At 39.7% G+C, this 55,057-nt stretch overlaps 3 protein-coding genes and 1 long non-coding RNA gene across 5 annotated transcripts; 2 read left to right on the top strand and 2 right to left on the bottom strand.

Annotated features, from left to right (window-relative positions):
* Positions 1–2,622: 2,622 nt before the first annotated feature.
* On the top strand, positions 2,623–7,326 carry LOC124263832 (RNA demethylase ALKBH5-like). Its single transcript, XM_046698556.1, has 3 exons — positions 2,623–3,323; positions 3,947–4,027; positions 4,271–7,326. Exons 1-3 carry the CDS (start codon positions 2,626–2,628, stop codon positions 4,575–4,577), a joined length of 1,086 nt encoding a protein of 361 aa, XP_046554512.1. The 5' UTR covers positions 2,623–2,625; the 3' UTR covers positions 4,578–7,326.
* Positions 7,327–20,154: 12,828 nt separating this feature from the next.
* LOC124263833 lies at positions 20,155–35,075 on the top strand. The gene is made up of 3 exons (XR_006894965.1): positions 20,155–20,256; positions 34,088–34,092; positions 35,065–35,075. It is a non-coding gene; the product is annotated as an uncharacterized LOC124263833 (long non-coding RNA).
* LOC124263831 (alpha-(1,3)-fucosyltransferase 10-like) lies at positions 22,535–31,438 on the bottom strand. The gene is given in 7 exon segments (XM_046698555.1): positions 22,535–24,232; positions 24,933–25,107; positions 26,602–27,005; positions 28,819–28,845; positions 28,847–28,995; positions 30,470–30,533; positions 31,217–31,438. Coding segments are annotated over 7 exon segments (1,416 nt in total). The 5' UTR covers positions 31,298–31,438; the 3' UTR covers positions 22,535–23,716.
* Positions 35,076–36,530: 1,455 nt separating the features above from the next.
* On the bottom strand, positions 36,531–49,919 carry LOC124263829 (beta-porphyranase A-like). 2 transcript variants are annotated; one of them, XM_046698554.1, is made up of 4 exons: positions 49,599–49,919; positions 39,980–40,115; positions 38,222–38,918; positions 36,531–37,372 (listed from the first exon to the last, which is right to left on the bottom strand). In XM_046698554.1, exons 1-4 carry the CDS (start codon positions 49,878–49,880, stop codon positions 36,607–36,609), a joined length of 1,881 nt encoding a protein of 626 aa, XP_046554510.1. In that variant the 5' UTR covers positions 49,881–49,919; the 3' UTR covers positions 36,531–36,606. The 2 variants fall into 2 exon arrangements, with proteins under 2 accessions (XP_046554510.1, XP_046554509.1); XM_046698553.1 differs by lacking the exons at positions 36,531–37,372; positions 38,222–38,918; positions 39,980–40,115 and adding exons at positions 44,438–45,425; positions 46,231–46,927; positions 47,710–47,845.
* Between the last annotated feature and the right edge of the window lie 5,138 nt (positions 49,920–55,057).

Raw genomic sequence — 55,057 nt, 5'->3', positions numbered from 1 at the left:
CCACGGAATATGGTGTTTGTTATGTGATGGTTAGGATTTAGGACACAATAACCAGGGCAATCTGAACGGAACCACCCAACCCCCACCCACCCCCGCCCTGCGTGTCACGTACAAAATCAATGTCCCTCGACAATGACCCCCCTTCCCATAATGTTTAAGCATAATCTATGAATATTTCTATGTACAAAATTGATGGAAACACACACACACACACACACACACCCAGAACAAAATGGGTGGGGACACCACCACACACACCCTCCCTTAAAAGTCATAAATTATGAACGGTCCCAAAAACCATTACTTCGCCTGCAATCGACATGCTGTGATTAATCATATATTTCACAACAATGTCCTTTTAAGTCAAGTACATTTACTGGGTCTGGAAGTGAACCATTATTATTTAGCTGTGCTGAAAGTGTTCACTTTCTAGTTAACTTCCACAAAACATCCGTTGCGTGCTACTGTATTGTAACTCCTATTCACTGTAGCATGTATTGCCATGATCGCTTTGTGTATTTGGGTCTTTATTTGACTACAAGATGTTCGTGTTACCTGGTAAACCGATCGTAAGTATGGTAAGCACAGGACCAGTCATGTTTTGCCCAAACATCCACTAAATTCTGCACGATTATCCCATACCGCGTCAATCTCGTTTTATGTGAGAAAATGAATTTCGTTTGGGAAGAAATACTGTGGTCATCACGTCTGGCCCAATATTTGATTGCAGGAACACTAATCCGCTGTGTGTATGCGGACCAGTCCGAACCAGCCTTTCTTGTTTTATCTCATTTCTATATTCTACTTCTAGTCAGGGTAACAAAAACACCCATCTTCAAACGAGGCGACTAACGGATCGGGTGGTCAGGTTCGCTGACTTGGTTTACACGTGTCATCGTATTCCAATTGCGTAGATCGATGCTCATGCTGTTGATCACTGGATTGACTGGTTATTTAGACCACCATGTAGCTGGAATATTGCTGAGTGCGGCGCTGAAGAACCAACCAACTTTCAAACGCCTGACAATTGTTCATTTGTTTGTCATCGCCGAAGCACTGGTGGCAAGAACTGTGAAAATGTACTTATAATTCCATATCATAACGCAAGTGGTCGATCTGAATTTTTCTTCCCAATGTGGTAATTTACCTCACATGTACACAGTTGGGTTTAGTTTGCATATTTCAAAATGATTCTGAACACACCACCATCATTGATATTCACCTGTGGCATATTGTGTATATTTTACGACGCATAATTCAATTCGGAGGCCATTTAGCGCGCACAAACTAAACTTGGAGCAACATTTGTTCCATCACAACAAAGTATTTTTTTGTTCTCTCTTCACTCATCATAGTTCGGAATCCATACAGCTTCTTTAATTGAAACCTCAAGGAACTGTTGTGTAACGGGTTATACCGTGTAAAGCTTGCACTTAAACAGACGTCCGAGAATCTACACGGCTTCCATTTCGTTTCTCCGCACTTTCGTTATCTCTAGTTTCTCGTCAGTTTCATATCCCGTTACATTCATTAATAAAAGATGTTTCATGCAATGTAACTTGTGTCCGAGTCACTTGCCACTTCCATCATCACTCACTTTGAAGCACAAACAATTTGGTTCGACTTGTAGACAGTTGACAAAGTTCTTGTTTCAGTATGTGCTGGTGATATTTCATTACTTAATAATCACGTCAATTTCCCTTTTCCTTATGCAAAACATACATCGAACAGTAACACGTAAAAAGTAACACAAATATCATTTAAACTATAAAACGGACTGAACAGACCGTTGTTGTTGACAATCACATTTGTGCCATCGGTAACTAAACAGACAAAGGGGTGCGAAACCACAGAGATACAGGAGATCAGGAAACTGGTGAGTTACGAATCTACATAGATACGACTTGGCCTGTTACTATCTAAAACAAACGTGACTGACCATGCAATACTAGATAGCAGCAGATGATCACAAGGCCTTTTTGAAAATTCGAGTTTCTCAGTTTTAGAAGCAGTTTCTATGATCATTTCTTGAATTGTGTGAACATTAAATATGCAAACAGTTTAATAAAACATATTTCGCAATGTTCTGACATCAGATTTATATAAGCTCAAATAAAACTATACTAGTCGTTTGTACTAAAAATGTTAGTGAAACAGAGTAACAATTTGGGGAGCATGGTGATACTGTATATGCTAGAATAAGCGATCACGTTAGCGTTGATAAAAATGTTTTACGGGTATGTGGCTGTGGGTGTGTTTTACGGTGGGGGTGGGTGGTTTTGAGAGGGTCGAAAAAATAAATAAATAGATTATACAGAATAAATTGTTCTACGTTTGCGTTTGACTGGTTTGTTTTGTAATTATTGCCTAGTTTGCCACCAAAGTTTCACGATATTTACTCTATCGCATTTATACTGGGACATTTATAGAACCTGTGCATCCCTCCCCTCCTCAGAAAGCTGTATCTGCCCCTGAATTCTGAGTAACGTTCATATATATACATGGGACAACGTGCCAGCGATCAGTCCCTTGTGTCCTTAGATGCCCTCTTCGCGTGAAACGACGTGAGATTTCGCGCGTTTTCCTGTGTTTACCTCTAGGAATTGTGGGTAATGATACAGCAACATGGCCGCCGACAGTATTGTCGATTTGCGACACAAGTTAAAACATCAATCAAAGCCCGCAAAATCGGTCAAAAAACGCCACTCAGGGGGTCAGTATGATACTATGTATGCAGATTTCTATCAACCATCCTCGAGATATGAAGATCACGTAAAAAACGAAAGCGAGGATGAATTACGTAAACTTGACAACAGTATTCAGCAACGTCGAATTTTCTCAACAGCGCAGTGCGAAGAGATCGAGAGAAAAATTGACGAGGTTGTTGCTGAAGCCGAAGCAGGGGTGTACAAAGATTGCACAGTCGACCGAGCACCATTGAGAAACAAATATTTCTTTGGCGAAGGGTACACGTACGGATCTCAGATGGCAAAGAAGGGCCCTGGGCAGGAGAGGCTTTACCCGAAAGGGGATGTAGATGAAGTGCCCAAGTGGATAGAAAAACTTGTGATAAACCCCCTGTATGACGCTGAAATTGTTCCGAAAGGCTTCGTCAACAGTGCTGTGATCAATGACTATATGCCTGGGGGATGCATCGTCTCACACATCGATCCGCCTCATATATTTGACCGCCCCATCTTTTCGGTATCTTTTTTTAGTGACAGCGCTCTAAGTTTTGGTTGCAGGTTCTCCTTTAAACCAATCAGAGTGTCAAAGCCAGTCCTTACTTTGCCCATTCAGCGAGGATGTGTTACAGTCCTAAGGTAATATGAAAAATTGCATACCACCTGTGTATGATGTCAAATGTATAGGTATTATCTGAAGGTCATTACAGTAGACATTCAAACTCAAAGGCATGTCATGCAATTATCTTCATTGTTGATTTGGATGTAACATTGGTTACGTGTTAACTGCTATTACTCCTTTCCAATAGCTGCTGTTACCCTGTCCTCTTTTCTGTTCATCTTTTTTCATGTTTATGATTAGCTTTTCAATATGTTGCCACGAGGCATGCTAGAGATCGAAACCCCCACGCCTACACCCCCCCAACAACACACACTCACAGGTGATGAATGTTGCTAGCTTTAAATGCAACTATAACCAGAAGTGGAAGATTTCATGAAACACTGAGAAAACCCCCCAGTAATTATAACTATATGCACAGATCAACAAACCTAGGAAAGTGTGCCAACCCCCACGATAGGCTCTTCATTACACTTCTGAATAAACATATAAGAAATTGAAGATTATCTGTTGTCATGGATATGCCACTTAATCTCAAATACATGACAGCATGACAAAGTATCAAGAGGTATATCTGTAACATCTGCTATGAGCAAATGTGCCAAATAGCCAAATCTTTTCACCAAGTTGTATTTTGTTTCAGTGGCTATGCAGCTGATGGCATTACCCACTGCATCCGACCTCAAGATGTTGTTGCAAGGCGTGCTGTCATTATTTTGAGAAGGTGACTTTTTCAACCGTTTAGCATTATAATCATGATAATAGCTGACATAAAATGCTTGAGTTGTTTTTATTTGGTTGTCTAATTTCTGTCTTTATTTTTAGATTGGGGGGACAAATAACTAAAACAGCAGTACAGATTGATATATTTTTTCAACAATATAACTTGCTCAAATTGTTAAATCTTTTTTAAAGGCAATCTCTTTGTTTGACATAATCTGATACATTCCTGTTTATGTCCTTTCAGAGTTTTACCTGACGCCCCTCGACTGGATGATGACCGGTCTTTCACGAGGAAACGTCAACATGCGAGCGATGAATCAGACAGTGAAGATGAAAATCAAAGCCACTCATATAGAGTAGTCATGCCACGTGCACAAGCTGCAAAGAGCCAGAAGCTTAATCAAAAGCCTCCAAAAGTAAACTCTAAGGTTATTTGCATGAGCCACGGTAATGGAGACAAGGAAGAGAATAATGACTCAGGTGAGGAGGACATTGCCTCCCCCACCAAAAAGATTGAGCGTGAAGTAAGATTCTCCAACTGGAAGTCGTAACCTGTTTCTCATCAAGTGCTTTACTCAGTTAATAGTGTCAAAGTTTGTCAAGTGCCAAGTGTTGGAGACAGTTGTGTCTAGTTGGAACATACTTTGCCTGGATTTTGAAGTTTTAGTTTGTTTGTGTGTTGTTGTTTTTGTTTTGAAGCAAGCAGTGAAAAATATGGTTGAAGTGTCAGTACTTTACACATATTCTTCTTGACGTGTTTCGAATACATTGCAGTCAGACTGATAGAAATCAAGTATTTGACAGCATAGGCATTGGTTACTTATACCTACAAGGCATTCCTGTTTTTCAAGAGTTTCTCATTTACTTTCATCATGTTCATGAGCTGTATTTGTATTGGTTTTCACAGTCATATGTTATTACTAAATATATTTTTAGTCTGAATTATTTCTCACTTCCCTATTGTGTACTCACAAAAGTATTATAAGATAATGTCATATTTAGTTGCCTTGTTGTAGCAACAAGGTATGTTCCAATATTGTTTTGAAGTCAGTTATTGATCTGCATATCCATAAATGATGTTAATGATGTAGAGGGCTGTCATTGAATCAAAAATTCAAGATCAATTTATCTTATGAAAATTTCAGGATAAATACAGGATTTTATCCTGACTACCTCAGGTAGATATTGGGCCCAAATGTCAGTCTCAAAATTGGGATTAAGATTAAACTCATGTGAATGAGAAAGAGGCTTCAATGTTTGGTTCTACATTAATGCATTGAATTCTGTGTTAAAATACATAATAAGTGTACTAAAAACACCTTAAAAGATCCAGTGGCACTTGTTAAAAAAAATTCAACGCTCAATTTCTCAATAGGGAATAAAGGTAAATTGAATAAAGCCTTTATCATAATAATTTAAGGACTAATTTTAAGTTACTGCTGTTAATGTAAAAGTTAAAACATGGCTAGCATAAGAACTACTTATTCACTGTTTACCTGCAGTATTTCGAAAAGAAATGATATAATGAATGTGTCATAAAAGTTATTATTTCAATTATTGCATTGATGATACTTTTTTGTATCAGTTGATTGTGGATACTGTGATTTCAATGACAGTCCTCAGCATGTGATGTACATATAAGTGTTTATCAACCACAGTGTTGTTGGAAACACCCGATGGGAGGGAGGACAACTAACCCCAGATTATTGCCACAAAGGACAACTACCACCTCAGAGTTAGTAGAATTATTCCCAACCAAATTTGTTTTATGATTAAATATTATAACCAAACACATGTTTATGAAATAATGTTTTATCACAGCCTGCAATTGTGCTGAGTGGCAATTGTCCTAGGTGGAAATTATCCAGTGGCAATTGTCCTGCTCCCCACTTGATTGCATAATTCCCTCATGGCAGCAGTGTGATGTTTTTGAGTTGAGGCTGAAGAAAACAGTCTTTGGTTCCTAGGCACCTGTGCAGCAACAGATTCACCCAGCATGCACAGTGCTCCAGATAATGGGCATATTGGTGTATGTACAGTGAAAATATAAGGATCGACGTTACAATTAATGGTGTATCATGTACACGAGTATAATGGCCTGTGTGCCACTGTTAGGTTCTTACTGTCATTTCCTTCATGCTTCACTGTCTTATGTTACATTGTAAACTTGGTTTTTCCTCTTGCAATGCATTATGATCTACTACGTAAGAGGTAAATCCTCGTTGCTAAGCAACTCTTCATCAGCAGGAAATGTGTTAACTTCACTTTGATTGGCTAAAAATTATAACCACTTAGAACATCACCTGTATTCGTGAGTCTTTTCTAATGTTCATATCTGAAATTGCATCGAATTCACAGAAAACTATCACAAGCTAAATTGTTAAAGCATACATGTCTATGCCAAGATACTCAGTGAGTGATGTGGTCAGTGATATTATTGACAATCTTATAGACAGCATTGTATGAAAATCTTGCTGAAATCACATGGAAACGAAGGTACAAGACAGTACTGAATTGTGGCAAAAGTCATTCCCATGGCTTGGATATAGTGGCAGGACATAATAAACGTTTCTGAAAGTTGTGTAAGGGAAAGGAGACTATCATTGCTATCATTGCCATACAGGGCCAGAGCAGAGAAACTGAAGTTACCTGGTGTCAGCTTAATGAATGGCTAGCAAACATCTCAAAAGTTGAATTTTTGTTTTTTAGTCTTATCTACACTTAATAAACATGACAAAATTTATGAAAGCTGTACCATTAAATAGGTGGTGTTGCAGTGACTAACTGTAACACCACACATTAACCAGTTATTTTTGGGACACGAATTCCTGCATCCTATACGCATAAAAATTGATAACTGACACAATGAAAATTGATTAAGCGTGTCCACAGGGACGCAGAAAAAGTCCAAATACTTTTTGTAAAAATATTGATCAAGTAAGAATAAGTTATCACCGAGTCTGCTACTAGCCGGGTTATGGTATCATTTTCAATGTAATTACTGTAACAATGTGATGATCATGATACACAATATAATAACAGTAACTGAATTACAACAGTATCACAACATAGCATTAATAATGATATTTAAGTGTCTGGGAACCCCATTATGTAGTCCGGGACCCCTGAAAATTAAAAGTATGAGTCCCAGGGACCCTCAAAGACAGGACTTGAGATAAATCCCTGTTAACTGTTCAATAATCACTTATATTGTGATAATAATTAAATGCAGAGGTGATGTGTACTTTCTGATATTGAAATGCTGAAAATATATCTGAGAATAAAAGAACAAATAAGATATAAAGTTGATTTTTTATTATTTAAACCTGAAAAAGTGGTATAATGTAGTTCACTTACTACAAGCTGTGGTTACTGAACAGCTCACAGACCATCTATTGAAATTACTTCTATTTTATGATGTATATTTGACAGTAAGAGTAGATTCATTGACTCACTGTCACATAAAGGCAAATCATACTGTAGTTTAGTGGTGGAACTTTGCTAACACAGTCTAATGTATTAATACCAATGTTTATGCAGGCAGACCAAGCATAATTCCCATAAGTTTGAGACATAGTGGTGCTCATCCTCGATAATCTCCAGGGTATACGTTACGATCACTCTCCACTGTACCCTGGATGCATCCACGGCATGGCCCGATGATTTTATTACCTCCCTTTGCTGGCTTTTTATCCAATCAGGTGTCTACGCTGGGAAGTTGAGCGAACCAATCACAACTCACTTTCGCTTCTTAAATTATCTAACCATTTAAACTTGGCAACACAATTGATGCAGAGGTACTCTGAAAGAGGCAGAAGGTGTTCTTTCATATATTTTTTCACATCCTCAATTTGTCTGTATGATTTCCAAAAAAATATGAGTGGCATTGCGAACAAACCTTCGCGACTGCGACTGCTATCTTTGTTGACACTGGCAAGCTCGGTTGTAACGGCGGCTTAGCTGATTGGCTACTGTGAGAATAATATAATTATCGGGCCAAGCCATGGATGCATCCAGGGGATAGTGGAGAGTGATCGTAACGTATATCCTGGACATTATCGAGGATGAGCGCTGCTGTGCTCCAACAAGAACTGAATTCTACCTCTATACTCTTCTCCAGCTATAGGGCTCCAGATAACTTTTGGGGGTGTGTGTACTTTCACCTCATATTGCAAGTAGAGGTGTACTGAGAGTTTTGAAGGAGTACTGACATTATTTGAAGAGTGAGTTGGTGATGTGGTTAGTTATTTTCTACAGTTTATATTCGCAAAATGTACAAAATGGGAGGAAGTAGAAATGACACCATTGTGTGAATATTGTTGTGTATAGTCACTTAAATGAGGTCTCTTACCGGCATCAGTCCGGCATACCTCCCACGTTTATCTGACACACTATATCAGATCTAGAATACCCTTAAAACACTTTAAACAACCTTTCAGATATTAAACTTTATATATGTTTGACGTACGAAGGTATTTATGTGCGTACATGATATGCTTGAAATCTTATATTATGTCGTACTTCATTGATTGTTAGGCGTACATTACGCCTGTATGCCCCTTATCTGTAGCCCTGAGATAATTTCAACTGTACATACTTTTGAGAGTGAACAATTATGTGGAGCACTGATGCAACAACAACAATAGCACTGCATGACAGTCTTTAATTCCTGTTTTCCAGGGTAGGCTATTTCATGCTGAAAAAAAAATACCCAAAGTGCTTGCATAAGAACTTATTTGTTGTTGTCTTTTTCAATCTGATATAGGGCAATCTAAGCATCATGGACATCTCTGTTTGTGAAATAAGTACAGTTATGGTATGAACTAAACTGTAAAATGTCTTTGAACAGCATTTAGAACTGATACACTTAAAGGCAAGAATTTTATGGATGTCAACTTCTTAATTTTGAGGAACATAATGTTTCGGAGTATGTTCTTACTCCTTCATCAGGTGTCAAGTTCATCATTTGACATCCATAAATTTCTTGCCTTTAAAATTTACAATGTCACATAATGCTCAAAAGTCACATCTTTAGTCCAGGGGGTTCGAAAACAGTGTAAGAACCTATACCAAAATGTCATTCCATACAACAAACAAGAAGTAAAGCTGTATGCTTTATTATTGATTCGCTAACTTCGAGAATGCCGATCAAACAATTAAGAGTTCTGTCATTCTGAAAAAGTCAGTGGTGCTTAGTGATCAAGGTGATATGTGTAAAAATAATAACAATGGTTTGATGAAAAATCTGACATGTAGGAGATGTAATTATAATGGTTAGTATGAAGGTACAATTTGAACATTGTCTCACTATCTGTCCTCAGTCTCTGCGTCACTTGTTCAGGAAGAATATGTATCTTTTCTACTTGTTCCAGTCATAACATTCAGATGAGCTGTTGTCCTGTTGAATGGGTTCCATTGCCACGTTTGTGTTGATATCATGTGACAGTTTTGACTGTGGAAAAGAAAGTCATGAGAGTAAATTAGTAAACAAACTCAAGCCACAAATCTGAGGCTTAGTAAAATATTTTTCTGTAATCTTGTCTTGTAACAGATGTTATTTTGAATTTGATAGAAAAATACACTGAATTTGATAAAAAAAATAAGTTTAACTGTTTACAGTAAAGGTATTATGTGTTAGTTGTTTACATCAGACTCTTGCCATACACATCACAAACATGAACATTTCTTGATATGAAATTTTGTTGAAATGTTCTCAGTGTAAAGGTTTGGGCACCAAGGATGTATTACAGAACAAAACAGACAAAAAAAACTGCATGGTATGATATAGTGAAACACATCTATGTGTCATTAAGCCAATGACTGTCAGTTAAAGTAGATTCCTGGTATCGATTACATTGTCACATGTTATGCTGACTTCACATGAAGGTGCCAGTAATATTTAAGTTGACGATAAAGAAATTTTCAAAATGGTGAAAACAGGAAGGGAATTACCAATTTTCAATATATTCTATGCAAAAAGGAGTAAAATTACCATTTAATCATGCAGAATTTTTAAACTGTTGATTTTTGTTATGGTTTGTGTCAATTGATATATCCGAAAAGTAAGCAAATATTTAGATAGTCATTCTATTGGAAATGTCATTCTATTGGAAATTTCAAAGATTATTTACAAGCATTCTTTTGTTGCATTTTGTCTTTGTGTACATGGTATATTATCATATTCTAATCCATCAAAAAAGAGTGGACTGCAAAATAGGATGAAGTTATCATGTCATTTTTTGTATTCTATCTCAGTGTTTATGGCTTTGTTTCGTTGGTCTGGAGTTGGAAAGTTAATGTGTCAGTTAAGTACATTGCCATGTTTGTTAGGTCACACAGAATCACCATGTTAAATAAATATTAGTGCACATCAGTTTATATCTGAGTTCATCATGTTTTATTGTTGTATTCCTATATGGTAGCCACAAGATCAATAGGAGGACTTCCTCTGTGGCTTGCCTCCCATAACTACAGAGATCGGTCAGAATCTCAGATTTGTCTCGATGAGCATGGTCATCGTTTGTCACAATGTCATTGGTTAAAGGTTTTACAGGAGTGGTTGCTGGAGCTTTAGTCCTACATTACTGACCACTGAGACAGGAATACTATTCAATATGTGAGAAGGATGAAATGAATTTCAGTTGTGTACCGGTAATCTAGAATCTCACTTATTGCCTCAACATGTGCCCAGACAAATCATTATTTCTGCAGCAGATTGGTTCTCAGCAAAGAATGCTCATCTTAACCTTTGGTTACAGCTGGTAAAATGTGTGAACAAAAATCGTTCATGTGAGCATTATGAAAGAACACACATTTCATGTTTTGCTTTGTGCTCCATATGCTCTATTTGTAGTTGTATCAGCTAGCCATGTTGTAGTTGACATGATGTAGTTGCCAATGTTGTCAGGCACCACGGGATGTGAAGGTGTTGTGTGGATATTCTGTTGTGGGGCAGGCAAGCTTGTGGTTGATGGTATGAGCAAAGGCCCATACTATCGGGACAATAGCATAAAATCAACCAAATGTCACACTGCAACCGTTCGATACTCCTTTTAGTTGACAAAGTGTACCTTAAAGATGCTAGTCAAAATTTTGGATCTATTTCTATTTGACATTTATCTGTATTTCTTTACTGAATGATGATGAAGTTTGCTGATTCATCAACTTTGCTGTTGAAAACATGTTGATCAAATCTAATCTAATCAGTACTATGTAGTTCTGGTAAATGGAGACACTTCATTTCATCCAGTTGTTTGAGAGATACAATTCATTGTGCAGAGTTTCGACTGTTGCAGTAGGAGGCATGTTTATTGTTGGTGTAAATCCATGAATTTCCTTCCATATACTGTGATGGTCGAACTTACACAGGTAATTACAGTTTAAAACCCATCTGTACTCTCTCTATTGGCTCGAACTACTCTATGTAATATCTGTTTGGAAGCCTAGATGTCAAAAATGCCATTTGCTATTAAAGTCTACATTTTCAGACTTACTTAATTGATTAGAGAATCACATGGACCTTCCTCCACACTCAGATGTGATGTTGTCTGGGACTGAATGAGAAATTCCTGACTGTCATTGGACTTTATGTAGGATAGGTAACAAATGTGCTGTTTGTTTCAGAGTAGAATAGGGCTGGTTATCTATATAGATCATACCAATCTTAACCATTAAAGAAATAACATATAATTATTGATAAATGTTGGAGCAAATCAAACTTTGGAGGAGCAAATATACAACAAGCTCCGAAATACAACACATTTATTGTCCCAGATGAGTGGTATCATATATGTGTTTGGATTACTTCACTGACATTTCAGGTTTTACAAAAGCTGTTGCTTTCTGACTTAAACAGTTACAAATCAGTTTTGGTAATTTTGTTTCATTACAGTAGTTAATCCATCTTTTTAGCCAGCACTGGAGTAGAACACCAACTGAAGTCCTGTACAGTCCAACATGTCTCGCTGAGGCTGACCAGTAAAATATTGATTTAATTGAAGAGGTATAAGAAAGAATATACTGGCTTGATGGTCAAAATCTTTGAATGTTGTTTTAAGGGTGATTTAAATTGGAGGACTTGATGCAGAAGCTGGTTCTTGGATCTGACAGTTACAGTGGGCATTCTTTTGTAAACTGAACTTGATCTTGTCAGTTACAGAGGGCACTTTTGTGTAAGCTGAGTTGTCTGACTTGATGCAGTCCTGGTTTTGACCATTATAGGATCAGAAGTAAATCCTGCAGCAGGCTGACTTGATGTCATCTTGTTCTTAGAGCTGATGATTATGGGGACAGTGGCAAAGCCCAGTTCTTATAATGTTCATTGAATAAATAAGTTCCTGATATGTGCACAGTGTTTTAAAGAGGATTTTGCTTATGTTGAACAGTGTTTAAATATTGAGCATGAAAGTCAGAGGGACTATTCTTATGCATGTGATGGTACAAAGTAAGGTTAAGGGTTTCCTTGATTGATGTGGAACAGTGAACTGCAAGGACCCCCAAATCACGTAAATCGGAACATGGGTGACTGACAGTGATGGTGGGGTGTCCCAGTGGTTAATTTTTATGCAGAGCATAAGTGTGATTCCTGACATGTGAGGCCAGTTCTTGGTTGGCCACAGAGGATAAGCTGTACCTGTTGAATTATGAGAATAGTGAGATATATATTTTCCTTCATCCCTGGTGTGTTCCAAATGCATAAAGTTCTATTGAAATAAAATTTTGTTGTGGCATTTTGTTTGTCTGCTTGTTTAATGTTATGTGAGAAAATTATGGGACAAAATGGAGACTGCTCCAGTTAAGGCCTCTCAGTTTTGTACATATATAATTGCTACTGTTTTGTTAATTATAAAATCTTGCTCCCTCTTGCAAGAACAGGATTGTGCAGAGTTAAATCTGGGAATGTTATGTTTACAAATGCTAAATATCATGTTCTGTACACCGGCGTTTGTATTTAGACCTGGATGATATATTGACGAGTGTAGTCAAAGAGCTATCTGTATAGAATGATTAGAGATTTGGTATGTCATATCGTTTCATGTTATTGTTAAGAGAGCGTCCTTGAAAAACTTGGTAATGTTTGTCTCACTTAAGCTTCTATTTATTTAAATGGGTTGATTGGCCATAATCAAGTTGATCTGTAATGCAAAAGTATTGAACCTGGAATTCTACATGTATCTAATGTATCCTGTCTTTCACATGTTCCCTTGTAAATACAGAAATTCAAGCTTTCATGTGCTTATAATATGGAGAAAATGTTCAGCTTCAAACAGAGGTGCCTTCCTTGGTATTGTGTGATTGTACTCTTGGTTATCTGTGTATGTATACATTGTTGACTTTTGCCAGGCATGTACAAGCACTGTTTGAATTTCTTTGGTATGTTGATGATTTATGTACTACATAATAAATATATACGATGTTATCCTGGCTGAGAGGAGCAAAATAAAAAAGTGTTTCTTTATTTATAAAATTTTACTGTTATTTCATGATGTTTTGTCTTCTTCTATGATCTCAGTTCTTGCTACCACTCAACATTTTATGACATCCAGTTACAGATTTGTCAGAACAAGGTTTGCGAACTCAGTCTGAGAAATGACCTACCGGTACCATTGTCTACAAGTCAGAGCTTTACAGCAGTGTTTCAAACTCAAAACTTTATTTTTGAAATGCAATTCAGAATTTGAAAACTGAATAAAGGAAAGGTTCTTAGATGTATAAATGTATGAAATGCCTAGGTTGTGTGGAAAGTCTCTTTGAAATGTTGATCCCCTTGAAATGAGTGACAGATGATGGTTTGGATGGAACCAGTCAGGCAGACTGTTGTTCTCAGTACCCAGTGTTACCCGTTGTTGGTTTCATGATTAGAACGCTTATTCTTACTGTGGGGGCGGTGGGGTAGTCTAGTGGTTAAAGCGCTCGCTCGTCACGCTGAACTCTCGGATTCGATTCCCCACATGGGTACAATGTGTGAAGCCCATTTCTGGTGTCCTCCGCCGTGATATTGCTGGAATATTGCTACAAGTGGCGTAAAACCCAACTCAGTCACTCACTTACTCACTCACTCACTGTTCTTACTGTGACATTCATGATCTGTTAAGTGATCCTCTGATCTGCCATTCTGATTTGATCCCAAATTAATGGTTCTGAAATCATTGTTTAGTTGAATTAATTTTCAAACAAGGTACTTTTTACATTAACTCATTATTTCACAAAGAACTTTTTTACAGCATTTAGACTTGGCACTATTCTGCAAAGTGAATGTAGCACTATGACTCTAGTTACCAGTGTGTAAGCACTGTAGTCACTTTTGTGGAAAGGGGTCACACTGAAAAAATGGTTAACTGACAATGCAGTGTAGTCCTTAAAGCGTATTCACTGATACTGGTTCAGTCAATGGAATGTATAAAGAGTATGTACTGGGAATCATGAATTAGTATTGTTTATTTGGTCTATGTAGATGAGTGTTAAAGTGGCTCTTTGAGTTAGTTTACAGGTTATGTAATATGAGTGTGCATGCCTTTTACCTGGACTATGATTTGTTTCATTTCAGTGCATCTGACTACCTGTACACAGTATGATGATGATAGTGATGATGTCAAAATAGCATATATCTGTTTCAATATTATTACTTAGATATTATGTATTTAAGTGCCCATTAGACTGGCAAGAAACAACATTTATGACCTGAAATATGACTAAGAAACACAGTTATTTCATTGATGCTTAACAGATGATCAGAGGCACTGGTGGCCCAAGTGTTAGGGCTGCGATTCACTGCATCTTGGATCACAAATCCTGGACTGCTTCAAATGTGCCTCGTGGGTTCTCCACACTGGTAATAGTTCAGTGCCCCATTCCACAAAGCGATCATAGCGCGTTAAGATGATTGTAACTCCCATACTTCCACATAGACTTACGATTATCGTAGCGCTACAATCACTTTGAGGAACGGTGCCCAGGTGTGTCTTGGATCTTCATCACTTCAGCACCCGTGAAGATCCGGGTTAGAAATGATCTTCAGTAACCCATGCTTGTCATAAGAGGGGACGAACAGGATCGGGTGGTCAGTCTCGCTGACTTTGGTTGACACATGTCATCGATCCCAATTGTGTAGATCGATGCTCATGTTGTTGATCACTGGATTGTCAGGTCCAGACTGGATTATTTACAGACTGCCGCCATATAGCTGGAATATTGCTGAGTGTGGTGTTAAACAACAACCAGCCAATCATCAAATTCGGGCTTCACTCAGTAAGTCGACAGGATGGGATATAAATGGAATACTGTTCAGAGCAACATTAAGAACAATTCATTCACTCACATAAAACATGTTACCCATGTCAAATGTATAGAGAAATGGTTTTGTCCCTTTAGAATTGATAACATCCTTGGTATATGACGTGTTCCACACCACTGTTGTTAAATGTTTTCATATCATTTAATGTTCTATCATAAACATGCCTGGTTAATCAAAAAGGTGTGTTTGATTATGTTGATGTTAAACTTGTGCCGATGTCTTCGTGTTGTTTGTATATAATTATACATAGATATTGTAGAGTTTTATTATGACTGTGATTTATTTGATTAAAGATGGACAAACGAATGTACATGTATATAACATTTGAACATGATTGATAATTGTACATAACTGGAGTCAAGATATTAACCGAGTTCTGTGTTCACAAAGTGTCAGTGTTACCAGTATGTTGGAAATTAAGATTTGGTGATCAAACTGCTGTGCTGACAGTTGGAATATTGAAAATAAGTTTGAGTTCTGTTCTGTTTGTAGATGTCGTGAGGATTTATGTCTACAAAAAAATAGGAAAGCTGTTTATGTATTGAAGTTTGCATATGTTAAACATCAGTATGTTCAACTACAGATACATCAAAGTAATCTTTTTGTAATTAAATCAGCTGTAATCAGAGCAAGAATTTAAAAACAATGATACCTTGGACTTTGTTATATGTTGTGTTGAACATATATTAAAAATTCTAGAGGTGACAACAATCTTTTGAAATTTCTGCAGAAATATTTGTACTCTGTTACTGCCATTTCTTAGCCTGTAATGTTCCTCCATCTCCCCTAAGCTGACAATAAAGAGAGAAAAAATACCAAATCCTTATCTTATCCAGTGGTTGGAGTGTTTCTTGACACTTAGTTGTGGGCTGTACAGCCCATTTAAAATAATACTGACTGACTGACTGAGTTTGGTTTTACGTCGCTTTTAGCAACATTCCAGCAACATCACGGCAGGGAACACCAGAAATGGGCTTCACACGTTGTACCCTTGTGGGGATTCGAACCCGGGTCTTCGGCATGACGAGCCAATGCTTTAACCACTAGGCTACGCCACCGCCCCATTTCAAATAATAACTTGTGTATAGAAGAAATTATCGTTTTGAAATCACATGGATTGGCCAATTAAAATATTGCGCAGATCATCTTTGGCAATGCAATGTCATATCTTACTTTGATGCTGAAGTGAAGGTGATCTGGCCACAATGATGTTGCTGAAATATTGCTGAGTGTGTTCCACAACATACCTCCACCAACCCTATCTGCCTGGACATTGCTGGACTGGACCATTTCCTGGCTGCCAGAATGCAGCTGAACTCTTGTGAGTGTTGAGTTGTACAACATACCTCCACCAACCCTATCTGCCTGGACATAGCTGGTCTGGACTGGACCATTTCCTGGCTGCCAGAATGGTGCTGAACTCTTGTGAGTGTTGAGTTGTACAACATACCTCCACCAACCTATCTGCCTGGACATGGCTGGTCTGGACTGGACCGTTTCCTGGCTGCCAGAATGGTGCTGAACTCTTGTGAGTGTTGAGTTGTACAACATACCTCCACCAACCCTATCTGCCTGGACATAGCTGGTCTGGACTGGACCATTTCCTGGCTGCCAGAATGTAGCTGAACACCATTTTAAGAGTTGATCTAGACTTTATTATATCGTGGCTGCCAGGATGTAACTGAAATATTGTCATATATACCACAATCTTGCACTGAAGGGGAAGATGGCCAATTCTTTGAGTTGTTTAGTGTCTTCACTCTTCAGTGCATCCACTGAGAGTGTCAGAATCCACCAGACACAAGTCTGAATTCATGATTATGGTGCTTGGTTTAACATAATAAGCTTTGTGAAAGTAGTAAACCCTGCATGGCTTTACCTTACCCAAAAACATTAAGCAGACATGCCATGGTAAAACTGAATGCTGTTCACTGTTCAAAGTGACATTAACCCAGGAAGGCCATGACGTTCCTTCCATCTTCATGGCCACAACAGACACACTGAGTGACAGGATCTGTGAGGAAAATAGCACACGAAGAAAAACAGTACACTTGTCATCGTGTGTATAAACTTTCTTTATTAAAATGATATAAAAATACTTTCAAATAAATGTTCACTGTTGTCATTCTGCACACAAAGGAATGAAATGTACGCTTATCACACTGAATGTAGGTTCAACCTGGGACTTGAAGCACTGTTCTGTAACTTAGGCTAGACCAATTCAATTTCTTTTTGTATTGAAACTCCAGATCAAATGGAAAAAACACCCCAAACCAAGATAATTATTTTCACAGATTGTCAAGTTTAAATAATGATTTAGATTTGTAATGAAATATAGCAAATGGTTCCATAAGGAAACATGAAAATAACTTGGTTAAAGTCAGTTTCCTACACAACAGTATTTCAAGTCCTGTGACACTGCTACTAGGCTAGTGTTCTTAAACTTTTTCTGTTAATATCAAATAAGAACACACTTTCTGACAACCATTAAATATAGGACATGAACATAAGGACACATAACACCGCTCCCAAAACTTTACCTACACAAAATGAATGATACAGATTCTAACTATATAACAAATGATTTTGATTATATTCTCCTAGGATAGTTCACTCGGGGCGAAAACCATACTGAACTCATGTTTTTTCAAATAATCAATTGCACCCACATATATGAACACATTGTTATCAGTAATTTTTCCATAACACTCCCACAAATCCCACGTTTGTCTGATGGACATGGCAGCAAACTGAAATGCTGTGACACCACAATATTACGGATGAACTCTTAAACTCCCTTGACATGATCGAGCCTTCCAGGCAAACTCTGGGTTGTTCACATAAATATTTACTGTATTATTCTTAAATGATTGCTGTATCTATACTTCCCATCAAAAGTTTAGACTCACTAGTGTAAATATAACCACTTACTTCAGACAACAGTTACTGTTCTAAACTATATTTTGCAAAATACTCCATACTGTTTAAAGGTACTGTTTACACATGAACTGATGTAAAACAAATTCGTAACATTGAAAAGATTGTTGTCATGAGTTCAATAAATAGTAAAAATCAGTGAAAATTGGCAAATTCTTAACAGCACTTTACACCAAAACGCAGCTGTTCACATGCACGATATCTGCACATGCTTTTCAGCAATTTGATGCATGATCCTCGTGCAATTCATCTGCATAAGGTTTGCAGTTGGTTCCCCCAAGTTATTGGAGAAATCAATCTTCGATGTAACCATATATATATACATAACATATAGTGAGTGCTTTAAGTGAGTCTAAACTTTTGATGGGAAGTATATTTGAGAAATGAATATAATGTTTGTCAAATTAAAGATAATTATCAAGAAAAATGGAAAGTCAAATTCCAATCCTGTTTGACATCACTTTACAAGTTGAATTGCAGCACATGCTCCCATCTATTACACAAATTCAGTCATCTGCACAAATAAAAGTTACTCTGTCCTAGTAAACTTCCTTCACGCACATGTTTCGTATCCAGCCATCATCACAACAGATCAAAAGACTAAAATAAAGGAAGTACCACATGTCTTGACCCCATTTGAGTCAGTTTTCACATCCTGTTTATCTTCTCACTTTCAGGATTCTAAATCAAGGGCAGGCAACTCTCACTTGTGTTCCCCTTAATGTGGAAGACATATAGGCCTTATGGGATTTTCAAATACATTTTAGACATTCCAATAGTGTAATGCAATACATGAAAAGAGCATATAAAAAATTAAGACACAGGATTTTAGCAGCATTCTAAGCCAAAACAAAACCATAAACCATGATGTTTTGTGTTGGGTATATATACATGTAGCTAAAGTGAACATGGCTGTGAGAATATCAAAAAGAGAATATGAGACTAGGGAAGCAATACTAGTGGATACTAGACTGTAAAGAATTACTGAACAATACAGGTGGTATTGACATAGCCCCCTCATTTCAGGTAAAAACACCTCCCCTTAGAAGCAGCAATCAACTGTACTCTGTGCCATAGTACAAGTGGTTTATTGGTTGGTTGAAGTGATTGAAAACAATCACAAGAACGCATAAGGAAGACATGTAAATACTAGCAGACAGATCGTAAAGTACCAGTATATACCAGTAATTTCTGTGGGGTAGCCTAGTGGTTAAAGCATCCGCTCGTCATGCCGAAGACCCGGGTTCGATTCCCCACATGGGCACAATGTTTGAAGCCCATTTATGGTGTCCCCCGCCTTGATATTGCTGGAATATTGCTAAAAGCGGCGTAAAACCATACTCACTTACTCACCGTTTTTACTTGAGGTTTTAACGAGGCTACCATTAATTCATAAGGATGTCTTAACACATCAAGTGTACAGATTTCTTGTCGTGATCTTACAATCATGATAAACCATTTTGTAAGGAAGTGCATTGTTAAAAGGAGAAGAAAGCTTGATGTAATCATAATCAGCTTCACTATACTGGCCAGCAGTGTGTGTAAACATTACACACAGAGTATGTCAGGTGCTCAGTATTGGCATGTGACATTTTTGTCCCAGAAATGGCAAACCAGGAGTGCAGGTTTTTGTATATATTTGAAGAATTGTTAATTGTTGAAGAACTCATACTTAAATAGGATGGACTGTGGAAGTAATCTGTTGCAGACAGAAATCAACATCAGATACGACAATTTGCTATTCCAGAGGTTTAATATTACAGATATATAACATATACCCTGATCAAGAGAAAAAACATTCAGGGATGTGAATGTGTTAATTAAAGAAGTATTAGGAAGTCAGCTGGGGCTCTGGGGACTATATGACTTTTGCCTATATTCTAATGGCATGAATCACAAAGTATTCGAAAGACAGTCAGGGCTTTGGGGACTATATGACTTACAGGTATATTCTAATGGCATGAATAACAAACAGGGCTTTGGGGACTATATGACCCCTGGTATACGTAACAAACATCGGTATTCTGTGGAAAATTCTCTGAATGCTGTCAGAGTATATTTTGATTCCTACACTGTGGCGAAGAATCTGTAGAACACATACTGGTAAATATAGGAGCCAATCAAACAAAACAGTTAATTTGATACCTGCTGCTGATAAAACAAGTTATACATTTCAACCTACAAATGCAGGGTCCCAGGTACGTAAATCATAAAAATGTGTGTTTCATATCCAATACATAAACAAACACAAGGAAAACATCCACCAGCCTCCGTAAAATTCACACTTCTCTCTACCTAAAGTTTTACATGTAAGATTAATAAACAATACATACTCATGAGCAGGGAATTGAAACACTTGATTATTCTCTTTAAAACATTTGAAACAAAAAGCTGGAGATCACAACCAAATATTTAATATCACAGTTTAAGCCAAGTATGTGACGATAAATATTGTGTAACTCACTCCCTTATGCAAAGTAAAACGTTTTCAGTGTTGATTGTATTCAGTGCAAAGGAAAACATAAGGGTGTGTACTAGATAAATACTGGGTATGCCCTTAATAGTAGAATCTATAAAACCTACAAACTGTACATAATAACTAAACGGTAATACTTGTGAAAACAAAAATTAATAAGAGTATCCTAGTCTATGCCAATATGTATTTATCTTTGTCTACTTATTTTTGTCAATTATTGACAAATCAACCATCCATGACATTAGATTCTGATGTTTCAGACATTTTTGTAAAAATAATTGTACATCTGACAAACTATTTATGCAGTTCACCAACATTTTGTGTTGATGATGACCATGGAAACATTTCCTCCCATGGAGGGATGGTGGGATAGCCTAGTGGTTAAAGTGCTAGCTCGTGACGCCAAAGACCATTTCTTGTGTCCCCGCCATCATATTGCTGGAATATTGCTAAAACAGGCGTAAATCCATACTCACTCACTCACTCACTCCTCCCATGGACCAAGGATGAGACTTGTAAACAGCTGGAAAACTAGGGGTGAAATGACAGATTCAACTAGCCATGCATCCAAATACTCCATAGCAAATACTTTAATGAGGTCAAACCTTCAAAACATATAACAGACACTGTCGTCAATGCCATGCTGAACACATAGAATAAAGAAAATAAAAACATATTGTTAATCCTTACATTTGTTTTCTCCAATTATACCTTGCTTGAAAACATATCCAGGTATAGATTAAGAAAATGTTCAAAAATGTTTTCAGACACTAATCATGATGCCACATTATTATCAAACAACCTCTTTCAAACTACTGCGCCTCAGGAAATACAGAATTTACAAGAATCTTACAGTCCCATACATCCTTGAGAACACTGTGTAACTAATATTATATGTGTTTTTCTGTATTAATACTGGATAATACTTGCTAAAATAATTACTTACTACTTAGTATTAACACCCCATCCCACCTCACGTTCACTTCAAGCAAATACTATGGACGTGAGCCTACAGCTAGCTTTTCCTCTTGAAATTGCTGTGAAATATTTATTGATGTGAATATCAATACTGTGATACATATCATGATCTATGTCTCTTGATAAGTATACATGAGCGGCAAATCGTGAATCAAGCTGTCAAAATTATATCTGACCGTACTCACTACTTAAATTCGGAAAACAACCTCCTCCCTTCAGGCCGCCGCTACAAAGTTCAAACTCTGAAAACTAAGAGAGCCTGTACATCCTTTACTCCAAGTACCATATCTCTCTTAAACAAATGTGAAGATACCTAAATCAATGAATTTATGTAAATATGTTTTGTATCTCTCTAATGTGTCAGTAGCTCTGCTGATGTAACACAAATTCCCGAAAAGGCATTAAAGTATTATTCTATTCTATTCTATCATATTGTTATCTAGCTGTAGCATTTCACCCCTAGTAGTAAGCATGCCCTCTATAGTTATCATGGAGCGGTGGGGTAGCCCGGTGATTAAAGCGTTCGCTGATCATGCCGAAGACCCGGGTTCGATTCCCCGAATGGGTACAGTATGTGAAGCCCATTTCTGGTGCCCCATCGTGATATTGCTGGAATATTGCTAAAAGCGGTAACAACTAATTTCACTCACTCTAGTTATCATGTCTGCTAAACAGACACTTATACACTGTACCACATTTACCATGAAGGTGAACTGCTAATTAAATAATGTCACCGAGGGTTTTCTTCCTGGTGTAACTATAACATTCAATATTTATCATGTCCATTTTACATTAAAGAAAAGATAGTTTGGTTTCGTTTTCCGTTCTGATGTCAAGGTCACCATGTTTTTTAAACAACTGTCAACAGGAAGTCTGTTAACAACTTAACTGAAGTAGTTGAGAGGAAAATTGTGCAGGATGTAAATGAGGTTGGGCCGCTATCATTTTTGGTATAACTGACACTGAACTGACTCGAGATGCTGGAGTTGAATAAATAAACATGTGTAAAAACAATTATGGTGTATTCTGTAGGTATGTAGGTCATAGTTTGATTATCTTTCGTATGCATTTTTGAGACAACTTGTATTTCAGGGTGTGACTTTTCAGGAAACCAATGCAGAATACTTTTAAGCAACTTATGAAATAAATCTGTCATGAGCTTGTCTTGATGTATCCTTGCATTGTGGGTTTTCGGATGCTTAGGAAACATTTGTTGTCTTCTCCCTGACACAGACACAACTGTCAAACATCTCACTCGCTTATAAAAGTCAGATATATCTTAAAATCAAGCCACCATCTGTGTTTTACTATGTTTGAGTGATCCAAAACCTCTTGCGCGAGTAAACACTTCTGTCCAGAAACTGCCGCTAAACTTATAATCTGATGATATAGACTAGTACAGATAATATTCTGGAAATTATTACCGTTAACCTAAAATCATGATGAGCAATAAGATGTTGTCTATGAAGGGTCACACAATTTGAGACTTTTGGGTGAGTGTCATGAAAGAAGTAGCCATAACTTGTAATATTGGCATACAACATTCTGTAAAGAAACAAAACAGTGATCATAAGTAGTTTAACTGTAGACTTCCTATTGTACCGGTAATCACCTTGAGACTCTCTCCAGTATAGTATAAGCTTGTAGGTAAACACAGTCCATTTATGGAATACATCCAAAACCAAATGAAAGGAAAATGTTGTACATTATTTTAAAATTAAGTAATTCACATCCCATGATACCATGACAACTGAAAATATTTAAAATAATCAAACAAAGATATCTTAAAAGTCGAACTCCCCCAACAACAAGCTCTGACCTCCTTTCCACTTTTCAGTTACCATCTGTCAATGGAATAGTTGCAGCCGACACTGACACATCGTAACACAATGTACTGTAATCATGAAAACTAATCATTGCACTTTGTAACAAAAATGTTTGTATACCATGTAAAGTTAGACTAAAAATCTTAAAAAATAAAACACCCCCAAATGAAAAGGAATATTTTACAAAACAATTTTCAATTTGTTTTTAAGATCCACTGATGTAAATGTCATATTTTGATCAATAAAACTTCGGACAGCTTTGGCCAGCTGTCCACCATAAAACCAATCCCATTGCCATATTCGGTTCGTTTCTTTATTGTGTGTCCTCTTTCCACTGTCATCAAATTTTAAAGGTGCCGGGCATCCATAATGATCATTTGTCACCCTATGTGGAAATGGTGCCTGCCCTCTCTGCTGTTTATCAAGATTTTGATGTACAGCATTGCAAATATGGCATTCAAATCCATCAATGAAATTAATAGTGGCAGGGGACCAGTGTTCTTCACTGTCCACCCCCCATTCTCTTTTCTCCACTAATTTTTTCAGGTAGGGGTTGGTGATACCAGTTTCCTTCCATTTGAAATATTTTTCATATTCTGCATCATTTTCATTGAGGTATTTCAAGTAGTCTGCAAGCTCTTTTACACTGGAGAAATCGTCCACAATAATGGCTGAATGGTTGGACGGTAGCAGTTCCTGCAAAAGAGCAAATGAGTGAGGGAGTCAAATGGAAATTCAGCATGGAATGTTTTCAGTCATATTATCAAGATCATCGCATTCGAAAAGCCCCCCAAATCATAGGCTGTGTTTAATTCTTTGGTGAACCCAGGAGCATAATGACGTGCTCATGGGTAACAAGTCATGGGTAACAGTCCATACATCCAACCAGAATGGTTTCCTGAAACAACTCTTCACATGGACATGCTATATACCATGTGACTGGCTGTTGCATAAAACCTCTCTTTCCTCAGTAAATCTAACATGACTAATGGTCTGTAATTTTTGGTACGCTAGTTTTGGAAGTAGCAAGTAGAATCATGTACGATCAGACACTGTTGTGTCAAACTTAGGGTTGACTCGAAGTAGAAGCTTCATCCCAGCATATTCCTTATTATGTAAATATTGTCATTCTTGTCGAACCCCCCCCAAAATCGGATACCTCAAAGTACTGACATAGGTCCTTTTAACTATAAAAAAACAATGTTTGTATTTCCTTTGAACATATATTCATTATCATGATTTTATGTAGATTTTATTTAATTAGCACAAACATTAACACTATTGCAAACAGATATGACAAAGGGAGACAGGTATGCTGTGTCATTATGGTTCAAATTGTATAAAACGACATATAAAATCTTGCCAAAGTCTTCAGTATAGTATTGTGCTTATTTACCTTTATTTTTGGAGAGCCCATGACAACAGGTAAAGATCCCACCATAAGCGGCCGCCATACTTTCTCAGTGATGTAGTCATCACAGACGCCATTTTCCATTGCCAGTGAGAACTTGTACTTGGCAATAAGTTTGTAAAAGTCTTTGTGATCCATGCCTTGGATTGGGTCTTTTAAACTGGAACACATAACAAAGTTTAGACTTGATACGCTTAAACTGACATAACATATAATAAAATTGCCATTACCTGTAATAAACTTGTGTGATCCATACTATAGATAGGTATTAAACAAATCACTGGATACAACAGCTGAGAGAAGAAACACACAGAGCTGTCTGCAAATTAAAAGCAAATTGCCCTCTCGGTAATTTCCTCATGGTTTTACAAGAGAACAAATGTTCTGATAAGCGTCAAAATGACACAACTTACAAAATATCAACCCATGTTATGCCCTTTTCCACAGAAACGTTCACTACAGGCATCATTAACCTCTGTCATGCAGAGTCAGGATTGTTCCAGTACAACATGTGCTGGTTGCCAGATGTGATGGGGTGGTGGGTAGCCCAGTGGTGAAAGCTTTTGCTCGTCACATCAAAGACCCAGGTTTGATTTCCCACATGGGTACAATGTGTCACGCCCATGTCTGGTTTCTGCTGCCGTGATTGCTGGAATATTGCTGAAAGCGGCGTAAAACCTTACTCACTCACACACTGACTACGAGCTGTGACTTAATCATTGTGTAGTAGCTGCAGTGACAAATTTAAATATTTAGGATTTCACTTTCTACACAAGTACAGAAGTACTTTTTAGGGGTGGATTCCCATCCAGGACTTGAACCAACACTCTCAGTGTCAAACATCGAATCACCAGCACATAAAGTCAGTGATCTAACCCACTCAGAATTAATGTCAGAATCCTCACTGTGTGTCATATTTTGTTCTTCATGCTGATTGGTTAGTTCATAATATTTGTTTCAGCTTTTAATAAGTGGACAATAGTGATGTCATAGCGGAGAGGAGGTCATCCGTTGTTCATGACGTCACTAACAGTGATGTGTCATCATCAACCAAAAGACTCTCAGCTGATGCTCCCCCTTGTGATCAGAAATCCTTTCCTTTTAACCCGTGAAGATCCGGGTTATAATTGATCTTCAGTAACCCGTGCCTATCTTAAAAGTGAGTTAGTTAGTATGGTTTTAAGCCGATTTTAGCAATATTCCAGCAATATCACGACGGGGCACACCAGAAATGGGCTTCACACATTGTACCATGTGGGGAAATCGAACCCGGGTCTTCAACTAAACTCACTCACTCCTCTTCTTTTGTAGAAACAAAGACTATAGGTTATGTATAGACAAAGATAGAAACAGAATAACTTACTAGTAATATCATCATGGAATTATGGATAATAAGTCCTTTATGAAATAATGTTGACTGTTTCAAACTCAAAATAGTTCATTATGGGCAGATAATCTGTAATTTTCTAATTTCTTGTACATTGTAGATTTTACTTAAAATGTATTTGTTTGTTTTCATTACTTTTCAAAACTAATTTGACAACAGGATTTGCTGCTCATATCATTCATATCCTTGGTGGCAAGTGCTACAACGGCATTGTGGATCTAATCATGTAAGTGCATGCAACTACTTGGTCTAAGGGAGATTACTCACTGGTCTGGGAGATCCTTGTTGTGAAGACAGGTGCCATAGGAGTCAACCTTGATGTATTTCTGCAGCATCTGCACGTAGTGATCTCGGTCAGATGGGACATCACAGTCACTGTGGGCGTACATCAGGGGAGCTAATTCCTTCTGGTGCTTGTTTTTTTGTCCAGTAGGAATCAAATACTGTGTGTTTTCAAGCCAGTCAATACCAACTAAATACTGTGTTGTGATTGGATAGCTTGATTCCCGTTTAAACGTACTGGTATAGTTGAATAAAGTCATAATCTCTGGATGAGAGAAAAGATAGTTGTTCTTTGGAGATTCTTCATGAAGCAGCGCCCACTCGTGTTTGGGGCTACGAGGTAGAGGGAGATCAGTGACCTTGAAGTCCGTTCCGTAAAAGACAAACACCTGAAATATGTTGTCAATGATTACAAAGCACAGATACTTCCATAATTATTACATGTGGATCATTTTGGTTACAGTGTGTGTGTGTGTGTGTGTGTGAGCGTGTGTGTGAGTGTGAGAGAGAGAGAGAGAGAGAGAGAGAGAGAGAGAGAGAGAGAGAGTTAGTTTCAGATCTTAGATGTTTACAACCACAGATATGGTGCTGTTGAAGCATATTTAGCGACAAGGATTTGAAACCTGACATCATAGGTTTGTGACAGCTCACGATAGGCTGTAGGTACAGAGAAAGGGCACAGCTGATCATGAGAGATCAGAAACTATTCATTCATAACATGCTTGATATGATGTGTCATTAATGCATGCATTTTGATCATTGATCAAAATGGAAGAAGACAACTAATTTGTCAACTCCCCAATGAAAGAATGCTTGAAATATATCATGATGATAGTATTGCAGTACAAAAGTCCCATCTTTGTGGTAAGTTACGTTACGCATCAGGATGATGACTAAGATAAATGCAATAAATGCCCCCAGCCCCACCAAAGGCGGTGAAAGGTTCTTGGCAGTCTGAGTAAACTTAGGCTCAGTATTATTCGTGACACTGCTATACTGAGTCTAACAAAACCTTGTAGAAGGTCGAGTCAGTTAACCTTTGAGCGACCTATGGCCGTCCAATCAAATGCGAGACGGCCGAACGGATTTAACCCAGGGCTCCAGATAACTTTTGGGGGTGTGAGTGTACTTACACATCATATTGCAAGTGGAGGTGTACTGAGAATTTTGAAGGAGTGCTGACATGTTTTTGTGTGAGCGAGTTGGTGATGTGGTTTGTCTGGACGATTCATTGATCACTATTTCCAACCATGTATTTGTATTTGAAGACGCGTGAGAAATAACTGAGTGACCGTATAATGCGCGAAATGTCAGGTCCGACTGGATATAAATAGGAACAATGTAGTGTTTAGCCAATCGAAAAATAGTGACGCATATCGTTGCATGGCAATGCAAGTGATTCCTACTGTCGGGGTTTCCTCATTTGTAAAATCGTGTTTCGCAAAAGAAACTTGACATGTATTTATCCGAAATAGATTTCCATTTACACGATACAAAGTAAATTAATGTTAGACATACAAAGGTATTTATGTGCGTACACGATACGCTTGAAATCTTATATTATGTCGTACTTAATTGATTTTGAGCCCTGTAACGAATCAGACAACGACTACTTGTTAGGGTTCGGTGGGACTTACAAAACGTTTTTGAATTTTATCTTCCCTGGTCGCTGACACTGATCTATCAACAAACGAAAATCTGCATAAAACACATATATTTTACCTGCAGTATATACGCTTATGGGTTTCTAATGACATGGTTGTTATTTGCTTATATTTTCGCAAGATGACATCCTTGAATATTGACAAAAACGCTATTTTCAGCGACTGTTTACTCATTGCGTGTATCACCGGAAGCGATCGTGCGGAAAATAGCATTCGGAATCATTCGCGTTTTTGAGGTAAAGGTTCAAACGGTATGTGCAAATGTTAACTTTCGCGTTTTGGTAAGCTGTGTTCTGATTGGTCAGTCCAAAAGATTGGCTGACGCGACCTTCTACAAGGTTTTGTTAGGCTCATTATAGCAGTGTAACGAATAATACTGAGCCTAAGTTTACTTAGACTGGGTTCTTGGGTACTGAATGGGGGACCAAGGTACCGAACAGAATGGAGATAAAATATCTGATATAAGGGAGGTAACTCACACAACAATGTTCACTACATCAACAAAGTGAGACACATATTGCTTGTTACTGTCACTTACTGATGTCATCGGGTGATTCCTGTACGCCCCGGCGGACAGTGAAGAAACATTTCACATTCCCACAGGTCTTGTAGATTCCTTTCTCCCCAGTGAATGGCGTCCACCATAAAATGATTGGTTCCTTTATGCTGGAGACGATGCTCTCTTCATCCAGCTCCTCATCTAGTGGTCGATGATCTGTTTAAATGAACTGATGAAATGTAGTTTTTCTACCTAATTTATACCACTATAGAAACAGCAATATATTTAGAGTTTTGTTTGATTTTCTCTTTTTCAGGCTGAAGTGATACAAATGATAAAAGTGTTTCTTACTGGGAAACTGGCCATTTGGGCTGATGCATTAGTAAATGGTTTAACCACTAGATTACTCCCATCCCCAAGTTGATCCCTTCCATAAACTAAATGGGGATCATGACCATTAGTGTCACAAGACACTCTGGAATTTTAAGACATTCAAGTCGCAATATATGACATATACAGCCCTAGAAATTTGTTATTTAAGACTAGTCTAAGAGTACAGGGTACAACATATTTCTCTAGTCCTCATTGTGTGTAGTTTGTCCTGTCTGAACAACAGCTGTGCACATTGTCTGAAAAATGCAACAAGGAGAACTGGTCTGACCAGAAAGAGGAAGATCAGTGATTCTGTCCCATCATACCAGGGGCGGTGGGGTAGCCTCGTGGTTAATGCATTCAATCGTCACACCGAAGACCTGGGTTTGATTCCCCACATGGGTGCAATGTGTGAAGCCCATTTCTGGTGTGATATTGCTGGAAAATTGCTAAATGCTGCATAAAACCATCCTCACTCACCACGTCATACCAAAAGAAGCAATAATTAATAGTAGAGGACGTAACGTGTACGCAAGGAGGTCCACCGTTACGAGTACAAGTGACTACCTGAGAGGGGGTCACTCATTCGCGTTACTGCCTTATCACTGACAGGGAAATTCTGCATGTAACACACAAACGCGTCTAAAAGTGTTATTTATGAAAATAATTAAACAAACTTTGCTACAGTCATTGATAGGTGTCAAGTTATTGAATGACATGAATGATAATGTAAAAAGAGAAAATTAAATAGTCAAATTTTGACAAAAATGTGCAAAATTTAAGCAAAATTTCTCGATACTTAATAGCGAATTTCACCTATGAGCATATTTTTCAGAGACTTACATTTAGTATATTCTGAAAGCTCATTCATTGAAGAATCAAAATATATATGCATCTTCGGAGACACACAAACACACACCTGTTTGTTATTGTGTTGAAACATGTTTACTTTCTTCAAAACTGCAAGAACCGTCCCACGTACAAGAGACGATAGGCCATCTCGCGTACATGTTACGTCTGTGACTGATTAATAAAATAGGATTACTGGTAATTGGTTTTGCTCTCTGCATTGAGGTAATAAAATACAGAATGGTCTGAAACAGTATATTGTATCTGATTGTGTTGTCCATGTTAAACCCATCAATCCATCATTATTCCATATTAATACAAGCATTCTCACCAACACCCACAAAACATCCACATTGAATTATAAGTGTAATAATCCTAAATACAACATTAAACCTAATTTCATCTCATCATTTACAATCAAACGTACAAGGGGACATTCATGACTTATTTACGTAAGTCGTATACTTGCCTTCATTCACATCCACAAGGAAGTTGTCATAATACACTGGGTGGTCATCGTTGCTTGAAAATATCTGAAACCAGTAACACAGGTTGATATACAATTAAATGAACGATTAATCAGTTTTACTTGTACAGATGTCCTACTTCAGCTTACTGTAGCTTCAAGCTGGCAACTTGAGCTTGACCCACTATGCAGTGACATGTGGTAAAATATACCACTTGGCACACAGCTATTTCAATTAGCGATGCTTGAAGGATCCAAATCCAGTTTCATGCACGGCAAATAGGCTCATCTTAAAAACTTCATTAAACGGGTTTATTGCTTTGTATCTATATATGGGTTGCTAATACTGACTCTGAAGCAACAGGCATTTGTTTTTAAAAGTTACACCTGTTAAGATAAAACTCTAAAGTAAAACATATAGGGTGTGACGGACATTTTCCCACTCGGAAATATCATAACTCTAAATTGCTTTAATGTCAAAGCAAGCATTTTCTTTCTTGTACACGTTTATGCCCAGATACCATATACCGATATATGGTCTCTGTTATGCCTAACAAGTCGGCTGCAAACAGTAATGCAAGACGCCGGTAAATGCCTCATGCTACAAACTCCCATCAGTGAATGCGCTGTGAAGACATATGTCACGGTAGTTCATATGAATAAACTCGTATTCCGGCCAAGGCCTAAATCGAGCACACCTTGGTATAGTGCAAAGTCGTCTAGTTATATGCTGGACTAATGTCACGGTACCTTATATCCAAGAATCAACATCCCCAGAAAGCCGAACAAAAACGCCAGCAGAAAACATCTGAACATAAGTTTTGACGACATTTTGATTGTTTAATGATCTTTGGGACGAAGATCGATTGGATTTATTAACATGCTAATGTTTGTGCTAGGTGCGGTCATCCAGTGGACCGTACACTGGCCAATATCCACTGAAGCCACAACACTGACAGATACGTCCAACACCGGAAGTAGGAAGTGACTGTAAAACCTGAAAACCGAAACCGGTTTATCAAGAAACTTTGCTGATTGGATGAAGGCGTTACACCTCCTGACCAATCAATCTGCACAACATGTCTTTCGCAGAATAGTTTTCTGATTGCCGGCATGTAGTAAGACCTCAATTTTCCGAAGATTTTTTGAGATTTCAGTGAAAATGTGAAATCAGCATTTGAGTAACAGTGAAGAACTGTACAAACACTAAACTGTATATAAACGGACCGCCATGTTATGCTACAGAAAATATGACAATATACGCACGTAATGAACTTGTTACATCAGGGATAATCTACAGTTATATAGTCTCCCTGGTTACATGTTGTCTGTTTATTTGCTAAATGAAAAGAGAATGTTATTGGGTACCACGGCGTACAAAAACGACACACACTCCTTTTTAAAGTGACATGTTAGCAGCATCTACTAAAATATGCCACCTAATGGTATTATATATTAGTAAAATGTTGCACGCACACGCACGCACAAACAGTAAAATGAGATTGGTATTATATATATGATGATATATATACTACACAATAGAGTCATACAATGACAAATTAACTGTAGTAATCGAGCCACATATTTGCCTGGATGTTAAGGTTTTACCAAATATTATTTACCATATAGGAATTAAATACGATTTTCTTGATTAACAAGTGCCTGAGAGAAAGATATGGACATCTATCAGGTGTGAGAGAGATATGAGGACCTATCGGCAGTAAGAGAGATGCGGATCAAATGCCAAGCAAACTTTTTCATCAAATTGACTGGTACCATTTTCACTGGAGTTCGACACTTTCCCTACAATTTTCACATTTTGACTATTTTTCAGACAATCCTACATTCTAGGCCTATTTACCTAATTTTTTAAAAAAGATTGTAAACTTTTGGTTGATTTTCATGGCAAACCTTTATACATTACGTTTGTTTGCTAGGAATATAGTCCAGAAGATATTAATATAGCATCAGCACTCAGTAAATCCGATACACAATGATTGGTATATCCCTTGTTCATGATGATCGGAGTAAGTAGGATGCAGTCGTGGGTACGCTGTAAACGAGATACTTTAAAACCTGTGTGTTTGGCTAAGGGTGGGCACTTGTGCCCGGCTCCCCCCTCTCCCCAGCACCAAAGACGTCGTTCAACGACCGAAGAATACGACAGAAACACGGGCATGCTTAGACTGACGCTTTGTCTCTGAATATGTATAATTTTGATAGTAACAAATAAACCCATTTAATGGGAAATTCAGAACCTGAGGAAATCTAGACTTGCTTCATGTAGGGCTTTAACATTGCAGGGAGGGCTAACGCAGCAGGGGACTGTAAGACAGACTATTTAAGCTCAGGTTGCAAATGTCCTTGGTGTGAGCTGTAGTCGACAGCATTCCACCACAAAGCGTGTACACCGTTTCTCCTGACTGTGGTTTATACATTTCTACACAGGCAGTACTTTTCATTGATAGATCGAGTCACTGTCAATTCTATTTCAGGATATTTCTGGATTCCTAAACAGCTGGATGTGACCGTTATGATTGGATCAGTCATCACAAGATTAATAGTGGTTGAACAACCGATTTCTATATGTCATACACCCGGGCACAACGGCGGGAAAGATGACATACTGGATGTGTACGTGTTTGTAGGCTTGTGCCAGCAGGGTGGGCGCAATTCTGGAAAACCAGACAACGGGTCGCTGATGCCTACGTAGTGCACAGACCACAGTCCGTATGACGTTGACAGCCTGGGTGCCGTTGTACAGAGTGATCTTAGCGCTAAGGTGATCTTTACTCCAATTCCTCAACATAGACTTACGACTGGCCCTAGCGCTAAGGTTGCTTCGTACAACAGCACCCTGGTCATTCAAAAACAATTCTGGGAAAAACATTTGGAACGAATTGCAGATTGACGTCACCATGTGCTCCCGGAAACAATTCTCATATTGAAGAATGGAGAATGGAGAATTTAAACTATCTACAGTCAGCTCTCGTTAATCCGACACTCGTTAATCCGACAATCACGTTAATCCGACAAAAAATTAGGGAACCATTTAAAACAGTGATAATTACTCTCGTTAATCCGACATTCTCGCATTCCGACTCCGACACACCAATCTAGCAGCTTATTATTGTAAATACATGTACATGTATGTTGTTAAACCATATATTCCTCATAAAGTAATATCTTCTGCATAATGTCAGAAACCTATAGGTTCTCCCAAACACTCGCTTGTTTTGTTTGCTTACATATTTACACTTCACTGGCAAGGTAGCACTGCAAATATACCAAATCATTGTGCACATGTTGTACTATTGGCTTTTAGGCCACATGTATACGAATAAACCTGTCTAACTGTTATTGGCAACCCCCAGACACTTATTGGTGCCACTGCCAGGCTGAGGTCGCATCACATGTATATATATCTCTGTGATGTTTATGTACATACTTTGTTCAGGAATATGTATAAATGAAATGTTTGTTGGCAGTGGTTTTGTGGTGCTCAGTAAATACAGTTTATTGAATACATGCAGCCAGGAAAAGATATTGTTTTAAAAACTCTCCGTCACACATCAAAAACTAAACTTAAAAAATTAACTTAAGTCTGCAGCAAGAATTTAGACGTAGTCGGACGTTCGACAGCATGTTGAAGAAACGGTTCGACAGTGAGTATAAATCTACGGTCAGTATAATCATCTGTTTCCAACAGCGTTCTCTGAACCTCTCTGCGATAACCTCCCTTTCACGGTGGACAAATTCACTGTCGATTCCCACAAGATGTTTGCAATGTCATTCCACTTTTTTGGGGAAGAATATTCATTCGAGCAGTTGATTGTTAATTCACGTAGAATGGAGATTTCACGCAGTGGGAGGGAGCTTTTTCGGTAAAGACAGACAACTCGATAAAAGTTTTCTTGCACTGATCTAATTTAATGGTTTTCTCGTCTGTTGAATACATGGTGGGTGGACACGGGTGTGGTTTAATGTGCCGCCCAGTGACGGTTTCTCTCTTATTCGGGTCCGTTACCTACGAACGAAACTTATAAAACCTCCATGTCGTTGATGGTCAAAGGGAAGTAACTGTACTTTCTGTTTACTATTACCTCCCGTTGGGACAAGGGACATAACCCTTAGTTTGCTATACGCAATTAGCTCCCTTTGATTGAGGACACATGCCGTGTGCGGAGTTTCACAGGAGACACTGTGCGGAGACAAGAGAAGGGAGTTAATTCTTATATGGACGTAATTATCTCCCTTTGACCATAGACAAACCCGTTTCCGCCATCCACGTGGCCCTTTGAGATATTTCTTTCCATGCCGATATCTTTGCATGGACGAAAAGGTATCACACGAAAGAGGAAGAATATCCAAACGAGCACACAAAACTGACAATTACGATTAAATTATTAAAGTTCAAGGTTTCAGCGCCAGGGTCTGCAGGATAGTTCTTTAACACCCTGGAGGGGTGAAACTTCTCAGAAGCCAATGAATTCTTTTAGTTTGACATCTCAGAAAAAGCTGTACCTAGATTCTAGAAATGCAGAAATAATTTTCTTCCACGGGCAAACCTCATTCACTCTTTTTCAGCTTTCTATAAGATTCAGTATATTGAAACACAAGCTATAGACAAGCGCGGACGTGCGCATCCTAGTAGATCCTATCCCCATGGCATACAGAGAACACTCCCACGAATGACAACATTTCTTGTTTTCACTTACCTTATACACTTGCATATCAGATCACGGGTACCGATTTTTAACAGTCTCGTTATAAACAGATCTTTCACTCCCATACAATACCTCTGTGAGTACAGATCTGTGGACAACTCAGGAGGTGATCTCTTCAGCTAAAGGGGCGGTGGGGTAGCCTAGTGGTTAAAGCGTTCGCTAGTCACGCCGTAGACCCGGATTCGATTTCCCACTTTGGTGTGAAGCCCATTTCTGGTGCCCCCCGTCGTGATACTGCTGGGATATTGCAGAAAGCGGCATAAAATCATACTCCCTCTTCAGCTAAAATTCATCATAAGCCAGTCCGCTTCGATGCGTCTAAATTCTGCGATTAAGTTCTGCATTTGTTCTCTCATATCTGATTTCTGCATCTCGAAAACGAACTTAATCGCTTGTTCTACTGGCGTTTAATGTGGATACTTTCATCACCCTGTCGCACCTAGGCGCAGTGGCATCAGAAGCCACAAGAGCGTACCGTCAATTGGATGTTTGTGTTCTGTGTCTGGTTTCTGTTACAATTTTCCGAATCAACGCGGTGAATAAATGAAGCCAAATCGTTTTAGAAAACTGGCTTCTGAATTGCCTCATGAACCCATGCATCCTTTAATTTGATATTCATCGTCCAAAAATTATCAAATCATGGCGTACTATAAAAGAATGAGTTTAGTTGCTTGTAGCTATATTCCAGCAACATCTCGGTGGGGGATACCAGAAACATTGTACCCATGTGAGGAATCGAACCAGGCTCTTCGGCGTGACGAGCGAACGCTTTAACCACTAGGCTACCCCACCGCCCCGCAAAATAAAAGAACCGACTTTAATGAGATTTCAACTATATCTTCGAGGATGATGGTTCAAAATGCTTATGCATTCTACCTGCCTGAGACATGTAACCAGTAGGCTACCTTTCGTAGAAAATGCAACATTTTCGCAACAGATTTCTGGGTTATGCGTTTCTTTTTTGGAATAGTATATATGGCGGCGGTTTGTATATCATCCAGTCTGGACCAGACAATCCAGTGATCAATTGCATGAGGATCGATATACGCAATTGCGATGCGATGCCATGAGTGAAACAAGTCAGTGTGCCTGGCCACCCGAACCCCACTGCTCGCTCACAATAGTTCCGCATGAAGAATACCAACTGTGCATCAATGCAAATAGTGGCTGCTGCTGTGATCATGTAAAATGCCCATAATACATATAAATTGTATTTGTCGGAATTTCCGTCTCTTCTACATCATCAGCGTTAAGAAATTCTGTCAAATGGGTAACTAAACCGTTATATACATTTATTCAATTAAATCAATCTATAATGTTTAGACATTCTTCGGTCTAGAAGAAAGAACAGTATTTCGAGTTTTGTGCTTAAAAGACATAAGAAAGCAATCACAGTTATCATATATATACGTTTTAACGTCCAACTATGATTGCGACGCTTGACACATAACCAGAAACATGGCCAAAGGTAAACACAACAGTGTTGTGAAGTTCCTTCAAAGCAGCGACAGGGACGTTATATTCGTACACCTCCCACAACGTCGTTTCAAAACCTTGGCTAGCTGCGTCAGACAGGAACAGGAATGACGTCAGAACATGGCCGTTTATGGAAACCGTGCGGGGTTTAGTTGAGGAAGACCTGTCCTTGACACTAACAGCAACTCTAAGACGCGCCATTTTGATGTTGCCAAGGTACGGAATGCCAACCTGGGTGTTTACGGTGTTGTTTTGGATCGGCACGACCACCGCTGCCCCGTAATACTTAACTTCATTTATCGTCTGCGCATTCCCAAAATTATAGCCTGATTTGAAGCTGTAGAAGCAGCTTGATTCCGGTTCCAGAAGGATCTGATTGTGACTGATGTGGACGGTCTTGTTGGGCTGGAATACTGCTACGTTGTTGGGAAGTTTCCGATAGAAGCAGGTTGAAGTGGCAGATGCTGGTTTAAGCCAGTTATTAGGGAAGATGAGGTTGACTGTAGCTTGTGTCTTGTCGTAGTTGTGGAGGAGCACCGTCACCTCCCGGGTTGCAACGTTGGCGACAGCGTGTGAGGCTATCGTCTTCTCACTGCCGTCATGGGCGTTATCAACTCTCAGGAACTTCTGGTTGTCATGGAAACTCTTCCAAAACTTGAAGGCATCAGAAACTGTTCTCTCAGTGCCGTTACGTTCAAACAGGCTGGAATAAGCAAATGTACATCAGGATGTAATGCATCTTGTATTAAAACAATTGCCTATTTGAATTTTGCATTCCCAACTGGCGATTGGATGAATATAATATAAGTATTTAGCAATACCGTATGTTCATTACAATTGGTCAAGCGTCGCGACACCACACCGTCATCCTTATAAAGCATTACTCCCGTGCACCAAAAGAAAGAGGCGAGTTACTCGAAGTAATTGTTGATAAATTAGGATTTTCCCGCAGACTGTCAAAGGAAAATATATACCAAACGGAGTAAGAAAATATGTTGGGTTTTACCTGCAATTATCTGATTAGCCTAATGTCACCAGGGGTCAGTGAGTGAGTGAGTTTGGTTTTACGCCGCTTTTAGCAATATTCCAGCAATATCACGGCGGGGAACACCAGAAATAGGTTTCACACATTACACCCATGTGGGGAATCGAACCCCGGGCCTTCGGCGTGACAAGCGGACGCTTAAACCACTAGGCTACCCAATCGCCCCTCACCAGGTGTCAGTTTACTTAGGGAAGAACAATGTCATAATGTTGACACAGACCATGTATGGTGTTTACGTACCTAAGGCAGAATTCTACTCATTGTTAATTATGAAAGTATAATGCCCCCGAGAAAACGAAGGGTGTAAGATCTATTCCTTGGCGAGGGCCTTACAGCATTGTCAGGGGCAGATAACCCATAATTGTACTCAACAATGAAACAGTGTTATGTCATATGGCTTTAACTAACCAAATAGCATTGAGAATTCTAAAATATCGGAACGTTGTTAGACTCGTTGTACCCTCATATGAAACCTGTTTAGAGTGACCATAGAAAATACACACCCACCTGTGATTGATGCTTGCTTGTCCTTTTAAGTCCGTGTAGGATATAAGGAATACAATAGCTGAGTAAATAACGTCCCTGTAGCCCAGGTAGGTGAACATATGAGCATTGTGCTGGTAGACGTATGCCCAGTCAGCAAAGGTGCTTGGTTTCTGGTCATTTATACCAATGATCAACGTGAGACCATACTCACTGATGACTAACGGCACATCCTTCCCGGTTTTAACGTGTGCATAGTTCTCCACCAAGTCCATGAATGCCCCAAGCCTGGCGGGGTTGCTGCCGTAAAAGTTGTACCTGCCGCCGGCAACCTTAAGGTGACTGTAGTCATGTAAGGAGAAGAAGTCCAAGTCGGTGAGGGTCAAGTTCATGAAGTCGGCCAGACGTTTCCAAATCTTAAAGTCGTTCTTGTCCGAGTGGGAACTCGTCCCTGTGTTGGTCGGACCTCCCACCTTAAGAGCAGGAAACTTGGTTTTCAGCTTCTTTGCGACAGCCTGATGGTAGGCAATGACTGTGTCCCAGTGGAGATATTTGTAGTCAGCGCCCGGTTCGTTGTAGACCTCGAGTAGTGGTGGAAAGCCTCCAGCAGAACCGTTCACTGCTTCCATAAACAGAAGCATGAACTCGGAGGCGGCGTCCATGTTCTGGGGAAACTTGCCTCCGTAAGTTGTTTTCGGCATCCAGTCCGGCCAATACAAACCTGAGAAAAATCAATTAAGAGTGAATGCGTTGGACTGGAAGTTTGGAGATACTTTCAGTATTTTTAAGGGCGTATAAATGAATCCTGCTGATGGATGTTGGATCCTGGATGATGAAACAGTGGAGTAGTGACAGAACAATGATCTACCCACTTCGACGGTCAAACATAGTTATCACATCTTGAGTTGATGGTATAAAGCAATTGAAAATATCCATCTATACTTGTATATGTATGTGAGTGTTTTGTTGATGGTGACGTGAAACTACACATAGGCATTGATCACACATTTGGCTGCAACTGCTAGTGTTGTAGTTTCAAACTGGCAATAGAAATGTGAGTAAAACGACCTCCTTTAACTGATTTCGGTAACCTTGCTAAGGTTTGCTTCAAACTGGCAATAGAAAATGTGAGTAAAACGACCTCCTTTAACTGATTCCGGTAACCTTGCTAAGGTTTGCTTCAAGCTGGCAATAGAAAATGTGAGTATAACGTTTAACGACCTCCTTTAACTGATTCCGGACCTAACCTATAAGGTTTGCTTTCAAGCTGGCAATTGTGGAGTTCCTTTAACTGTAACCTTGCTAAGGTTGGCTTCAAGCTGGCAATAGAAAATGTAGAGTAAAACGCTTTGATTTCGGTAACCTTGCTAAGGTTTGCTTTGCTTGCTTTGCTTTCTGTTTAACGCCGCACTCAGCATTATTCCAGCCATATGGCGACCTTCTGTAAATAATCGCGTCTGGACCAGAGAATCCAGTGATCAACAGCATGAGCATCGATCTGCGCAATTGGGATGAGGTGACACATGTCAACCAAGTCAGCGAATCTGACCATCCGATCCTGTTAGTCGGTTCTTTCGACAAGCATGGGTTGACCAATTCTAATTCTGATCCGGATGTTCACCTCACTAAGCATCACAAAGAAAAGATCAAAGAGGATGTTTAGTGTCACGCTGTTTTGATAAGTAAATGTTAATCAGGGATGTTGATAATGAAACAAGGTTCTGTTACAGGAGACTCGATGTGTAAGCATGTATCAGTTCATATATAAGCCATACTTCTCACCATTGAATGAAATGACTCTGTAAGGGCTACGGCCATATTTGTTGATGTTGTGGATGTACTTCTGTGATATGGCATCCCGTCGGTCCCAGAAGTATGTAGGATCGGGGTAACCAGGGCGTTTAGGATCCTCTGTGCACTGGGCAATGAAATGAAACAGGTATCCCATGTTCGAAATGGCATTGGTGCTGACATTTGTAAAACAGGTAAAATAGAGAGGAGAGGGCAAATAAGTCATTGTTATGACACACCAGTCTCAGGCCCACAATATAAAATGATGAATGCAATGCCCAACAGCGAGGATCTAGTTCAAAGATCGAAAGTTGTTTTGTTTTCTTCCGTGGTCAGGTGGATACAGCGTTTGCCGAGACAGAGAGCGAAGGTCAGTAGTTCCGTCTACGGCAGCGTCATACGGATACGAGACCGACATATTATCATTCCGTGGGGAGCTTGGATACAATTGGAGTCAGTATGTTGTCCTCTTGGTGAGGGTATCCCAGTTACACTACCAGCATGAAGGTCATCTCATACGAGACCGCACATGTAAAACTGGTCAGAGCAACACTCACGCACGTAGCCATATACAGAAAGATTGTGATTTAACAATTTTAAGGCTTTGCATTTGAACGGTATATCTAATCACATTTAACATCATGCGTTCTCACGGTGCGACTTGTAGTGACAACATGTCGCATACGACATGTAGTTTGATCGTAGTAGGCATTATAATACCATATACGACATTTAAGCACCATCTACGTATGATATCATATACGTACATTTAAGCACCATCTACGTATATCATGTACGTAATTTTAAGTATCATCTACGTATGATATCATATACGTACATTTAAGTATCAACAACGTGAATGAAATTATCCTGTAGTAGATGAGGGGCGGTAGGGTAGCCTAGTGGTTAAAGCGTTCACTCGTCACGCCGAAGACCCGATTCGATTCCCCACATGGATACAATGTGTGAAGCCCATTTCTGCTGTTCCCCACCGCGATATTGCTATTATATTCCTAAAAGCGGCGTAAAACTCACTCACTCACTCCAGCGTCTTACTCGACTGGTGGTTCCCACTCAAGCAGTAAGTGCTTATGACAACAATATGTACCTTTCGAAAGATATCCCGACCTTTGTCTGCACCGACCCATCTCCCGCTGTGAGTTCCAATGTCAACGTTGGGCTGAAGGGTTTTATCCATGTCCAAACCGTTATGGCCTGACCAGCGGCCAGCCTCAAACTTCACCCTTCCTGCTTGGGAGTAGAACTGGGGATAGATGGTCACGGGGATAGCACTGCCTGCTGTGCCAACCATCAGCAGCAAGCCCAGACACATCAACATGGTGGAAACCATTATGTAAATGTGATCGCCATTTCAGAGATAAGCTAAGCCCTACCTCCGTCTCCGCATACGGACTTGGGCTGGAATGATACTTTGTCTTATCTTACTTAAATATAAGTCAGTCGTTCACTTGAAAAATACAGGGGAGTGGATAATAGTACATGTCAAAATAGGGAACAGTGGACAGATAGGTATGTCACTATCTGCTTTCAAGGTGACGAGAACTATTTCTTGTTGATAAGTGTAGGATGTGTGGAAAAACTTAGATTGTATGATTGTCCTTGATCCTGACAGGGATTCATGCGTGATGCCAACAGCTGTGTTTGGTCTGTTTAGTCTGTGTCACATCTGTCGCCACGTGTACAGCCTTATCTGATCCTTCTGTGACTCTCTGATAGGACCAGATTAGTACATGCATGTGGCACGCCTGTCCTGACTATTTAGGTCACATGACTGAGCCCTTGCAGGAATAATAACAAAAATACGCGTGCAAGTTCGTGACCTGTAGTTACTAAGAACCGTTTTGTGTTGGAGGCTGGTAAAATTAAGGTACCATTGAAGGTTCACTCATTTCGTCATTTTTGTATCTAACGTGAACTTTTGTAATATTCAATATGTACATACAATTACCTAGTGCACAGGCCACACTCTGTATGGCGTTGCCAGCCTTGGTGCCGTTGTACAAAGCGATCTTAGGCTAAGGTTGCTTTGTACAACAGCACCCTGGTCATATCGAAAAACAACTCTGGGAAAAACATTTCGAACGAGCTACACATTGACGTTATACCCTGTGCTCCCGGAAACAATTCTCTTATTGAAGAATGGAGAAGTTAAACTATCTCTGTTGTTAAACCATATATTCCTCATAAAGTAAAATCATCTTAATGTCAAAAACCTATAGGTTCTCCCAAACACTGGCTTGTTTTGTTTGCTTACATATTTACACTTCACTGGCAAGGAAGCACTGCAAATATACCAAATCATTGTGCACATGTTGTACTATTGGCCTTTAGGCCACATGTATACGAATAAACCTGTCTAACTGTTATTGGCAACCCCCAGACACTTATTGGTGCCACTGCCAGGCTGAGGTCGCATCACATGTATATATATCTTTGTGATTTTTATGTACATACTTTGTTCAGGAATATGTATAAATGAAAAGTTTGTTGGTGGTTTTGTGGTGCTTAGTAAATACATAGTTTATTGAATACAGCTAGGAAAAGGTATTGTATTAAAAACGCTCCGTCACACATCAAGAGCATTCTCTCTAAGTTAACTTAAGTCTACAGTAAGAATTGTGACGTAGTCGGACTTACGACAGGTAAAATGGCGGACAAGTGCCAGCATGTTGAAGAAACAATTCGACAGTGAGTATAAATCAACTGTCAGTATAACCATCTGTTTCCATGTAAACAGTGTTCTCTGAACCTTCAGTAACTCTCTGTAGTAAGCGATAACCTTCCTTGACTATAGACAAATTCACTGTCGATTCCCACAAGTTGTTTGCGATGCATTCCATTTGTTGGAGGAAGAATATTCATTCGAGCAGTTGATTGTTAATTCACGCAGAACACGGAGATTTCACAGTGGGAGGGAGCTTTTTCGGTAAAGAGAGACAACTCGATAAGAGTTTTCTTGCACTGATCTAATTTAATGGTTTTGTCGTCTGTTGAATACATGGTGGTTGGACACGGGTGTGGTTTAATGTGCTGCGCAGTGACGGTTTCTCTCTTATTCGGGTCCGTTACCTACGAACGAAACTGATAAAACCTCTTCTATTGGAATTGAGTTACATTTCGTTGATTGTCAAAGGGAAGTAACTGTACATGTCTTTTCTATTTGCGAAACAGACTTACCTCCCGTTGGGACAAGGGGTATAACCCGTAGTTTGCTATACGCAGTTAGCTCCCTTTGATTGAAGACACATGCCGTGTGCGAAGTTTCACAGGAGATACTGCGCGGAGACAAGGGAAGGGAGTTAATTCTTATATGGACGTAATTCACACTCCGGCACAGTGATGATTTAACATAACATCATACTTGCTGGCTTGCCGCATGGAACTCTGGGTAGGAGAGTGGACGTAATTATCTCCCTTTGACCATAGACAAAACCGTTTCCGACATCCACGTGACCCTTTGAGATATTTCTGTGTGCCAATTCTTTGCATGGACGAAAAGGTATCACACGAAAGAGGAAGAATATCCAAACGAGCACACAACTGAAGGAAAGGTTCAATTACGATTAAATTCTTAAAGTTCAAGGTTTCAGCGCCAGGGTCTGCAGGATAGTTCTTTAACACCCTGGAGGGGTGAAACTTCTCAGAAGCCAATGAATTCTTTTAGTTTGACATCTCAGAAAAAGCTGATTTTTAACGGTCTCGTTATAAACAGATCTTTCACTCCCATACAATACCTCTCTGAGTAAGATCTGTGGACAACTCAGGAGGTGGTCTCTTCAGCTAAAGGGGCGGTGTGGTAGCCTAGTGGTTGAAGCGTTCGCTAGTCACGACGTAGACCCGATTTCCCACATGGGTAAAATGTGTGAAGCCCATTTCTTGGGTCCCCCGTCGTGATACTGCTGGAATATTGCGAAACGCGGCGTAAAATCATACTCACTCTTCAGCTAAAATTCATCAAAGGCCAGTCAGCTTCGACGCGTCTAAATTCTGCGATTAAGCTCAGCATTTGTTCTCTCATATCTGATTTCCGCATCTCGAAACGAACTTAATCGCTTGTTCTACTGGCGTATAATGTGGATACTTTCATCACCCTGTCGCACCTAGGCTCAGTGGCATCAGAAGCCACAAGAGCGTACCGTCAATTGGATGTTTGTGTTCTTTGTATGGTTTCTGTTACAATTTTGTCGAATCAACGCGGTATAGTATATATGGCGGCGGTTTGAATATCATCCAGTCTGGACCAGACAATTCAGTGATCAATTGCATGAGGATCGATCTACGCAATTGCGATGCGATGCCATGAGTCAAACAAGTCAGTGTGCCTGACCACCCGAACCCCACTGCTCGCTCACAATAGTACCGCATGAAGAATACCAACTGTGTATCAATGCAAATAGTGGCTGTTGCTGTGATCATGTAAAATACCCATAATACCTATAATTTGTATGTGTCAGGATGTCCGTCTCTTTCTACATCATCAGCGTTAAGTCTAACACACAACCAATGGGTAACTAAACCGTTATATACATTTATTCAATTAAATCAATCTATAATGTTTAGAAATTCTATACGGTCTAGAAGAAAGAACAGCATTTCGAGTTGTGTGCTTAAAAGACATAAGAAAGCAATCACAGTTCTCATATATACGTTTTAACGACCAACTATGATTGCGACGCTTGACACATAACCAGAAATATGGCCAAAGGTAAACACAACAGTGTTGTGATGTTCCTTCAAAGCAGCGACAGGGACGTTATATTCGTACACCTCCCACAACGTCGTTTCAAAACCTTGGCTAGCTGCGTCAGACAGGAACAGGTATGACGTCAGAACATGGCCGTTTATGGAAACCGTGCGGGGTTTAGTTGAGGAAGACCTGTCCTTGACACTAACAGCAACTCTAAGACGCGCCATTTTGATGTTGCCAAGGTACGGAATGCCAACCTGGGTGTTTACGGTGTTGTTTTGGATCGGCACGACCACCGCTGCCCCGTAATACTTAACTTCATTTATCGTCTGCGCATTCCCAAAATTATAGCCTGATTTGAAGCTGTAGAAGCAGCTTGATTCCGGTTCCAGAAGGATCTGATTGTGACTGATGTGGACGGTCTTGTTGGGCTGGAATACTGCTACGTTGTTGGGAAGTTTCCGATAGAAGCAGGTTGAAGTGGCAGATGATGGTTTAAGCCAGTTATTAGGGAAGATGAGGTTGACTGTAGCTTGTGCCTTGTCGTAGTTGTGGAGGAGCACCGTCACCTCCCGGGTTGCAACGTTGGCGACAGCGTGTGAGGCTATCGTCTTCTCACTGCCGTCATGGGCGTTATCAACTCTCAGGAACTTCTGGTTGTCATGGAAACTCTTCCAAAACTTGAAGGCATCAGAAACTGTTCTCTCAGTGCCGTTACGTTCAAACAGGCTGGAATAAGCAAATGTACATCAGGATGTAATGCATCTTGTATTAAAACAATTGCCTATTTGAATTTTGCATTCCCAACTGGCGATTGGATGAATATAATATAAGTATTTAGCAATACCGTATGTTCATTACAATTTGTCAAGCGTCGCGACATCACACCGTCATTCTTAAAAAGTAATTGTTGATAAATTAGGATTTTCCCGCAGACTGTCAAAGGAAAATATATACCAAACGGAGTAAGAAAATATGTTGCGTTTTACCTGCAATTATCTGATTAGCCTAATGTCACCAGGGGTCAGTGAGTGAGTGAGTTTGGTTTTACGCCGCTTTTAGCAATATTCAAGCAATATCACGGCGGGGGACACCAGAAATGGGCTTCACACATTACACCCATGTGAGGAATCGACCCGGGCCTTCGGCGTGACGAGCGGACGCTTTAACCACTAGGCTACCCAATCGCCCCTCACCAGGTGTCAGTTTACTTAGGGAAGAACAATGTCATAATGTTGACACAGACCATGTATGGTGCTTACGTCCCTAAAGCAGAATTCTACTCATTGTTAATTATGAGAGTATAATGCCCCCGAGAAAACGAAGGGTGTAAGATCTATACTTTGGCGAGGGCCTTACAGCATTGTCAGGGGCAGATAACCCGTAATTGTACTCAACAATGAAACAGTGTTATGTCATATGGCTTTAACTAACCAAATAGCATTGAGAATTCTAAAATATCGGAACCTTGTTATAGACTCGTATACCCTCATATGAAACCTGTTTAGAGTGACCATAGAAAATACACACCCACCTGTAATTGATGCTTGCTTGTCCTTTTAAGTCCGTGTAGGATATAAGGAATGCAATAGCTGAGTCAATAACGTCCCTGTAGCCCAGGTAGGTGAACATATGAGCATTGTGCTGGTAGACGTATGCCCAGTCAGCAAAGGTGCTTGGTTTCTGGTCATTTATACCAATGATCAACGTGAGACCATACTCACTGATGACTAACGGCACATCCTTTCCGCTTTTAACGTGTGCATAGTTCTCCACCAAGTCCATGAATGCCCCAAGCCTGGCGGGGTTGCTGCCGTAAAAGTTGTACCTGCCGCCAGCAACCTTGAGGTGACTGTAGTCATGTAAGGAGAAGAAGTCCAAGTCGGTGAGGGACAAGTTCATGAAGTCGGCCAGACGTTTCCAAATCTTAAAGTCGTCCTTGTCCGAGTGGGAACTCGTCCCTGTGTTGGTCGGACCTCCCACCTTAAGAGCAGGGAACTTGGTTTTCAGCTTCTTTGCGACAGCCTGATGGTAGGCAATGACTGTGTCCCAGTGGAGATATTTGTAGTCAGCGCCCGGTTCGTTGTAGACCTCGAGTAGTGGTGGAAAGCCTCCAGCAGAACCGTTCACTGCTTCCATAAACAGAAGCATGAACTCGGAGGCGGCGTCCATGTTCTGGGGAAACTTGCCTCCGTAAGTTGTTTTCGGCATCCAGTCCGGCCAATACAAACCTGAGAAAAATCAATTAAGAGTGAATGCGTTGGACTGGAAGTTTGGAGATACTTTCAGTAATTTAAGGGCGTATAAATGAATCCTTCTGATGGATGTTGGATCCTGGATGATGAAACAGTGGAGTAGTGACAGAACAATGATCTACCCATCTTGACGGTCAAACATAGTTATCACATCTTGAGTTGATGGTATATAGCAATTGAAAATATGCATCTATACTTGTATATGTATGTGAGTGTTCTGTTGATGGTGACATGAAACTACACATAGGCATTGATCACACATTTGCCTGCAACTGCTAGTGTTGTAGTTTTAAACTGGCAATAGAATATGTGAGTAAAACGACCTCCTTTAACTGATTCCGGTAACCTTGCTAAGGTTTGCTTTGATTGCTTTGCTTTCTGTTTAAAGCCTCACTCAGCAATATTCCAGCTATATGGCGACCTTCTGTAAATAATCGCGTCTGGACCAGAGAATCCAGTGATCAACAGCATGAGCATCGATCTGCGCAATTGGGATGAGGTGACACATGTCAACCAAGTCAGCAAATCTGACCATCCGATCCTGTTAGTCGCTTCTTCCGACAAGCATGGGTTGACCAATTCTGACCCGGATCTTCACCTCACTAAGCATCACAAAGAAAAGATCAAAGAGGATGTTTAGTGTCACGCTGTTTTGATAAGTAAATGTTAATCAGGGAAGTTAATAATGAAACAAGGTTCTGTAACAGGGGACTCGATGTGTAAGCATGTATTAGGTCATATATAGCCATACTTCTCACCATTGAATGAAATGACTCTGTAAGGGCTACGGCCATATTTGTTGATGTTGTGGATGTACTTCTGTGATATGGCATCCCGTCGGACCCAGAAGTATGTAGGATCGGGGTAACCAGGGCGTTTAGGATCCTCTGTGCACTGGACAATGAAATGAAACAGTTTTCCCATGTTCGAAATGGCATTGGTGCTGGCATTTGTCAACATTTTAGCCATACTTAGTCAAGACGTAAATAATTCAATGTCTATATTTCAGTAATGGAGTCTCAGGCCCACAATATAAATGATGAATGCAATAGGCACAGCAGCCATTTCAAACAAAACGAAAGAGTTTTGTTTTATACTGTTTGGAACAGAATGTCACTAAAACAGATTATAGCTAAAATACATGGAATTATCATGAAACGGCCCTCCCATTATCAAAATTTTGCGGGCCGCTGCAAATGATATTGGACAGCTCAACCTTAACGACGGGCCACTATCAGTTCTGTTGTCAAGTGACGTCATACTTGGTGCGTGGGCTTACGGTTCATTCGACATTAATTGGCTTTCGACTGGCAGATATTCTGGGTCAAACAAGTCAAAACAACCCGAATTCCCGCTTTAAATAGCAGTAATAATGGCTTTCATGTTGGTGCTAACCTTAACAATTGCACTATTAAGGCTGTTGATGGACCAAAACCGAACACTGACATAGTTTGACATGTTGCAGGCTATGGTCTTGTCAAAGGCCAAGGTCGAATATCGTCACTTTCTGTTGTGACGTCACTTGAATTGTTCGATGACGTAATTGCATTCGGACAGTCAACCCCGTCAGAAGTTGATTTGGGTAAACTTACAGTCAAATTCCTTCATTGTTTCCTTTTTCTTTTCAACACAAATTCCATGTAGTTTAGCAATAATAACGGTAATGCTATTTTTGAGGACATTATCATTTGCAGAAGCCCTCGGTCTTTTCAACTGCCCTCCTTCGTCGGGCAGTTAATGGAAGACCTCGGGCTTCTGCAAATGATAATGCCCTCAAAAATAGCATTACCCTTATATTAACATGAGAGGAGAGAGCGAAGAGTCATTGTGCTGACAAACCAGGCCAAAAAACCCCAAAAAACAATCACGGTTTGAAAATTGTGCTTGGAAACCAAAATCATTACGAATGGGGGCCCAACTTTCGAGGATCAAGTTCAAGGTCAGTTGTTCCTCTTGGTGAGGTGCATACAGCGTCTGCCCAGACAGCGGAAGGTCAGTGGCATACGAGACCGACATGTAGTTACTCCGTCTGGAGCTCGATATTATGGGAGTCAGTATGTTGTGTCTGAATGGGGTACCCTTGTTAAACTGCTACATGGTATCTCGGTGTGCTAACACTGTGATAAAACCGGCACTGGCCCAGACAAGCACTCACGCACGTAGCCATATACAGAAAGATTGTGATTTAACAATTTTAAGGCGTCGCATTTGAACGGTATATCTAATCACATTTAACATCATGCGCGAACAGGATTGAAAGTGTGTAAAGGTGCGTTACTTGTAGTAACAACGTGTAGCATACGACGTGTAGTTTGATCGTATCCTAGGCGGATTATAATATCATATACGTACATTTAAGCACCATCTACGTATGATATCATATACGCAAATTTAAGTATCAACTACGTAAATGAAATGATCCTTTAGTAGATGAGGGGCGGTGGGGTAGCCTAGTGGTTAAAGCGTTCGCTGAGCCAGATTCGATTCCCCACATGGGTACAATGTGTGAAGCCCATTTCTGGTGTCCCCCGCTGCGACATTGCTAGTATATTCCTAAAAGCGGCGTAAAACTCACTCACTCACTCCAGCGTCTTAGTCGGTCGCGGTTCCCACTCAAGCAGTAAGTGCTTATGACAACAATACGTACCTTTTGAAAGATCTCCTGACCTCTGTCTGCACTGATCCATCTCCCGCTGTGAGTTCCAATGTCAACGTTGGGCTGAAGGTATTTATCGATGTCCACACCGTTATGGCCTGACCAGCGCCCAGTCTCAAACTTCACCCTTCCTGCTTGGGAGTAGAACTGGGGATAGATGGTCACAGGGATAGCACTGCCTGCTGTGCCAACCATCAGCAGCAAGCCCAGACCCATCAACATGGTGGAAACCATTATGTAATGTCCAGAGCTGATCGCATGAAACCTTTCCATGTCAGAGATAAGCTAAGCCCTACCTCCGTCTACGCATACGGAATTGGGCTGGAATGATACTTTGTCTTATCTTACTTAAATACAAGTCACTCGTTCACTTGAAAAGTACAGGGGAATGGATAATAGTACATGTCAAAATAGGGAACAGTGGACAGATAGGTATGTCACTATCTGCTTTCAAGGTGACGAGAACTATTTCTTGTTGATAAGTGTAGGATGTGTGGAAAAACTTAGATTGTATGATTGTCCTTGATCCTGACAGGGATTCATGCGTCATGCCAACAGTTGTGTTTGGTCTGTTTAGTCTGTGTCACATCTGTCTCCACCTGTACAGCGTTATCTGATCCTTCTGTGACTCTCTGATAGGACGAGATTAGTACATGCATGTGGCACGCTTGTCCTGACTATTTAGGTCACATGACGGAGCCCTTGCAAGAATAATAACAAAAATACGCGTGCAAGTTCGTGACCTGTAGTTACGAAGAACCTTTTGTGTTGGAGGCTGGTAAAAACTAAGGTACCATTGAAGGTTCACTCATTTCGTCATTTTGGTATCTAACGTGAATTATTGTAATATTCAATATGTACATACAAGTAAACAGAGAAATCAAATGGATACCCGTTTCGTCTCTTCGATACAGATAGCAAAAGTAATATGTGTTTTTGCTGGATTTAGGCCGTTTGACCAGTAATTCCACGTGTCCTATCTTGCTGTAGGGGATATCACAATCCGACGGTGAAATGCCTAGCCCGAGGATTGTTACGGCAGACGAAATATGATAATCAGGATGAACCTGTTACAAAGATAAGAAGAAACCTTCTTGTATCATATTTGCACAGAATGCCCATCAGGCCTTCTGGTTCAATGTCAGGATGAAATATCACTATGCCACAAGTAACGTTTCTCCTTAAACCCGTGAAGACCCGGGTTAGTATTGATCTTCAGTAACCCATGCGTGTCGTAAGAGGCGCCCAATGAGATCGGGTGGTCAGGCTCGCTGACTTAGTTGACACGTGTCATCGTATCCCAGTTGTGTAGACCTAAACAACATCGTGATGTGTATTGTTACGAGTTGATTTCCAAGTTGAAACGTCAAGTTAACCCAGAAATCTGTACCAACAAACTACAACAACAAAAACAAAGAACCTTGAGACAGTTCACAATTGTAATGTTAAATCAACTAGGATTGGATATGTTTTATCCAGCACTTTTCGTACAACCCTTTCTGTACCAATAAATGTCCAGTGTGCATTTGGTTACCTAGGGTTACACAAAGTACTGAAAAGGAATCACTCACCGAAAAAAACCCACCGACCACGCTCTACGAACCTGGAAGGAATAACTTGATAAAATGAACCAAGCTCACATTTAACGTTTGATTCACGGTGCGACTTGAGATAACAGCGTGTAGCATGCAACACAGTTGCAACGTTAGAACACCCAAATAGTAACGATTTCAAATCGCATACAACTAGTCGCAGCCGAGTTGTAAGACAGTATTTGTCCTAATTCCGGCAACATGTCGCAATCTCTCAACCAAACAAATCGCTTAGACCTGTGTCCACCTCAGAGTGACGTCGCCATTGTTTATGTTGCTATCATGTCGGAGACTCGACTGAAACAAAATGTCACAATTTGACTTGTCCATACGAAGAAAATTCTTCAGTGATCTTGGATCTTCCTGTTCAAGCTCTCGAAGAAGCGAATTAAACGCTCCAGTCGTGTTCTGCTAGAATAACAACTAGTCTATGAAATGAACATATTTTACAGAAAAAAAGTTCATTGTTAAAAAAATGATATATAATGAAAAGGAGCCATGAGACTTTCTTCATTTTCAGGGACCCTGAAGCTGTGGAAATCTAGACTTGCCACATTTTCTAGATTTGTGAGGGCTATCTTGGATTTATTTGCATCAGGGTCTGTGGAAATCTAGACTTGCCACATTTTCTAGACTTGTGAGGGCTATCTTGGATTTATTTGCATCAGGGTCTGTGGAAATCTAGACTTGCCACATTTTCTAGACTTGTAAGGGCTTTCTTGGGTATATTTACTTGAGGGTCTGTATGACAGACTAGTGTTTTGCATAAGAATCCAGTTGCGGACCCACACCGATTCATGACGGTGTCATACGTGAGAATCTCGCGAGATACGAGTTTTAAGCGACTTAAAAGTACACAAATTACAAAGTCGTTTCGATCTTCGTTGTTACTACAAGTTGTATGCTACAGTCGCACCGTGAGAACGCGAGATTCTCACGTATGATTCGGCAACATGGATTCGTCGAGAGAAGAAGATACGCTAGCGTTAATGTCAGTCTACATGTCGAAGTCACTGAAAGAGAAGAAGAGAAAGCCTAAATCGGTGTGGGTCCGCAACTGGATTCTTAGGCGCAAGATTCCATAAACATTCCCGTGACAAGTAAAAACCTATAAAACCTATAAATCGTTCGGTTCGAGAGCTTGCGACATGTAGTAGGAATTATGACAAATCTTATGTATTACAACTTGGCTGCGACTACAAATGTAGTTGTATGTGATTTCAAATCGGCACGACTTGGTTGTTCTCGCGGTCCAATTGTGTTGCAAGTCGCACCGTGAAAACGCACCTTAAGGTGTATGCCTCGTCGAATCCGTGATTGTTTTGAAAATACAGGCGGATATTAATAAGTTTGACTTTTTATGACAAATGAAGTGATGGAAACTCGGTCGCTTTGGCCATTCATCTAACAAAATCTATGGTCATCTGACGTTCATAGACCAATGCAAATCACAGTCAGATGTCTATGTTACACTGTTAAGATATTTCGCTCATTAAAGATATAAAATATCAATAGTTGTGACACCTGTTCTATTGAATATCCCATACATGTTTTATAGTATATATTCACTCATTAACTACAATTTAGTGACACACATCCCATAACATTGCTGGCATCTACAACGTGTTCCACGGGTGGGGCAGAATATGGATATACACTATTGGATTGTGTTTCATAAATACATGCTCATAATAAAGTCAAAATTGTACAACCGACTCTGCCAGAAATTATTTAAGGACGTGGAAAGGGTTTTGTATGGGATGGTCTAAAACTCATTGTTAACTGTACATTTTCAATCAAACTATACATTTGGGAAAGCAGGAAGTGTATCTATACCCAGATGTGCAGATTTCGTTTTAATATTCTGCAATCGATTTTTAGTAGTACCCGGTGGCCCGGCCAGGCCCGACTTTTCTTGGCCCGAGTTAAGGCCAACCCTTTTGTATTCACAATTACAGAGGATGTCTGGTATGGAAAGCGCGGAATTTTGTAAAGTCTGTAAAGGTCACGCCCACTCTCGCGATTTTCACCCTTCCGTTAAACAAATGTAGACATGACGAGGACGCGACAGTGTCACTGCAGGTTTCCATACACAGAAGATATCACCATATCTTCCTCCAATTAACCCTCGTCCTGCTATGCCCCATGTGGAGGCGACGTGTCAGTATGCGAGTCGTATACCACATTAAGTAACGTTATCTGCACTGCAATTGTCATGAGAAACATATGAAATGAGCTATGGCACGAATGCTGAAGCAGTGGGAAATAGCATTCTGAAATGTTTACATTATATGGGAACATGACAAGACTGTAAAGGTCAATTACTCATTAAACCATTGTGTTAATGATCATATCAACGTTTCACATGACATTATATCTCGACGAGATAATATTAGATTAGCGTGTGAGTAATGACCCAGTACAAGATACGGTAACTTATTGTCGTAATGGGACTAATGTTGTGAATTAACTGACATATCAGACACAAAGTGGGAAAATGAACTGAAGGATACGAAACAGACATGGAAGCTTCCATAGAAGGACATAAATAATAGTTTTATTGTCGATTTCCAGATTGAAACACTACATTTATCCAGAAATCTGTACGTAAATGACTTCAGCGTGAAGGCAACAAACAGCAAATAACTGTAACACGTCTATCAACTGATAACTTCTTCAAGAGGCGTTTAGAAGTTAGAGCAGTAGCGAAAGATAACACTATATGGCTGGACGACTTGCTTGATAACGGTTTTAGAACCTACACCGTAACGTCGCTGTCACAGTAATAAAGAAGTTCTTCATCCATATATTGTTGTGTTGTAAAATTAACTAGGATTACAACGCGTTACATATTACTGAAAAGGAATTACAACGGCAGTACACGATGGAGCGCCAGTACACTCCCAGTGGTAATATAGAATATATCAGTGGCCAGACCTGCTGATATATTTTACAGATATTTCAAAAGAATGTTGCTTTACTTATGTTATATATAACATGGATTTTTAGGACAAGACACATTCACGATGACGTGACGAGATCTCATGGATTGCAGCTGTTACTAATGTAATAAATACCTAAATCACTTTTTCATGAGGAATAATTGAATATCAACATGTGAATATCACTCACACCCAATCACCATACACACTGATTCATCCTGACAGTGTTTTGATCCTGAGAGGGGAGCGTTTTGATCCTGATAGGGAAGAGCTTTTGATCTTGATGCGGGAGTGTTTAGATCCTGAGAGGGGAGAGTTTTGATCTTGATGCGGGAGTGTTTAGATCCTGAGAGGGGAGAGTTTTGATCTTGATGCGGGAGTGTTTAGATCCTGAGAGGGGAGAGTTTTGATCTTGATGCGGGAGTGTTTAGATCCTGAGAGGGAGAGTTTTGATCTTGATGCGGGAGTGTTTAGATCCTGAGAGGGAGAGTTTTGATCTTGATGCGGGAGTGTTTAGATCCTGAGAGGGGAGAGTTTTGATCTTGATGCGGGAGTGTTTAGATCCTGAGAGGGGAGAGTTTTGATCTTGATGCGGGAGTGTTTAGATCCTGAGAGGGAGAGTTTTGATCTTGATGCGGGAGTGTTTAGATCCTGAGAGGGAGAGTTTTGATCTTGATGCGGGAGTGTTTAGATCCTGAGAGGGGAGAGTTTTGATCTTGATGCGGGAGTGTTTAGATCCTGAGAGGGGAGAGTTTTGATCTTGATGCGGGAGTGTTTAGATCCTGAGAGGGGAGAGTTTTGATCTTGATGCGGGAGTGTTTAGATCCTGATCCTGCGAGGGGAGCGTTTTGATCTTGAGAAGGGAGAGTTTTGATCCTGATAGGGGGGAGTTTTGATCCTGATCTTGAGAGGGGAG

The sequence above is a fragment of the Haliotis rubra genome, unplaced genomic scaffold, assembly GCF_003918875.1.
Source record: "Haliotis rubra isolate DU_JTF1 unplaced genomic scaffold, ASM391887v1 Scf9, whole genome shotgun sequence".
NCBI lineage: Eukaryota > Metazoa > Mollusca > Gastropoda > Lepetellida > Haliotidae > Haliotis > Haliotis rubra.
Note: the sequence above shows the minus strand (reverse complement) of the source record. Positions and strands in the feature narration are given on the sequence as shown.

What these genes read in the sequence shown, in the direction of transcription:
- LOC124263829 (XM_046698554.1), bottom strand. Translation starts at nt 49,880, where the DNA reads ATGGAAAGGTTTCATGCGATCAGCTCTGGACATTACATAATGGTTTCC. An exon ending in GTCAGGAGATCTTTCAAAAG is followed by an intron (nt 40,116 to 49,598) that starts GTACGTATTGTT and finishes TTCATTGCCCAG; the next exon opens with TGCACAGAGGATCCTAAACG. An exon ending in CAGAGTCATTTCATTCAATG is followed by an intron (nt 38,919 to 39,979) that starts GTGAGAAGTATG and finishes GATTTTTCTCAG; the next exon opens with GTTTGTATTGGCCGGACTGG.
- LOC124263832 (XM_046698556.1), top strand. Translation starts at nt 2,626, where the DNA reads ATGGCCGCCGACAGTATTGTCGATTTGCGACACAAGTTAAAACATCAA. An exon ending in GGATGTGTTACAGTCCTAAG is followed by an intron (nt 3,324 to 3,946) that starts GTAATATGAAAA and finishes ATTTTGTTTCAG; the next exon opens with TGGCTATGCAGCTGATGGCA. An exon ending in GCTGTCATTATTTTGAGAAG is followed by an intron (nt 4,028 to 4,270) that starts GTGACTTTTTCA and finishes ATGTCCTTTCAG; the next exon opens with AGTTTTACCTGACGCCCCTC.